Raw genomic sequence first — 72,089 nt, forward strand, 5'->3', positions numbered from 1 at the left:
AGCTATATATATATGCATGTGTGTGTGTGTTTGTATGTTTGATGAAAATATTTTATTTACTTATATCTCTAATAAAAATATTACACAGTATTAAGTAGTACTACTGTAAAGGTATTTAGAAATTTCAATTAAAATTCTGACTTGCAATACATGTACAAATAGCTGAATAAATATATAAAATAGTTTTATAGCATAGCATTTTTATTAAAAATCATAAAATCACAATAATAATACAGAATACAAAATTTATTATTACATTCAAAATAAAAACAACTATAGAATTATTAAATATAATTACATTTGCTTGATCAATATGTAAATATATGTACATATATAAAAAATTTTTAAATATTGAATTTTTAATATTGTAGTTAATTTCTTTGGATTAAAAATATTGAAATATGTTCTACATTATTGGGCTATATAAAAATTTATTAACATTTCAATATTTTTATAGATTACTAATTAGAAACAAAATATAATATAAAAAAAAAAGATTCGTAAACGTTTAAATAAAAAAAATGGTTACAACTAAAAAGTATAAATTATTTATAAAAATAAAATTAAAAATTTTGTATTTTTATTTATATTTTAATGTTAATTCAATATTAAAATGGTGTTAATTAAATACGTTTATTAATTACAACATTTTCAAAACTAAATAATACATAGTAATTTAATATTTTATTTATTATTACATTACTAAAAATAAAAATATTTCAAATTTTAATTTAATTGATCATACTTTGATAATAATAAACACAAACAATAAAAATGACAGTACTTGTATAACTGATATATTTGATATTAATTACTATTTCAATATTAATAACACCTTTATTACTATTATATAAAAATTTTAATTATATTGTATATGCACTCATATTAAAAAGGAAAACAATAAATTTAACGTTACATATATATATATATTTTTCAGTAATTGAAATAAGATCATAATGATTTATATTATTTTCTTATTTCTCTATAAATAAATTTGTATTAATTATTATGAAGGTAGAAATGTGAAAATTATGTATAATATAATATTGTTTATGAAGAAAGTAAAAACTGACAATTTCTGAAGTTTCGGTTTATTCATTAACAAATTTATCAATTTTTAAATTTAATTGTTCCATTTCAATTTTGCTTAATATTAATTGAAATTTATACAAATAAATAATAATAATTAAACATTAATATAATAATCAATGTTTTTAAATTGAGATGTTTACATTTTATACTCAATAATAACATTAATTTAGTCATTCAATGTTGGCCATGTTTTAAAAATAATTAAAATTATAGAAAATTTTAACCAAAATACGTGGATTGTCGAATTTATAAAATTTTATCCAAAATAATTATTCACAGAAATAAACAAATTATAAAAGAAATATTCTAATTATAAAATACAATCTATAATGCATCATGCTATTAACATGATTTATTATTTCAATTTATGTTAATATATAAGGTTTGATTATATTTAATAGATTCGTGCAGATATATTTTTTATACGATTAACCTTTATTGATTATAAATAAAAATTATAAAGATAGTTTTCATTATGTATTACATTACATCAATATTTTGTTTAAGACACTGCACAGCATATTGGTAAAATATGTATATTATTTTCATAAGTATATTATCATTAAAATACCTCATACATTTATTTTTTTAACAATAAGAATATTAAATAATAAAATCTTTATATTTTCATTTTTTTAGCTGTACTAATTTATTTGATATCAATTTAAACTAAATTTTCGTTTATTACATTAAAAACATTCATTATAATTTTATTAAATATACATACTATTTATTTAGTATTTAAAAGTAGTTCTTCTCACAGGTGATGAACAGGTGTGATTGTACCATGGTATAAATAAAAATAATTTGCGATATCTGTTCAAAAAATTAAATACTGTACTAACGCAAAAAATAACATACACAAGTTTTTATTTTTTCACTTCATAACGTTTATAGTAATTGTATAATTTTAATTTATTTAATCAATATTTATTGAGTTAACTTATGTTGAAGTAATTTTATATTTTTACTTCGTGAATTAATAATAAAATATATTACACATATAAATTATTCTCAAGTAGTAAAATAATTATTTTTCACTGCGTATAGTACAAAATCTTATATTAAAATCGAAACGTTGAAGGAATATAGTATAGAATGAAAATAGAATACATCTTTTGTACGCATGTGCAATAACGATTCAAAATTGGTTTTCGACATCATAACCATATAAAATTGAAAATTTATATTTTTACTCCTATATATAATTACTTATTAAAGACATTAAATTTAACGAAATACGTTTTCGGATGATAAATTATTTCTTTGTAACAAATGCTTTTATTTTTTCCAAGCTTATTAGAAAATCAAAATCTATGATAAAAACCTATTTAAATACAAATATTCATTATATTATTATATTATTTATTATTCATTATATTTATTATTATTTATTATTCACTATATTATTTAAACAATAAATATACTAATAAATATATCCATAAAATATATTTTCAATTTCATTTAATCAAACAAGAAAAATAAATGAAATATAATTTTTTTTTAATTTAAATTGATTAAAATTACAATCAACAATAAGTTTGCAATTAAGCGGAACTCCGTTCTTAAAAGTTTTTTTAAAAATTCAATGAGTATAAGCAAATATAAAAGGATCGATAAACCGATTTCCAACTGAACGAGCAATTTGTTTCTTTAAAAGATCTATCACTGCTATAGATTATATAAATATTATTTAATATTAAAAGTAAAAAAAACATCTAGCATCACCTTTTATTTACTTATTCTTTTTTTTAATATTAGATTCGAATGATTTAAAATATCAAGTGTATATTCGTATCTTTGAATAAACAAAATTCGAATACTCAGTGAATGGTTAATTATGAGTATTATGCGAGTAATCTTATAGAAGTTAGACGCGTTTTAATATTAAACATAACTGTACCAATGAAAAATTACAAATAACAATTGGACAAATTTTCATACAGTTATATATTTTAAATCAAAACAGATATTGTAAAATAGAAAACTGAAAAAGGCGATTATTTATATAATTTATATATTTATTTATATAATTTGGCAAGTAAAAAGTTCGAATTCGGTAAGCTATATTTAGAGGAAATTTAAAAATCATATTTACATCTGATATAAATAACTGAATTCGATAATAATATAAAAAACTTAATTGTGTACTTGAGATAATAGAAGCTAGATAAAATATAATTAGTACATTTCCGATACTAATTTTTATAAATGGCTAAAATTTTAAAGATTACGAAACTATTAAATGAGTTATACGTAGAATGAAAAAATAACTTATTATAATTGCATTTGATACAAACTGGATATTTCGAAATCTTAACAAATATTTACAAAATTTATTAATACTTTATTAATACATTATGCATTTTTTCTCGATAATCTATAAAATCCATTATAATGGCGTGATTGATTATAATATGTACGTAGATGAACCGAAGAGACATCTGAGAAAAAAAGGAAATTTACTTTGGCAACCAATTAATATATTATTTTACTAATAAATTAAATATAAATAATCTGAAATAACAATTTTATATTTTCAGAGCGAATGTTTATATTGTATGAAGGAATTAAGTCATAATGCAAAAATTGTACATCCATAAATTGAGGAGCAATATCGTCTTAGAAATGAGTAGGTAAAAAAACAATAAAAATAAACTAAAACCGTATGAAATTATTTTGACAAAATGCTACCGAAAATCTGGACAAAATAGACTATGTATTACATGGAAAAATAATAGAGATAATACTTGATATTTAATAATAACGCGCTTTATAAAAAAAATATATTGTATCTAGTATTTTGTAAGTTAGAAAATCAGATAGTTTAAATCAGATTAAAAAAGGGTTATTTAAATTTCTTTGAGTTTTTTTTATAAGACTGTTAGTTTAATTAGGAAATAAGAATGATTATCAATGTTTTCTCCAAAATAAATAATAAATTATTTACAGATATTCTAAATATGCTTTCTTAATAAAAGTAGCGAGTCATTTTATTTTAAACTAAAACTTAAATTATCACGTATTAACAGCTAAGTACATAGATATCATTGAATGATATCTTTAACGAGACAACAATTCTAAGACAAAGCGGAAATTTATAAAAACTTTTTTTAATGCCATGAAAGGAATCAGTGTACAAATAACATAAAGCCAATGAGCCACGAAAGCACTTTTTAATATTTTACCATTATGGTTATTCATTACAATTCCTTTTATAACTCGAAAATCGTAACAATAAATTTAAATATCAACCATATTTGATGGAAAACATTGCAAACATGGCATAGTATTTATAAAAAATATGCCACCAATAACCTGAGTATTGTTAAATTTATTATTTAATTTGTATAAAAAATTAAATAACAAAAAGCAAAGAAAAATATAAATATAAAATAATATTATTATACTCTTTAAATACTTTATGAAGAGTAAAACTATTACAATTATAATATCAATACGAAATAAGGGAATGAAGTCAGGATATTATTTTCTAGAATCACTATATGAAATTCCAACAAAATATGTTAAAAATAAAGAAAACGTAAACAAAATGTTCAAAACTTTAATATATATTTAATGTAGGATGAGATTTGTAATAAAAGGTTTGAAAGAGAAGTCATAGTTTGAATAAAATTTAATGTGTCTATTTCAAAAGCTTCTCTAATAATATCGACGTTACTAATAAATATACTCTTGGTATATAATATTGTTTTCAATATGTTTACACAATTTTACAAGTGCATAAGGTAGTCTTTTCGAATAGATAAATATATTTTCAAGCTCAATCTTTACTAATCAAATTTTTTAGCATCTTGTTTTCCTAATCTTTTTGCACCTACTTCATGATACACAGTATAAATTATCTATATTCAGCATAAGCAACGAAGAAAAACAAAATAGAGATTATTTATTTTAATAGTTTATTTTGCAATATGTATAGGTAGGATGACATATACAAATATAGAATATGTTTGTTTTGACAACAAAAGCTTATAGTGTAATAAGAGTTTGAATTGGGATCAAGTAAATGTTCAAAAGAAATTCTGAATTATAGGGCAGATGCAAAAGTTATGTTTTAAAATTTAATATAAAATTCAATTAATCAAAATTGAGTGTATGAAAATTATGAAATATTCAAATATCTATCAAATGGCTTTGTTTTTAGGCAATATTACGATTTCAATTATATATATATATATATATATATATATATATATATATATGTGTGTGTGTGTGTGCGTTTTATACAATACTGAGTTTTTACGTTATATTTTAAGTCATTATTTAATAATCTCACGACAATAACATATTGACATATTTCATAAATAGCATAAAAACAATATTTTGCGAGCCTATAGTCAAGTTATAATCGATTAATATGTAAATTTTTTTATTCTAATTTACGTTGACAAAAACTAATATGTTTATGGTATTATTGCTAAGATTTAAACTTGACACTGACTTTGTTTATATTATAGCTACCATACTAAAATGTTCATTATAATATTTAATATTACATAATAGTAAAACTTTACAAAATATAGACTGAACAAATAGGAATTGTAAATATTAAAGTAATCTTTATAAAATATTATTTTGTGATGCCAAGTATACAATTGTATAATGTGGATCAAAATATTACTATAATGTAAAATAAATACAGTAATTCAACGAGAAGAAAATAATATATATAAAAGAAGTCATGCATTTATTCATAGAACCATATATAGATAATATTTAAATATAACGAATAAATCAAATAATAAATATGTTTGTTATATGAAACAATTTTATCATTATATTAATTAACGAAAATTTATTTAAATTTATTAATATAATTTATTTCAAATAAAATATATTTTGTAATAAATTTGGATTAGTATTTAGAGAATAGTTTCAAATTTGTATAATATTAATAAATATTTTATAGTACACTTCTTTTAAAATACCTTTCAAGACATCAATGACAGAACTACAAACTTTTCAAACTTTAACTATAATTTCTAACAAAATTTTATATCATCACATCTCATTAATATTTCTGTATATATAAAAATATGTTTTTTTTTATTATTTCTTTATTATAATTTCATCAATTAAATTTAATTTTCAACATTAACAATTAATAGAAAATTTGTATATTTAATTATTATTTGATATAAAATATTAAATTTAAATGTTTTAATTATAAGTTAATAATAAAAATATACATTTTTATAAATTCAATACTTGTTAATTTATTGTTTGCTTTATACATAACTTTATTGTATATTGTTTAAAAGTGTTCAATATAATATTATTTATTATAGTAATAATCATAGTAAATATATTACTATTATAGAAATAAATAAGCTATTAAAAACCGTATATTAAAAATAATAAAAAATATTAAGGAATTTTAATTAAGAGAATTGATAGATTGCTATGTAAACACCATTATTGATATCAGTGCTTTCTAACCAATAAATACCTAAGAATTTGATATAAAAATTAAACATACGATATATACTTCGTCAAAATTATGGATTTAATACATTATTCTATTTTAGTTGCTAGCAACGTCGATTACACCAATTAGTCATATATTCCTGATAACTAACAGTTATTTCTTCACTTTGATATCGTGTCAGTTTAATACTATGTCGTATATCCGGTGTTATTAGTCCTTTATAACCACCTTTGCGTAATAAAGAATCAATTGTTTGTATTTGGTCCCAACCTTGAACGAACAAATCTTTTATTATTGAAATAAATTGACAAAATTTTATGTTTAAATTAAATGGTACTTTGAACAATAGTACTTAAGTTCAAAAATTTAATTCATATTTGCATAAGAACACATATAAATAATAATGGAATCCAATTAAATAAACTTGTATTTATTATATTTTTATGAAAATTAATAATATTTATAGTTCAAATGCAATAGTAAATATCGATTGATAGTTGAATTCTCGATAGAAACATGATTATATATAGATTTGTATTAAATATTAATTGTCAAAATTGTTATTGTCTTATCTCAACTTATTAATTTTTTGTATATTTATAAACGAAATATACCTTGCATACAGTTTAGAATAAAACATATGTGTTTTTATATTTTTATTTATCCTTTTGTATACTAAAAAACCAGATCTTTATTTCTATTTTTTAAAAAATTTATATCTATTTTTAATTTTTTAATTTTGTTATTATAATGTGTAAGAAAAACTTTTATATCAAACTTCTCTGCAATTATTAATTTCCAAATATAATTATAAGTCATTTTAGCACTTACTTTACATTTTATAATATTTATGTTTATTTGGTAATGTCTATGTACATTATTTCTAAACTTCTGTTACTTTAAAGATTCGTTAAGTTTAACGACTTATGGCAGTTTAATTTTAAGTTTTGTATTATTAAATTAGAATATAAACCTGATATTTACTTACATTTTTTATTCTACCTAATTTTTTCAATAATTTTGACACTTGTTTTTAAGATTTCTGGTCTGACTGCTCATTTATAATATATATATATCTATATAGATCGTTATAAACAATTCCGATTTTTTACTTAATTAAGTTAATTTTATGTTATTAGTAATAAAAATTTAAATATATACTACAATTGATGCAAGTTTTAATTGGTTAAAAGGAGTCACAAATTTCTTCATACAATGTTGTTCGAAACTGTCTGATTTTCTGGCTGGAACTGCTAGTATTCAACAGCTTCATACTAATTTGCCGCCTACCCTAGCGGATACTTAAGAAGGAGTTAAGTGGAAGGGCTGGTTTAGTACAGTGTGCACTTCTTCGTTAAATATTGTCTATTATAGTTTATTTAAGTTACATTATTTATGTGTTAGATTTATACGATGGAAAGGTGTATCCTATGTTCAATCATGAGGATGCAGTTGCTTGGAACTGCTCCTGTGGTTAATAGTTGATCTACACAAGATGCTCCTTGATGATGGCACTGATGTTGTTGATATTGTAAGGATCAGCAACTGATTATGCACATTCTTAGATTATGGATTTGTATGTTAATAATAGCGTCTTGGTAATCTTGTAAGGATTAGCAGTGATTAATTTTTAGAATTTGTGTACTTATAGTAATACAGTAGCCTCGAACTGATACTATGGTAATTTATTTCGTCATCCCGAATGCTCCATGTGGATGATAATTTATATTACCATCCCGAAAGCTCAGTGTGGATAGATATGATTTCTTGATATGAAAGAGATAGTGTCAAACCCTTATCTTGCAGCACAGGATAAATGACTCGTCTACCTTCTGTAGTGGTGTGTAGCTTGCTGGCCGACTAGTCTTCATTGGTGAATAGCATGACTGACTGCATCAATGACTGATCTATTACTATGCTTCGTGGTGCGTTTGCCTTAAATATATATGCGGCAGCTTTGTTAGCTGATAAGAATGGAGGCGATTGTTATGCTAGAATCAATGGGTGCGATTGTGGTGCGAAAAATAATGGAGTTGTTTATGCACTTGTATAATTTCTAATGTACCGGCTTTTTCAAATCTCCAACGACCGTTGGAGGTTTTCTTACACATTATAACCGTTGAAGTTTTTCTTCGAAATGATAACCTTTGAGGTTTTCCCCGAAATCATAAACCTCGGGGGTTTTCTAGAAATGTTAACATTCGAGAGATCCTTGGAATCTTGAACAAATGTTTTAGGTGCAAATTATCGTCAGAATTTCGTCACAAATTTTCTATTGTAGAAAAAATACAAATTATATTTTAAAAAATTATTGTTTATAATTTCTTTTATTTTATATTAAATATAACAGTTTACTTGTTTTTAAATAAGAAATGACACATGAATTATTTATTTCATTGACATTTAAGATAATCTCGAAAGCAGATGTATTTATAATTAATGGATCTGATAATACAATTGCTACTAGCACGATCAAGTTAGTCAGTATTTTAACATACGTATATATATATATATATAAAATTCGTTTACTGTTTTGTAATTAATTCTGTATCATTATTATTTTAAACAATCAAAAATTTATAGTTGGGCTTTAGAAATTATGTACCTATAATAATTTTTCTGAATAAAAATCTGTTTTATTACACTTGATAAAGTATTTAACACTCAAATGCAACACTAAATATTATATAGGTTTAAATCTTACGGTACATTTTAATTTCAACCTTATCGCATTCATATACGTACGGTCACTAAATGTTTGATTTAATGCATTTACATACTATGGTATTACTCATAATTGCTATTCATAATTGATTAGTATTTTTATTATACTCATATATCATTGAAAAACCGAGTAATAAAGAGAATGATACAATATTATACGCTGTTTGTAAAACACAGGAAATACGAAATTAATAACAGTCTATAATGAAAAAAATTGCTTTGTAAAAGCAACTAATACACTTTTTGAGGCATTTATAAAAATTATGAAAAAATTCTATAGATAAAGACTAAATTACTATTCTTTGCTCAATTTCAACAGTTAATACCAGGCAGAGATTTATGTCATATGAGGATATTTAATAATAGTTTTAAATGTTAGTAGATTAGAAATTTCTAGATTTTTTAAAAATATTTTATGATACAATATTCTTTTTGTAATTTTTAAATTCAAACGTAAAATTTTTATTTTCCGTAATGTAATTATTTTTAATGCAGTGTATATTGCAATGACTTATAATATTTTGCATTATTTTGGTTGTGTTTGTAAATATTATGTAATGAATTTGTAAGAATAAATTCATAATGTGTTCGAGATTCCGAGAATCTATCGAATGTTATTATTTCTGGGAAAATCCCTAACTGTTATCATTTCTGAGAAAACCTCCAACGGTTGTTGGAAATCAGGAAAAAAACAAGTGCACAATCATCTCCATTGTTTCTTGCACTACAGTCGTATCCATTGTTTCTAGCGCTATAAACACCTCCATTATTGTCATCTAACAAAGCTGCCGCGAGATAGGCGTTAGTCACGCGAGAGCTATTCAGCCACGCGCTACTCTTCCATGAGCTACCCAATCAGAAACTACATACTCTCTCTTAGTGGAGACGCCATGAAAAAGAACAGGCTCTCTCGGTGAAACCATTACAGAAGGAACACACATCATTCCCCAATAAGTATCAGTTAACGGGCAGTCAAGGGTGTAGACTTAGTCAGGGATGTTAATTGCATTACAAGACTATATTCGACTACAAGAAGCATCGTATGGACATACTCCTTATCACGAAGGCATACTAGTGGTCTTGCTTGATGGTAACTATTCATTATAGGATCATGTCAAGGCAACTGTATCGCTGTTAGTAAGAATAGCATGAACCATACTCTCTCAATTACAACATTTAGAACAATTAGCATTTCACACACCACACTCATTGGAAAGGCATGTGTACAATTCTCTGCTAATCCTAACAACATTAGCAAAGGCCATGTTTTTACATTTCAAGGGTATACGCCTTACCAAGGGGTATGCTCGATCCATTGCTGATCGTTATAACATCAGCAACAACATCGTCACCATCAACAAGGAGCAACTGTATCGTTGTGATTGAACATAGTTCACACTCTCATATGAGCAGTGAATTTAGCTCATTAATAATGTAATTGTTAATAAACCATATTTTCATGAATTGTGCACACATTGTGTATCTCTATAATCCTTCTTAACTCCTTACTTATGCATCCGCTAGGGCGGGGGGCAAATTATTATAGAGCTATCGAAATAATAGAAGTTTGAGTAAGGAAATCAAATTACGAATAATATGTATGTACTATTGTAATGACTTATAGTATACAAGTAATTAAATTTTCAAAATATACTCTACCTTGTTCAATTGCAACATCGGGTAAATAAGTAGCGGTTCTTTTATTACCCTTTTCATTATGAAATTCTATTCTAATTCCGTGCATTCCTACAGTCCAATCCAAATAATTATCACCTTCTTCAAAATGCCGTAAAATAGAAACACTAACATGCAGTCTGGAAAATTCATCTTTAGTAATTGGATTAAATCGTGAATCTTTAAAAGCACTGAAAAATATAAATATTCATATGTTCATGAAAATATTCTATTTTAGAATATTATTATTTAATATTTTTATGTAATAAAATAGTACAATATAAAACCTAATATACATTTATTAGATTTATTACACAAAAACTTTGTTACTATTAAAAAATTACAATTTTAACATAATTGGGGTTGAAAAAGCATGTATTTTATTTTTAATTGTGTTACGATTGGTAATTCAAATTTTATATATAGTTATTACATTTTCGTTTAAAATCATAACCTGTGTCTAAAAATAATTATAATTATAGTTTGTTTCCATAAGTTGAAAATTTTGCTTTTATTTACAAAATTATAAGATAAATGTTGATTTTATATACATAATTGTGCAGCCTTTGACGGTTTTAATAATAACACTATTAATACAACTACATTTAAGATGTATAATAATATATGATATGAATAAGATATATGATACCAGATGAAATATTTAAAATTAACACGATTACAGTAAGTTAATATTTCTTTTGTTCGCATGCTTTAAGTTGTTATACAAGTATTTTCATTTTGTATACATTGATTTATTTATCTCGCTGGTAGCTTGTTATTCCGATTAATTAAATAAAAATTAGAATGATTTTATACCTTATATTTACCTCTTTTCATGGACCTTTTATAATTGAACAATAATTTTGATAATTTTTAAAGTACTTCCCTTTTAAATATTATATATTTCTTTTAAAAGTACACTATATACTATGGTATTATTTTGTATCAAGCATTCTATAACTAATTGTATACACCGGCACTAAGAGATCTTTAACATCTGTAAATGTATATATTATGCATGCATTTTTTTCTAATTCTTAAAAAATTTTTTATTTTCATATTTTTAATCTATTAAATTGCATAAAAAGGAAGAAAAATGAAATATGGGGATTTCATATATACATCAGAGTATAAATAAATCGTTGATTTTCTTATTAATACTACTATAAATCTAAGAAATTTAAAAAATGCTGGAATCATTAAGTTACAACTAGTACACATAAGATTATATAAATCTTAATCTTTTGAAGTGTAAAAAATTATGAATTTTAATAACTAACCTAGTAGTGGCATATTCTCTTAACCCGTTGTGTAAATGCATAGCATTAAATGTTCCAATACACCCTCGAAGCCTCATATCTTTTCCAATTTTCCATGTAACAAACAGGGGACTGAAATATTAAAAAATTTTTTAAAAATTAGTTTCTTAACAGAAAAAAATTGATTTATTATAAAAATATTAAAAATTTATAACTAGTTGTACATGCAATATGTATACATAGATTCTCGGTACGTACACTATTGTCTTCTTTACTTCTTTATAATATTTTTAATTATGTTTTTTTAATAAAGTACTTAAATATCTTTAATACTATGTAACAATATTATTCGTTGAATTGGCTTTCCAATATTTATGGCTTATATTTAGTATGTATATTTCGAAGTCTCTAAAATGTCGCGAAAACAATACAATTACTGTAATTTTAGATTTGTTTGAGATTCAATTAAATGTGATGATTATACAATTTGATTCCAATTTATAAATAAAATGTATTTAATTATAGGATGTATGTTTACATCAATCCTAAATATATACAACAAAAATAATAAAAAAGTTCGTGGAGATATTATGAATGGAAGTCAAAATTAAAATAAAAGTGTTGCAAAAGCAATTATTAATCATTAGAATAAAGTAGATCATTTTATTAAATCACGTAAACTTAAATAATGTAAATATAAGCAGCATTAGGTTATGGAGTCTATCATAAAAATAAAAGATTTGAAAATCATATGGATTCAATACCAAAAATTCATGAACAGCAATAAATGATTAAATATAAACATTATAAATTATCAAAATAGGAAATAAGGGGTACTATTTCATTGAGCGAGTTTCTATTTTAAATATTTATTGATAAAATTTTACTCATACGTGCATATGAAATATCGTAACCGTTGCACTTAACAGAAAATAATTAATGTACCACATATATGTTGAATATTTTAAATCCACGTCGTAATTTACAGTTTAAAAATAGATTTATTTTATTATATAAAAAGTACTTTGTCCTTAAAACAAATATACTTATACATCCAGAAACGTGATGAAAATATCCAATCATTTAAGCATGAGCTACATTAATACATGTTAATATTATCGTTGTAGTTATGGTTACTACTTGAATTTTTGTGTCAAATATACATCAATATTTAATTTTTAACCCTATAATAGACCCATTATATCTTCAATTTTTCGTATTAACTTTTCCGCTTTATACAAACTACTGAATTTAAAAAACAAACGTCGAAAATCTTTTTATTAGTGATTAAATTAAATCGAGCATAATATATCTTCTTTTCTAAATAGTTTTATGATAGTTGCTATCCAACATAGTATACTATTACTTCTAATTTTTTTTAATTACATATTCTCATCGCTACAACTGTCAACATATACTGTTTTGAACATATTAATAAGCAAGCCGACTTCAATCTTATTTAGATACTATAGGAAAAACTATCGAGTTTTTTCCGTATTTGAACTGTGGGTATTTTACGAACTTTATTAAAACTTATGCGTATCTCTTGATATACAATATCATTCTTATTCTATTTTCTTACAGGTATATTAACTCGAGTATCTCAACAGTACTAGAATCAATGATTCTCATTTGTTTTTTCTAGCTCAGTATATAGATGTTTGACCTAATTGAAGATCTAATCAAACGATGATACAGTTCTGTCCAGTACTATATAAGCAAAATTTAATATATTTAGCAAATTTACTTATAATATATTCTCTTATATCATATTCTTATATTATATATTTTATTATACTCTTTCTTATATTGTCAATTCATCTTATTGTTATTCCATGTTTATTTGAATGAGAATAAGATCTAATGAATAGCGTTTGTTTTTCAAGCCATCATATCAAATTGATACTAGCCCATGTTTAACAAAATATTTATGAACAATAGGTTTAACCTCTCTCCGTCTACTATATAAAATATTTGTTAAATGAATCAACGTTTATAAAGATGTACTGAATACTTAAATTCATTTGATTTAATATACTGCAAGATTCTATTAAAACATTAAAATCATTTGTAGAATAATCTCAAAACTTACTTAACAATTTTAAAATGTTTCTTTCATACCACCTAAGATAAAATTATTAATACTCTGATTGAAACAGCTATGTATGTCCAACATGCTTTCTATACCTTTCATTTTATATTTTTCATTCTTTTTTAAATAAAGCTGACCATGCATTACTGGAATATTCACTGCATTTCCTCATTTCTAGACGGCTGGGTTTGTATATGGTTAATGATCAATGGTATATCTATTATACATTCATTTCTTATCTTTTTCAAGAATAGACAATAAAATCCTCAAAACTAAATTTGAGGATTTGAGGCAGCTTTATAGAAAGAGCAAGTAATAATTGATTCTACCTTCGTTATGAAATAAGAAGGTAGGATAAAATATAGAGCTGTCTTTATAAAGTTTGATATTTTTGTTGTTTATTATTAATTTTTTTTTTTTTACTTTTGTCTTGCTTTAAAATATATTTATATATTTTTTAAATCTTTTAATACTCCAAACTTTCATTATATCACAATTGTTTTATTAACATTATATAATATTATTATAATATCATATATCATAAGAATTATATCCCGTTTATATATTAAGAGTTCTATAACTCATATCCAAATTTAATAAAACACCAATATTTCTATTCATTTTCATTAATACATTTGTTATTTTATTTCAATATCTTTCTATATTTAATACACTTAAGTATTCGTTTCTTTCTGATTTTTTTGAAAAATTATATAATATTGATGGATTATTTAATTATTAATCAAACATGGAGATTTTATTTAACATCTAATTCTTGAAAAAGTAAATACCTACTGTGAAATCAGGGTAACAATGGTAATCTTCACTAGATTTTGCAAAATATCAGAAATGTTACCAATCAAAATTTATATTTTAAAATAATTTAAAAATATATTAAAGATGGATTTGTATATCGGTATAAAGATTAGACTGTTATTTATATTAGTATTGAATGCTAATTTATTTACTATTATTTTATAAAAATTCTTTTATACTTTTCATATATGTGTTTAAATATCTTTTTTCAGAAAGCTTGTCAATAATTACTTCCATTTTTACCTGTCGAAAAATTATAAAATGTATATTTTTAATTCTTTAAAATTAATATAGTCTTTTATAATTTAAATTATCAGCAGCTTCTTTAATTAAAGACATAATGTTAAATCATTCTAGTCGTAACAATGTAATACATACTACATAGCTTTTTATCGTCAAACAAAATTTCAGTAACAAGAATTATTTAAATTAAATAAAAACTACTTAGTATGTAAGTATTCATATAGTGTCAAAATCAAATGATTAGAAATACTGATCAATAACTAATCAATAATATAAAAGAAAAAGAAATGAATCAGGTCAATATTTTTGTTGCATTATCAAGGATTTTATCAATAAGTAATAGAATGAAAATAGGCATTGATATATTGATTGTAAAATTAATATTGATAAAAAATAAGGTAAAATGAATATGAAATATTTTATAAAACTGAAATTTTACAAAATGATAAAAAAATTTGATAAAAACTTAAATAAAAACAATACTTACGATAAAAATTTGTTAATTCGGTAAATCAATAAAATAAATAAATAAATAAAACATAATTACTTTGGATTTGAAAGGAACTGAATATAATGAGGATTTAAAAAGATGGGTATACAAGATACTATTTTATAGTGGAACAGTGAAAAAATATAATTCATGAAATATATACTATCTGTATATATACTATTAATAATATTGTTATCTGAATATTCTTACATCTTTTACATTATAGAATCAAATTTTCTTTTTAAAAATGAAAAGAAATTGTTATAAATTATAAAATAAAACTAAATAAATTAATAAAATAATTAATACCTAATGAGAATATTTTTGTATAAGATACATAATTAAGCAACTACGACTTTAATTTTATTAAAAAGGATACTTCATAATACTTTTATCAATTTTGATAAGTGGCTTAAATATATTAAATATATTAAACATAATTTTTTAGTTATTTCATTACAAATTCTTTGGTTAAAGTGTAAAAATATTGATATATTATAATCATATATTCATGAAAAACATCTGTGTATATTAAATTATATATGTTAAAAAGCATAAATTTTATAATTCGTTTATACAAACAATATTTGTATAAATTTATAAACTTATACCTTACACTGAATTATATATTTAGAATCATTTGTTATTTTTATATTACAACTATTTATCATAAATAATTTGTTCACATATAATCAACATTTGTTAAAATTGTGACTTGTAAAAAAGCTTATTAAATTATTCCTGTTTTAATACAAAATTAATTAAAATTTTTATAATTATAATACAAATTCTAAAAAGTAAAAAACAAAGAAGAAAGATTGTTTAACGTATATAACCAAGTTTTATTTAAGATCTATATTAATATTGCAACATACATTATTAATTTAAATATTAACATTTGGTTATATGATTAGAAATATTTCATAAAGATTAAATCTTAGTTATTAAATAATAAAAAAACTTTAATAAATATAAGGCCAAATTTATTTATGACATTTTACAATTTATTAACAAAACATTAGTTTTTATTAATAATCCCAGTATTAATATTATATATTATTATGAATAATTATTTCAAATGATTATTATTCAGAATCTAAATATAAATTATATTGATTACTATATAAGGATTATTTTCTTGATTCAATTAGAAAATATATACAAAACATTTTTATTTCTTTTTTACTCGTGTAAAATAATATTAATAATAATGATATTAATATTTTAATCTAAATTTTAAAAAATAAGTGTTAGAATTAACTTTATTTCAATATAACTAATTAAAAAAATTTAAATACATAGTTTTTAAACCATAGAGATAGATTACGAATAAACTTTTACATAAACTTGGAATTTTCAACCAATAAAATAATACAATACAAAGAAAATTCAAATTTGTATATTGTTTAATTATTTATCAACCTACATATATTTTAAAAATATTATGATTAACACCAATTTAGCATGAATACAACAATTAAATTACTTTAATTTTTTAATTTTCTTATTATTGAAATTATTACTACACTAGGTTACTCATTCCATTGTATTAAAACTTTCAACTTATTACAAAATTAAATATGTATTTAAAATAATTTTATATTAAAAATTAAATAGACCTACAACGGATCATTACTAAAATTAGGTGATTTCGGAGGCTCCAGTTGATTAAGTTGACAGAATAGCACATCAAAACAATAAAAACCCATTTCTGGTAAAACAATTGAATTATTTAATTTTTGTTTCTTTGTTCCACAACAACTGGTAGCCATTTTGTTTTACAAAATGAATATGATAAATCAATTACTTTAAAAAATAATTGCAGTAAATTGCTTTTAAAACTGATTGACAATGATATGTAGTAATGATATAAATATAATCTGAGAACAATATTACGATTTAGATATTTTATTCAGATGCGAATTATCTCCTGTAGAGGGCGAATAATAACTCTATCTTACGCGGATTAATTTAAATATATTATTTAATATCAATACATTTAGAATAAAATAAATATTATTTGTGTTGTTTTTATATTACTAAATCACAAATATTATACCTCAATATGCATCATTAAGTATAGACAATAGTATAAATTATTATATTCTGTATAATTTATAAACTTAATACTAACGTTAATATTTGACTTTTCATTAATGTTATGATATATTTGAAATTCTCTCGTATCACAACAGACAATATTTTATTATTTAAATTTTGATACAATATACTTGCTTTTTTATTACTCAAAATATCAATTTTATATAATTTCTTTCTTCACATTTATATAGGAAAAACTATAAGTAAAAGTAAAAAATTAGAAAAATTGAATAAAAAATAAAATTAATGAATTAACATAAATAATGATATCGAGATGAATAATTAATGTACATTAATTTTCTAAATACATTAAAGTTTTTTTTACAAAACTTTAAAAGTACTCAAATAAAACTTAAAAATGTTCTAAGATAAATTAATATAAATAAATAATAAATATTCTAATATAATAGAAAATTATTCATATATTTGATAAAAATCTCTAAAAGTTAAAAACATAAAGTGTAAGTTTATAAAAAAAGTTTTAGTTAAAAAATAGTGATTGCTGTAGAGAGTTGAAATCAGTGTTCCAAAAAAGCTTGAGTATTAAGTATCGGATTTTGATTTTCTAATTAACCTTATACTAGTATAAATTATTATTTAAATAATTTTTAGAATTTTTAAAATTATTATGTAGTTAAAAAATAAGGATTTATAAGAAATTTTAAAAATAAAAAATGACTATCAAAATAAAAATATAATTGAAACTAAATATTTTAAGCGAATTTTAACATAAAGAATATATGGATATAAAGATATATAAATATAAAAGATATAGATATTGAATACGCATTGCGGATATGTGCAAATATACATCCAATTGATTCATTTGTTTTTAAATAAATTCATCACATTAATTAAATTATACTTCCAAGAATTGAGTATTGTGTTATATATAATATATTATGTATAATAAGTATGTAAATATACTTTATTTTTTTTAAGCAAACATTTTATTGAAGTTATAATTTTTCAAAAATACTAGGTTTTTACAAAATCGTTTTTTATTTTGTAAAAAATTCTGTTCGATGTCTCTCTTTTTATGTGCAACTTAGAGTTCATAATAACTTAATATTTAGAAAGTTCTTGATAATTAGATTTATAATAATCCGGTATTCTAAATAATCAAATCATATAACTTATTATTTTAAACTTTGCACAGAAATACATTAGAAATAAGTGATAAATAATTCAATGACTTCTTCATGAATTAGTTTAATTATTTGAAATTTTATATCGCTTAAAAGAGATATTCCATAAAAATTCTATTTAGATTGGTTACATTTGTGATAAAACGTATTCAACATTTCCTTTTTAATTCTTAAAAATAATTTGTCTATTTTCTACTATAATACATTTTGGATCAACAATTCTACATATAATAATCTATAATATGTTATGAATTGATCCACCACTTTTCCAATATTTTTATTGTCAATTTAATTGTTATTTTTTTTACATAATAATTATTATATTTCAGATTATTAATAAATATTTTGTTAAATATTTAAAAATATAAAATAAATTTTATTCGTGATTGTATTAAATAATATTTTACGTGATAATAAACTGCTTACAGAAATTATGTCAGATGGTGCCCTATTAACATAATATGATTTGCCTTGACTGAAGTATTTAGTCTAACACAAATATTTTGTTGTAAATATGATATATGTGTAAGTTAATTTATCTCTAGATAAGCTAACAAAATATAAAAGTAATCATAAATCATTTAAAGCAATTTATTGAAAATGCTTTTGTATAGAAGTTTGAAAATAAAATGTGGATAGAAAGATAAATATAGATGAATGATGAGTATGATATTCAGAACATTATATTATAATATAGATATATATATAATTAACCTTTAATATATTAAATTCTAAAATTACGTTTAACGATGAAAATTGAAAGAGTTTCTATATTTGTTCCTACTGATTTAACATCTTTGTTAAAGTCTCTTTGTAAGACATCCTATCGTTATCCTTTTAATTTCTGCATTTTACTTTTTAATGAGTATCTTTCCTTGTATTTTTTTCAAAAGAATTTTTTGATAAATTTTTCATGCTTCTAAAAAATCGTAAAAAAAGAAAAATATATTTGTAAGGAACTAAATCCTTCAAAATTGTCAAAATATAATACATTTAATATTTTTAAATATTTGTTTAAAAATTTGCCTAATTTATCCTCGTATAATCTCATCCATAAAATTAAAGTTTTAAATAACTAATAGAAAATAATATTAAATATATATATTTCATATTATTTTTTATCCAGTTAAATCGTTTTATTAAATTCAATATGCTTTATTGTGTGAAACATAGATCTACAATGTATATATAATTTATTATTTGAATATAATTAAGATTAAAAAATTATATATTCATCTTTCTTAATGTATAATATTAAATATTTAACAATTATATAAATTTATTACTTTTAAAAATTCAAGCTAAAATATTACAAACTCTAACTAAAAATTATGCTGTTGTTCAGAGTGAATATTACTGCGGCTATTGATAAATACAATGTATTATATTTTTTTAGCAATGGGGTCTCGATAATGTAACATTTTATATTCTTATTCAGATATAATTTAGTTCTTTATTTTGAGCGATATTAATTCATAAAATTTATAAAGAAAACATATTAAGATCCAAAATCGGTTTATTTTATAAAATTTAAAAGATGAAATTATATGATTCTATTGCCAAACCAAAGAATGCTGAACAAGCTAATAGATAAATCCAGAGTAATAAATTTTGAATTTTCATTTAAAAATTATAACTTATATATAAGCAATTTATTTTTTCATATATTGGAAATGACATAATATACCTAATATGGAAATGACGTAATAAATCTAATACTGTAAGCTTTACCTTCTATTCGCAAGCATTTAATATAAATCAGGTCGTATTTTTCAATTTTTTTGTGTAGAAGGTAGAAATATAGTATAGAATAAAATATACATATTAATATAAATATAATCGTAAGAATAAGTTTAACGTAAATGTTTAAAATAAATAATTTCTTTTATTATTCGTACTCATATATTTGTAGCATGTTATTATTTACTAATTTTTGTGAATGTTTTTTGTTATTTTATTATTACTTCACAACAAATTATATGAATTCAAGATATATGTAAATCCTTTAACATCTATAAAATAACTATTTAAAATGAAAAATTGTGTTTAACTAGTTATTATCGACAAAATTCTTATAATTTCAGTAAAACTCGTATCCATAAGAGGTTTCATAAATATGATCAAAAGAATCTTGAAACCCAATTGAATGATTTAATGTGTAAATTTTGATAAATTGCGTATAATCATATTCATATTTTTGAAAATTGATACACGATTAATTAATATCCTTCATTATGAAAATGTTTAAATTATTTTTAAAACTCATTATTCAATATCATGCATGTTCCATATAATTAATCTAATATAATGAAAATTATAATTATCTTACATAATTCAATATACCTAAATATATTTTTATATAATTTACAATTTTTTATATAATGTACTTTTACATTAACTTAATGAACAAGTAAAGTTTCAAATATAAAACTTCTACAAATTTGGTAGTTAATTTATAATATATTTGAAAATATAAAAAAATTATTTAGTGGTTATAACAAAGAAATTAATGAATACAGATACAAATTTTTAGCTCATGTAATTTATTTATTGATATAATAACTAAAACACGTAAAATATTTCGTTTTAATATATTTTCTAATATTGTTAATATTTTCAAATATTTTTTTAATATTGTTTTTAGTTTAAATAATTCTACTTTTAGATATTGCATAGTAATTAGTAGAAAATTTTATAAATGTCATCCAATCATAGCAAGTGACAAATTCGACATGGTTTTTATTATTCCATATTATTTGAAAATATTTAAAATACGTGCACTTAATAATGTGGAAATACTTGGTTAATAAAAATTGATATTTCGAATTTAGATAGAAAAAATTGTTTAATCTTAAAACTTATTTTTAAGATATTCAGAAACACAAAGGAATAAATTTTGCATGAATTAAATGCGCAAACTAATGAAAATGTTTTGTTACATGTTTTTTAAGCAATGAACATTAAGTGTCACGTAGTTGAGTTTATCATACGTTTATACCTTACATTTATGGACTCGTTCATGGAAAACAAAAAAAAGAGTCGAAAGAAATATATGATTCTGCGTCCGACCATATGTTTGTATATACGTATACTTACACATGCTATCGTATTCGTGTAATATACATTATACATCATTTTACGTTTATTTATTTTTACACTTCATTACTACAAACATCCCTCAAGCCTATGTGAATGGAAGTATAAAAATTATTTTATGACTTGCAATTATTGTACATTTAACAAACTGTTTCGTAGTAGACATTTCATAACTAATGAATAATGAGTTAAATATTTATGTAGATTTACATTGAATACGTAATTTACAGTAATGGAAAAAAAAAAAAGGAAAGAAGATATGATTATATTATTTTCATCTAATATTTATCGTAGTGTCATAACAAATAACTACTTTATACCTAACCTAAAGCACTCATAAATAGTGCAGTTTTTAATCTAATCAACACAAAATTGAAAATATTTTAAGTTTAAAATAAAATAATTTTTATGTATTGTGACATGAAGAGAAATACATGCAACTTACATTATGGAAACAAAACTTAATATTAAAAGTTGTGGAACTATTAACGATGAATCTAATTGCTTAAATTATTCTAGTATGGTACATAGTAAAAAAGTTGTTAAACATGCTCTTCGACAACAAGTAAAACGACGCAGAAAAAATACAACAATTGCTTCAGGAAATTCTCGTTCGTTACCAAAAATTGTCCATGCTTTACCTTCCACAATATCAAGTGATCTATCTTTATCTGGAATTAGTAGTCAACAAAATAATATTGGTAATATTTATTATTAATTTATTAAAATACATATTTTACATTAATTAATTCCTTTAATATATTTACATTGACAAATTTGTTTCGGATCAATTACCAAATAATAAATTTATTTGTTCATTAAACCAAATATAAATTTGTTTATTAAGAAGTAATTAATTACTTTTATTAAAAATTAACTAATACTTTACATTTTAAGTATTTTGACAGAATTGTACTTTTGTTAATTTTAAATAAATATTTATAAAATTTTTTAAAATAATATTAATATAATAATGAATTAATATAAATTATTTATACATTTCTTAGATATTAAATTATTTGTTATTTAAAATATAAAAATTATTACTTAAATATTCATTTTTAAAATCTATTATAGTATATCTAATTGAATATAAAATTATTTAAAAAATAAAATTTAAATGAAAATTAAAGATGATAATAAAAAATTATCAGTTTATTTATAATAGTAATAGATTAGTAGTAGATTATACAATATTATTTACGGAATATTGAGTTATTACTTTTACTTTAAATTAATTATTTCAATTTATTTTATCTGTATTTTAATTCATTAGAATTTTAAATAGTTTTTGTATAAAAAGTCACTATAAATTAATTAGATCATTTATCGAGAGTAATTAAATTAATAAAATTTAAAGATTTAAAATAATAAATAAAATTTATTTTATATTTTGTTAAAAAATACCAATAAATTAGAGAGTATTTGTATTTTATTGTTTAATTATATTTTATAATAAATAAAAAGAAAAATGAAAATTTTAATGATTTATAATTGCTAATGCTCAAATCCTATTGTACTTTTTTAATTATCATTTTATGTTTTCTGCAATATTCGATTAATATTTATTTTGTATATTTGCGTACCAATACAGAAAGAGCTTATGAATATAGGGACAACAGCATAATATAATAAAAATAAAATTCTTTGTTTTTGTATTATGAAAAGTTGAAACTATACATTTAATTTTTTTTATATATATATTATTGATGTTCACAAAAGCATTAATATGTAAATAGCAAAGATGCAAACGTAAATAAAACCAATCAAATAAGGATATAAAATATAATAAAATAGTTTTACAAAAGAAATAATGTATGAGAATATTTTAATAATTAAAAAAAATATTAATATTAAAGACTAACATATAAAAATGTATTTTAAAAGTTATTTTAAAAAATTGAGATATACGATATATATAAAAAAGAAATAAGTTTGTAAAAATAAAAAAAAAATAAAAAAAAAATAAAAAATATAATAAAATCAGTAAATATTAATAAGATAAACTAAGGATTTATCAAATAAAAATTTTTTCCCTCTAATGAAATAATCTACAAAATTACCCTTAAAAATTAATGTTCAATTTTATATATAGAAAAAATGATGAACATAAAATAATGACTGTCAATACATTGCATGTAATGTAATTACTATTATTTGATATATTGCAAAAACATAAAATATTTTAACAACTTAATATTTATTATAAAGTAAAATTTTCAATGTCTTAAACAAGTAGAGCTCATATTGTAACAATGAAAGGTAATAAATTGAAAATATCATAAGTAATTAAAGGTGATTGGTAAATACTCAACATAATAAGAGGAAGGATTGACATTCTATTTTTAAACCATTATGAATATATTTGAAGTGTATATAAAAAATATTCAAAGTGAAAAATGTGAAAAAATAATAAGAAGACTATGTAACACATTACGTAATAAACAATACATTAAATTAAATAGTTTGGGTCATTTTTAATTTAACGAAAGTAGTTGATCTACTGTATGTGGGTTAGTGCCGTTTGAAAAGAATTTTAATGCTGTTTAACATGATAAAAAATATTAAATATAGCAGAATTTCTAGTAGCATATTTACACAATTTAATACATACAATTAGTCCATAATTGGAATTAACTTCAACAACTGAATGCATGTAATCAGATTTAATTTAAATGGAGAAACATTTAAAAAACATTAAATATATGGCTATGTATGAATCCAATACATATGTATTTACTCAAATAAAAGTAAAAAAAAAATTGTAAACAAACAGAATCATGGAAAAAGAGAAAGAATAATGAATAATTAAGATAAAAAAGCAAATTAATGAAAATTATTTTTTAACGTTCTTCATGATTATTTTGTAAAATAAAAGAAAAGAGACAAAAAATACTGCGTGATTTATACTATATTGAAAATACGAATAATAATTCATTGGATAATTTGTATAAATGTGCATCGTTTTAAAAATATTAACAAATTTTAATAAAATAGTTATTTTACTTTGAAGGTGTGAGTCGGAAACAACTAATCTCGATTAAACTATAAAAAAGTGATTATATCCAGGGTCATCCTTTTCTTTCTACTTTTTTTTGTGTTATTCATTTCTGAAAGTAATGTTATTTTATGAAAATAGTCTATGTTTTCAGTATGAAATTAGTACATGAATATATGTAATTTTATAATGCCACTTAAACTTATTGATATAAATGATAAATGAGTTGTAAATTTTAATATTCATATACATAATGCTTATCATATTCTTTCCTTTTAATTTTACTAAACATGAACATTAAGAAATACAGTAAATTGTATTCACTATTATTTATTGTAATTTGGTTAAAGACAGTATTTTAATTTGTTTGTGAGTTATGTGAGAAGTTTATTACAAACCGTTATCCAATTCAGAAATATATATTTATATTTAAAAAAATTTAAATCACAAGTTTTTTCTATCTAGATATTTATCGATTGAAGTATTAAAAATGCAATGTTTATAACTATTACAGTTATTGAAGAAACAGCTGTTACAATGAAAGAAGTATTAGCCAGTTTGCCAGGATTTAGTATTAAATCTAATCGTCGACGATCAACCAAACGATTATCTGTAGCTGCTCAATTAGAAGCTGGCTTGGTAGATTTAGAGTCGCCAGCCAGTATCTTAGCTAATACTAGTTTGAGAGCTCTTTTAAATAGACATACATTCCAAGGATTACCTCCATTATATCAGAGAAAATTGGCGCAACTGTTACCTGTGGTAGACAGGCAGGTAATGATAGTATTATTAATAACTATAAATTATTTATAATATATTTAATTAAATTTTAACTTCACTTATAAACAAAATTTCAATTTTATTAAATTTATTTTAATTTTCTTAATTTAATTTTTTAATGATATGTTCAAAAAATAGTTTTTTTATTCATTTCAGGATGCGGCTACTTCTGGATTAAATAATGAATTTTTTGCAAGAGCATGTCAAGAATGGCGAAAACGATTAGCCGAAGGTGAGTTTACACCAGAAAACCAACAACGACTAAAAATGGAAGCAGAAAAGGATAAAAGTAAATTAGATCCCTGGAAATTGAAACATTTTGAACCAATTTGGGGTGAAAAACGAGAAATACATAAGCTACGATCTGGAATACATTGTATAAATAAAGAACAAAGATACACTAAATCTGTTACACGATCGAATTTAAGGACTCAAACAGAGTCTAATTTACACTCAATTTTTACTGATAATCAATCCCCAAATTTGTCTTTGGAAGAAAAAACAAATCAAAGTGAATTAACTATTACAAATAATCTTTCCAGTGAGTCACGTTCAGTTTCAATAAATGATCAAAGAGTTATACCAGATTTTAACGTTTCTGTAAGAATTTTAGAAGAAGATGAAGATGATGACGATAACGAGGAAGATGATGAGTACGAAGATGATGATGATGTTGATGAAGAAGATGACGATGAGGAGGAGGATGATGATGATGATGATGATGATGATGATGACGATGACGACGACGATGATGAGGATGACGATGAAGATGACGAAGAAGATGAAGATGATGATGATGAAGTGGAAACTCAAGTTTCTCTTACTTATTTAGATGAAAGAGCTCAACATTGTAGAGCAATAATTGTAGCGAGTGCAAATAACGATCAATTATATAAAGATCAGCGTACTTCCACGGAAATAGCCTTGAATGAAAAATCAAAATATTCGAAAGGGATGATATTAGACTTTATAAATGATGGTAAATATCTCGAAATTGATATGAAAGTAAAGGAAGATCCCGAATTACAGAAACAAAATATTGAAAAATCTCTAAGTTCTTCTGTTAAAGATTTTAAAAATTTTCCCAATAATAATTTTAATAGTAAATCAAGTGACTGTTCTATGCTAGGAAATCAAGATCAACTCTTTAAATTATCTGAAAGCAATTTATCTGAATCGAGTATTCAAATATATGAAGATTCTATATCTAAGTTAAAATTTACTGTGAAAGATGAGTCATTTGGAGCAGATATTGCAATTAACGAAAATGCAACAAATAAAGAGGTATTTCATATTTTGATAAATATTACAAAATAAATACAATGCATATAATAAATGTTTTAATTATAATTATTAAAAATATGAATAATTTTATTATATAAAAATTAAAGTGTCAAACATTCATTTGTTCGCACTAATTTTTTTACAGTAATATTATTACAATACTATAATTTTGATACTAATATTCCACTTAAAATTCCAATAAAGTTTACTAGTATAATTATGATATACATTTTTTTCAGTTCAATTTTATTCTTGAAGCATATGAATTTATTAATAAAATTAAATAATTATTAATTGTTTCTTTCATTATTTCTTTATTATTATTTTTCGTAATTTTAAAATTTATAACTTGAGATTATTGAAGTAACTAATAATCTAAGAAGAGTATTTATTGCATTGTGTATCTCTAAAAATGATCTTTCCTTTGAAATTTCAATTTAAAAATTTAATATTAAAATAGTTTACGAACAAACTATGATAAGCTTCATTTTTACTTGTAGTGAAAATTAAAATATTAATTTTTTTCATCTATACTGGATCTGTGTTTTCAATGTAAGTTTAATAATATCTTAGATTTATAATTAAAAGTATAAATAGACATTATAATACGTATATATTTATAGTTAATAGTTTATTAGTCTGTTAAATTTGAACATCAAATCTCCCAAATACTTTTTTTTGTATTTTTGTTTCCAAAATATTTTGAATTTTCATGGTTTAAAAAAAAACAATTTTTTTTTTAATCAGATTGTGCTAATATATAGTCCACATTTTAAGTATATTTGAAGAGTTTACAAAGGTACAATTACAGGATTGTTTTTCGCTTCATTTTTCTACCTATTTAGTATCTTGTTTAAGAATATCAAACAATGATAGAAATTCGAAGAAAATATCATTAGATCAGTGTTGCTCACTTTTTATTGATAATTTCAACGCTACCTTATTTGGGTCAGTTTAAATGTTTTTAACGTAATACGTAAAAGTTATTTCTTTCTAAAATGGCATTTTTTCTAATTCAGCTGAAACTAGGCTTTATGGGGGGAGCGTTTTGGAGGAAAATAGATATTGAAGAATATGAAGAAATAGTTTGAGTTTCACAAAATAGAACACCAAATTAATCATAAGCGATCTATAAAAAAATGTAAGTTATTGACATAATTTCAATTTTTCAAACTTCATAATTTCATTAAAAAATTAAATCCAAAATATATAAATGATATTCATTAATTTAAAAATTTTGTTTATTTAAAAAGAATGTTTATTGGAAAACATATTGGTTAATTAAATATTTATTACTATCAATAGCAAAAAAAGTAGTCGAGTAAAATATATCGATTTTTTTACTGCATTATACTATGAAATTTAAAAAAAAAAATCACAAGAATTACAAATATTCGAAAATTAATTAAAAAATAATAGTGTAAATATATTTTCCAATTCATATTTTTAATACTATTATAACGTATTCTTTAGTCGTCTTCAATGAAAATAATGACAATTTAAATATGATAGTGTGAACCGTAAAATATAAGAACTAATTAAACATCAAATAGTGACCCCACTTTCTCATTAATATTCTCAATTATATATTAATGTTGTTATAATAACTATATATATTACACGGAAACAAAGTACATTTTACACAATAATTCTAGAACGACAATGAAAATAAAGATTCAGATATATCAATAACATGTATCTTACCACTGACCGAAGGTTATAAATTTCAAATATATTTGTTTCAAGGCTACATTTTTCAAATCAAAATATACATAATTTTTTCTTAATTAGAAATTTAAAAATATTTTAAATATTTTAAAATGATTTTTAATATAATTACTTGCTATCTTTGCAGAGGGTATGTTTAAATATCCTTTACATGTTACTTTTAAGGAGATGATTACACAATAATTTTTATGGAGTGATAAGCAACATTTTTTAAATATTTTAGGATAATTATTTTATTAATATAGAATATCTCCTTTTACAAACAAAAATTAATTTTTTAATTATTGTATACAGTTACGTTAAACTAACATTCCCCAAAATATGTCTATTCAAAGCAATTATTTAATTTAAACATATTTGAATAAAAATAATGTTAGAATTATTATAAATATTAAACGCTTTTAATATTTCATATTAAAAAATGTTTTCGTTATTTAACACGAACAATAATAAATAATCCTCATTATATCAAAAGAAATTTATTATTTTTAGAAATCATTCAAAGATTCTAACTTATGCTGTGAGGATAATAATCGAATTAATTGTGAAGAAAGTAATAATGTAACAACAGGTATATCTGAAGTAATTGAGATTGATAATGAAACCTTACAACGGATTCATGAACTTGAGGTAATTGTATTTATTATATATATAATTTTATTTAGTCATATTAAAAAATAAAAACTATTAATTAATTATTTCATCATTAGTCACAATTTGTGTAATAATTCTAATATTTTGAATTACATAATAAAATCAATTTAATATATAAAATTAATAATATCCGATAATTAATTTAAACTATCTGTCCAGAAAAATTCTTCTAATAATTGCATTTTGCATGAAGCTGTGGAGGATTATGATTTACGAAAAACATATTTTAATTAATAAACGAAAAATAATACATATTCAAATTTACTTTATGTTCTAATATAGATATATTTAATAAATAAATATAGCTAGACATAACATTACCTAATATGCAATCATTTACGTCAAAGGCTTATCTATAAGACATTGGGAAGTCATATAAAAAAATAATATATACACAATTCATGTAGACATTTTAAATTTATTATAGTAACTGTCGATAAAAATAAAATTTTTATTTATATAAAATGAGCTATAAAATTAACGCCAATAAAATTATATAATTTATTTTTCTTTCTAAATTATTTTAGTTCTTCATTGTATTTTAATATAATTTAATATTTTAATATGACTTTATTTCTTAGGTTCGAGGGGAAATGCAAGAAGCTTACGAAGAAATTTCAGGGTGTCCAGAAGAAATAATATACCCAATCTTAGAAGATATGGAAATAAATTCTAATAATACCAAAGTTTCAAATACATCAAGCGTTTCCGAAACTACTGTAAATGAAGAAATAAATAATAGTGTTAATACAAGAACTCAGGAAGAAGCATTTCAAGAAGCTAATAATTATGTATGTTCTGAAATGTTGGATTGTAGTTGGACATCAAATACAAATGAAAATAATATTTCTAATGATCGAGTAAGTTAATTTTTAATAATTAATAGTAGTATAAATATGTATACATAAAAATAACTATCAAATTTATTTTAAAGTTATTTTAGTACGAATAACTTTCTATTTAATTTCTAATTTAATTTTTTCTTTCTCTATTATATTGATCTATTATCTATTCTCTATTGTATTGATTGTTGTAATATCAGCTTTTATCAAATTCATGATAAAGCTTACTGGTTTATTTTACAAATAACAAAAAACTTATAAATTTATTAGTAATATAGACAGAAAAAAATGTTTAGCATATCGTAAGATTCAGGTATTTTGTATCATTTAAATATATGTTCTATGAAGAAAAGTAATCAATTTTATAAAGTAAATGGAAAATATAATAATACTCAATATTTTAATTATTAATATTGCAGAACTTTATAATGTAGACAATAATAAATAATAATATTGTACGGTTAATATGATACATTTATAATCAATATTTACCGTATTAGTTAAAATATTGTATTTCCATCAATGATAGGAATATTTTACAATATTGATTTTTATAGTATATTGTAATTATACTAGTAATTTTCACATTTTCATTTGTGTAAATATCATTACATTTGCGGGTGAATATATCATTCTCTCAATAACTTCACACAGTTTTTAATTAAATATGATTTCCTTTCATATTAATAAAATCCGTTCTGATATAGGTGCTAACAATATTGATAGATTTATTCTGTATAGCCTAATAAAAATAAATAAAAATTAATGTAACTGAAATAATAACTAGAAAACCATAATGCTTAAAATAATACAACGTATAACAAAATAATTTTTAATAAATTGTTTTTTTATATAAATTCGTTAAATTCTTCCAGTAAAAAAGCAAGATACATTATACATTATTTTGATAAACAATGCAATAACATCGCGCAGATTATCAATTGACATTATTTATTAAATACCTTGCGATATACATACAAAAATTTTATTTATTTGATTGTATTTTGAAATAAATAAAAAAATTTACATTAATATAATTTATTTATATTTTATAAAAACATTGAATATTCAAATTTCAAGAATTATTAATATTTAAGTGAAAGTATAACTACTTTGGAATATAAATATATAATTATCTTGGAATATGGATTTATAGTTTATTTTAATGTTTACTTTATCCAATTTAGTTATAAATTTATAACCTTGACTTATATCAGATAAATATATTTATTTACTTTATATCTAATGAATTTTGGGCATCGAGACTGTAGAATGGAACAGTACGTTGTTTTGATATATTTCTTGTGCAATAAGAACATGTTTTTAGCGTTTGATTCAAGTAGTTGAATATTTATGCATAGAGCGTTGCTCATTTGAAAAAAAAAAACAAAAAAAAATAATTGGATTTTTTATTGCGTTGTGCTCTTAGAAATATGTATCTAAATCCAAGATTTACAATTGATTTATTAAAATAAAAAAAGGGTATAAAAATGATTATATGTATTTAATATATTTTTTGTTGAATTTATCAAAATTCAACTGTTTTTATTGTGATTTATAGATAATAAAATTTTACGAATAAAACAACTTGTGAATTACTATATAAGCTAACTTATTATAGGGAAGTACAACTTTTATTATTAATTTTTTTTTATATAAATAAAGATAGAATTAAATGAATTAAGCATATAAATTACAAAATGACAGCATATAAGATTTTACATAATTAGTATAAGTAGATATAAAATTATAAAAACATAAAAACTGCAATAAGTGTTAGATATTTCCTTTAAAATGAATTTCCAATCTATTTAACGAATGATGTAAGTATGCAGATTCGAATATATTTTAAAATTCATAACTTGTATATAAAATCACATTAAAAATAGGGTTTAATCCGAATCCATTACATTTTTAAATATATATCTTTTTTTTATAGATATATAGATATATACCTTACCTATCTCTATAATTATTCATGTAATTAATACTCATTGCAATATTCTACAATTATTGAATAATGTATGTATAATATTTTTGGTCTAAAATTATGCTAATTATTATTTTAATTAGTTTAGTTACATACTATTGTATGTGTAATAATAAATATATTTTTATTTTCAGGAAGAATTACAAGTTCCTTGGCCTTTAGTTGCAGCTGCATTAGATAATACTGTGCCAACTAATATTACTATTACAACATCAAATGATTGTAATAATTCACAATCATTCATTAATCAAAAAATTCCACTTCATCAAGATGAATTAGTTAATATTGAAGAAAATTCTGAATCTATTAGTTGCATTCAATTGCCTGTCACTCCTTTTAGATCAGAAGCTTTGCGTATTACAGCTCCAGTAACATCGTGTTTAATGAAAAATGCACATACGACTCAAAGTTCATCTATAATCACATTTCCACAATTACAATCAATTCGCTTTGTACAAACAAATTTTCAAACTACAATTGAACATAGTTCATCAGAAAATATTCCTAACACTGCATCACTGTGTACCCAAATTCAAACTTCCACACATGAACCGCAAAATAATTTAAGCAATGCCGTACAAAGTACGGCATTATGTAAAAATCAAAAAGATATTCATCACGAATTTGACGTAGAAAACGAATATCAAGATCAGCTGCAAAATGCTCTTTCACAAACTGCTATTCAACATCAAAATATGCAAACACAAAGTACTATAGTACTTCAACAACAAACATTGCTGCCATTACCATCTCGTCAAATCATAACAACATTACAACCTAATCAGCAATCTCATTACCCAATGATAATGAATGTACAGTCAAAAGGTAATAGAAACACAGGCATGCAGAATACACACCGTTCAGTTCGTAGTGGAAATAGAGATCAAAACAATGGACGGTCTCGAAATGTTACCAAAGAACCTCCAGGTGCAGTGAATTTAGAACGAAGTTATCAAATTTGCCAAGCTGTAAGTATTGTGTATAAAAATCCTAATTAAATTTATAGGAATAAATTGTAAATAAATTTATAGGAAATTTTTTTTAGGTAATGCAATATTGTTATTTCTCGAAATTCGTTTTTTCCAACCTCTTATATTACTTCAAGTTACTTGCATCATCTTTATTACAACAATATATCGTTTGAACATTTTATTACTTTTCTCTTTGATAATCAATTTTCATATTATTTCGAATTTGGTAGTTATGGCCGAATAAATATTTATAAGTATTACAAATAATAATTTCATATTCCATTAGTTGATTATTGAAAATAAACATAATTAAATTTTTTAAACTCCAAACTATATTTAACAATAAAAAACGAGTTATTAATAATTATATATACTGGAAATATTAATTAAATTAAGTAAAAACTGTAAAATTATGATTGATGGTTGTCATTAGTATAAAAGTAGTTTTTAAGCTATACATAACAATTTTATTATAATATTTTATATAAATATTATAACTAGTTAAACAGCTAAAATAAAGGTGCTAAACACAATTAATATACAATATATAAATAACAATGTATAAATGTATAAATGAATTAGATTAGCTATTAAATTCTAGTATAAATAAAAAATTATCTTTCAATTACATCAATTAATGGGAACTAATTATCAGTTATAAATATGGATATTTTTTACATTCGTTACTCAACAATACATCATATATGCGAATTACTTAATTTATGTTTTAACAAAGTATTTGATATTGTGTACAATAAAACTGCAAGTACCGTAACATTAATTGTTCCAACTAAACTATATTAATTTGGCGCGTTAAAAACAATCTACAATTTATCTCAATGTTTTAATTTAATTATATCATTATCGTAACTTAAATAATTTGTATTTCATAACTGAAAAGGTGATAGATTCTCTTATTTATTTCAAATAATTTTCTATATAAACCAAGTCTGTTTTTTTTTAATAATATGTTTAAATACCTTTAAATTAGCTTAAATGTAGATGAATAATTATATTTTATATTTAAATTATTTTAGAATTTTTTATTAATCTGCTAACATTTAATTTTTCAATTCAGTTCTTGAATGGAACTTACATTTTGTTTAATAAAATCGATCTTTAGAATGCTATCGTAATGCTAATTTAACTATTTTGATCTGTTTCTTCTTTAATAGCTAAATGTATTTCATTAAAAAACCTTTTTCTTGTTAATACTTCTTAATTAAAAGTATTATATCGTATTTTTGTAATATATTATTAAGAAAAATATTTCTAGTAAATAAAATTATTTATCAAATAAATTAATTTTAACCTTAATATTAATCATGATTATTTATGAATAATTATCTTTATTCGTGATTTATATTTTATAATGTTACTTTGGAAAAATAGCTTGTGTATTCCCATAATAATAATAAAATAATGTGTATACATTTTTAATCTTTTTTTATAATGAACGTTTATAAAACTAATTGATTCTAATCAATTTTTCATTTAGAGAATAAGGCTATCATAAGTTCTCTATCATTTTATATTCTACATTATCAAGTTTTTACTTAGAACAGTCTCTAAAATGTTAGTACAAATAATAGTAAATACGTGAGTTCAAAAATTATTTTATTCATATATATATAGGTTGGATTTATGCGATTTGAAATCAGTTATTTGGGTGATGTATGTGACCTTTTAAAACTTGCCAACCCATAAATAAAATATATATTTTATCTTTATATAAAATTTATTATTACAATATTCAGTCTTGTTTTGATAAAGGGTTAGTACTTTCTAATTTTAGAATTTTTGGAAAGTAAATCATTTGATTATTAATTGTTAAAACATTATTAGTTTAATTTATTGTTACTTCACGCTCGCGCATTTTCTTAACAGGTGTTTTCTCGTGTTTTACATTATTGTATAAAGTATAGTATATGATAACGTTCTTTACTATATTTTATTTTGCTTCCAGAGAATTCTCGGAGCCCCCAACAGTAAATAATAATAATTTAGATAATTTACGTTTTTTAGTAAATTTGATTATAATATTTGGTGATTTAAAACACAATAAATTAAAACACATGATTGGTTAACATTTATGAATATTTATTACGTTAAATAATTTCTTAAGGTATCTTGCACTTAATTCTGAAAATTGTATTTTAAAATAAGTAAATCATTTCTACTTATATTGATATACATGATTGTTATTATTGTCATTATTATACTTTTATAATTAAAGGTAATCGCCAGTTCACCAAATAGAGATCAACTGAAAGCTCATTTAAAACCACCACCAAGTCTATTAACAAAAAGTGAAAAATTAATAATAAATAATAAGTTTAGTACTCGTAACTCGAATCCGATTAAGGCTCATAAAAGTATAAATCAAGATCCTTCACTGATTTCTACTAAATCTCAAGGTGTTGTGCTGAAACATATTTTCGCAAATGCTCATCAAAATTGTTTAGAAGAGGTAAATATTTCATCAATTATTTTTGACATTAAAAACACTATTAATAATTTGACTTTATAGTAATCGAAAATATATATTAAACATAAACTTTTTATTATGAAGCAATCACATAAAAATAAGTTTTTTAAATATAATAATAGATAATTATTTATAAAAATTATCAAAGTATTTTATTTTTAGTTTAATTATACATTATAATTTTGTGTATAAATTATTAAAGTCCAACGAAACATCATGTATTATCTCGTACTAATAATATGAATAAATTTTAAAATCTTAATAACATATAAAAAATAAAAATTTAATATATTCAAACTGATATTAATGAAAAGAGCATTTAAATAACAACATACAGAATTGATAAAACCGAGAGATAAACATCAAATTAAATCTTAACTTTTTAGTCTTCATTCACATATATTCACAATATTTTATAAATGAATAAGGATTTAATAGAAGCAATACATATTTGAATGATTAAAAAGTATCCCGATAGAAACAAATAACTGAGTAATATCATGAGTATTCTTTTTTATGTCAATTATTTAAAAGTATTAGAAGTGTTTAGCCAATCACTTACAAACTTATTAAAGTAAAATTAAAATTAAATGAAATTCTATATTACAAGGCACTAACATCAAATTTTATTTCAACAAATTAAGGTAATATTTCTTCCATATGTGAGATATGTTTGACAAATGAAATCTTATGTAATAGGTGATAATATTGAAAACAATAAAACTTGAATAATTTCTGTAATTCAATAGTGGAAAAGTAAAATATGAAATAGTCAGTGAAAATCTTTGATCTGTCAGTTGTCATTTCTGAATGTTATGATATCTACGTATTTGCCATTTGCCAATCTATATCATAATATTATTTATTACTCCACACGGTTAATTATATACTCTCATATGTATAATTCTCACATACCTAATTTACCTCATGTGTAATATCAATGTTTGTTTTTAATTGTACATTTTATATAATAGGATTTTACAATTCGTAATATAAACTATGTAATAAAAATTTTATTTAAATATGTTATTCGTAATTTGACTAAAACTTTAATTAGTCACTGTAGATAGACACATTAAATGGAAAATTATCTCAAGATAACGTAGTAAAAAATGGTGATGCAATTTTTTTGACCACACAATACAAGTTGTATTTTGAGAATTATAATAACAATATATATTTAGATATTTCCACGTTTCTCGTGTAAAATTCTAGATATCTATATTTATCTAATAAAAATTCTTTTATAATTTTATAATTGTATAAAGTTTTATTATCATATTAATTTAATATTAGTTCCTTTATTACATGTTATAATCATTCCTTTTTTATTAAATTATTTTCATACAGATTTCAGAAAATCAAACCGAGTACGATAATCACGGTGAAATTGGACAATACATATTTGTAAAAAGAACAGGTAATGAAAATACTCCTCGGGCATCTTCCGCTCCACCAATGCCTCCACAAATTGCAGGAATGAGTATTGGAGTTCATATGGTACATGGTAGACCAGCAAGTGCTGGTGAAAACTCACATCAAGCTATTTCATTAAGAAATAAAGGAAATAATTTTCGTTCTGGTGGTGCTGAACCTAACACTCCTAGTATTATTATAGGAGGTAATCCTCCATTTCCATGTGAATGTAGTATAGGAGGAGCCATGGTAGTATGTCGTCAATGTGGTGCTTTTTGCCACGATGATTGTATTGGACCCCAATGTATTTGTGCTATTTGTCTGATTCGTTAAAATATTATATATATTTGTTTATTTAAGTATCTTGTAAATACGAGTTTGTAAATTTATTATATAGCTTTTTGACTCCTTTTATTTTCCATTTTTATTAAAAAAATATATGATAGGCTTAAAATTTATTGGAGTACATGTTAATTTATAATGTATTTTATTTTTTCTCCCATTCTTCGATATAATATAAAATTCAATATAGTATTAATATCTAATTTATTATCAACTTATGTAAATAAGTATAAAAATGAAAAAAAACTTCTTTTATAACTTTATCAAGTGGTTTAGTTTTTATTTATTAAACATAATATAGATGCATAATAGTAAATTACTTGTTATTTATATCATAAATATTGTAACGTATATTGTAAATTTTCACTTGTTTGCACTACTAGAGACTACAGTGTCATTTTTAAATAATAAAGAATAGCTAAATTTATTCAATCCGGTAACTTATAGTAAGAAAACTTGATTAAAGCTGAAATTCATTGCTGCTCGTATATGACATTTAGAAAACACCTGCTATATAATGTTTTATCATTTTATAATTTATGTTTTTAATTTATCGGAGATGCTTTAAATGATTTGTCTAGTCCGATGTGATCTTTACCTCACTAACATAGGTAGGAATCTAGAGATTAATTATATTCGTATATATATATATATGAATAGTAAAAAACTCTTTTTAAAACAATTTAAGAACTAAGATATGAATTGTAAGTTATATTTCAGATTTTTCTATGGAATATAGAATGAACAGAATTATAATACAAATGTAATTTTTCAATACGTATTGACTTAAAAAAAATTTCTATATCTAAATTTGATCATGTCACGAAATCGATTATTGATTCAAAAACATAAAATTATATAAAGCTTAAGTACAATCAATTTTGAGATTTTTCGGGTTAATTTGTATTGTATAAATTTTATTTTTTTAATCATGGGTTTTTTTCAATATCGATTTATAAATGTGTCGAAATATATGTGTTAAATTTACATTATACTCTGAAATTAAAAATTCAATGCAATATATTACAATCCAAATAGTATTTAATATCCGAGTTAATTTTTATTTATGTCAAGGTGTATTGATATGATTAAAAAAAATTGTAATACAATATGTTAATATTAAGTAGTATTGTTTACTATTATATTAAAATGTGAGTAATATTAATATTTTGATTACGGAAATAGTGAAATTTTGAAAAATCTGAAACTTAATTCAATATGCAATTCGTAATAATATAGTGTTAACTGATAAATTTGAATTGAATGTAAATGTACTTTACTAATGCATAATTAAATATACCATATTTTCTAAAACTTTAATGTATTTTTTTTATCTCAAATGAGAATAATAGTGAATATTTTTCAATTTCACGTAAAAATAAGTTACTTATTAAATATATGCTTTTGAGTAATATAACGATTCTTATTTAAATATAAATATCTTTGTACATTGATTGATAAGTCTCTTGATTTAAAATTCTTACAAATTTATCAAATATTTCAGGAAGAATATTGTGAAACGACTAACATTTTATCATATAATGACAATATGTATATATATATACTATATTTGTACAAGTATATATAATAATTATATGCAATATTTAATTGTCATATATATTATGCAAGATGTGGTTGTAAATGTAAAAACTATATAAATACAAGATAATTTACCTCAAATTATGCAGTAGTTCTTGCTTCTTTGTAAAGTCGTTGAAATATGCACATAAATTCTAATTCTGGTTTAAATAAGATAAAAGCCAGTTGAGAGTATATAATATGAACTGAATTATTGTAACAACGTGGAAAGGGATAACACCCTGAGCTGAGGAGAACTCAATATATATGAACATGTTATCCTATGCAAAAATTGTATCATATAATAATGTAATAGTGTTTATTTTAAAATGTACACTGATTTCAAGTGTGTAATACATCTCAGAAATTAATCAACATTGATAATTGCATAATATAATGCAAGTGAAAATGAATATAATCACTATTTTATTGTAAATTTTATTAATCTCTATGACAGTTCATTGTTACCTAGTGATTTTTTTTTTATAATTCCATCCACTTTCTATAGGACATACATATTTTGTAAATGATTTATGATTAGTAATTTCTTAAACATCTTAGAATTTTTTTAAATAGTACCATCAGAATAAAATACAAAATTTTGTATAAATAACATATAACTGTGATAATTATTATTTTTTATTATTATTTCTTTTGGAATACGTTTTTAAATGTTTTAATAGATACCTTCATATGATTTGTCATTAATTTCTAGTTTTGTTAAAACATTTTTTAAATTTATAAAATTTAAAAATAATAAAAATCCTTTTTTTAATATAATATTTGTTATTTTAATGTAGACTTTCTCAATTGTTTGATAATTTTATTTTTATTATAATGTACAGATCAACTGAATTTGTACGACTCGTTATTTATTGAGTATAACTCGACTTTGATTAGTTAACAGGTAAGATTAATTATAAAAAAACTTAGGCAATAACTTTATTCTTTAAAATGTGTTTATTTTCCATATTATTAGAATCACTGATTAATTTTATTGCTTTAAGAAGTTTTTTGTTATTTTTATTTGAAATAAATTCATTTATCTCTTGTACAATTTGTATAATTGTTTAGTTTTTCTATATAAATTATTAATCAAAGTATCATTAATTTTCTATTTTAAAATTCATTTGAATTAAGACATTGAAATATTATTTGTATTCGTAAAGTTAAAAAAGTAAATTAATAAAAAATAATTATTTTCTAATCAATTATAATATTTTAATTCATTTGTAATTCTTTACACAGAATGTTTCTGCAGACGTTTCCTAATTTTCATTGGACTAAAGTTAATCTGCTACATTTGATTACACAATTAATTTAATACTCACTATCGATAAGGAATGGCAACTTAAATAAAAATATTACGAATATCTTCTATTTTGATTTATATTCATTTAATAGTTTGCATTAATCAGAAAAAGTATTTTATTTTTTGAATAAGTATGTAAAAGTATTTACATATTCATAAAAAAATATATATTTGTCATATTTGCAATATATTATACATTACGGCCATTCTAATGAAATATTAGTAACATCTAATGCTATAATATCAATTTCAGTGTCAAGAAGATAACAAAGATTAGGTACCGTTCGACCAAAATCTCCATGCACAAATTCTTTAACATAAGTACCAGCCTGCGCTTTAAAATCCAAAATAATAAATGAATAATCATCTGATATATACTTTACATCTTTTTGATAGTTTTTTATTTCTTCAAAAAATGCAAATCGAGCCCGTAGTTCAAAAATGATTCGTTCTCTAGGAAAAAGCGCACGTCTATGTAGCACTCGAATAGGGGTATTTTGAATTATTTTTAAATTTTTTATATTTCTTAATTTTTTTAATAAACATGAACTATTAACCACTTTTTTGCAAATACATAATGCTCGATATGTTTTTGATTTGGAATATTCTCCTTCCTTTAATTGTTTTAAATCTTTTTTTGCTACAATTTTTAAATCACTCATCATTCGTATTTTTTTAGTATTTTCATTTATTTTTTGTTTTAAATATAGTAAATCGTCTTTATTTATTTTCGTTATCCTTGGGTCAATAAGCTCAATTACAAAAGGTCTGCCATGAAAGAGCATTCTAACGTCAACATCTTCTCTTCCCGATGATAGAAATTTTGTTGCTATAAATAAATATTACATAAGATATATTTTATATATAAATAATTTGAATATTTTTAAATATTTTTAATAAATTTTCTTACATTTAGATTTAGTGAAATCTAGAATACATTTACAAATTAAATCTTGCACAGAATTTTCCATTTTCCATTTACCATGTACAAACCACGGAGTTTGACAAAGTCTTCTAGAAAATTTTGTATAACGACCTGGAACAATGGTAATCGATACATAATTTTAACATAAAAAGAGTTTCGATGGAATTATATGAAATTTATTAGTACAATATAAGGTTGTATATGTAAATAATATTATGTATATATATAAAAAATTTATACAATTTTTGATGTTTTAATTTCAGATCTCTAATGCTTCGAAACATCATTATAAAGAAATATATTTAATTTATTTATGTAATCATTTTTTAATAGAAAACCACTTATTACTATAAAATTTAAATAGTTTTTATTTATTAGTATCTTAATGTATTGAATGAACATTTTAAATCATAATATTTGAATGTTTAGAATAAACATAACTAATATTGTGAAATTAAAATTATTAATGAATAAGTTAGTTTTTTTATATCAATATAAATTAAAGTAACATTTCTTGAATGTGAAACATAATTATTTAATGAATTATATAGAATTAAGAAGATAAAAACCAATTGTCCATAATTTTGGTAATAAATGTATGATGGTACTATTGTAAATCTTTGTATATTTAAAATATTAATAAATTAATTAATTTTTCATAAAATGATAAAAATTAACAGTAAAAAAGGGAAGATGTAGCATTGTGATATTTAATATAATATAAATATTTAAAATATAATAAAAATGTATATAAATAAAAACTTATCTATTGTAAAGAAATGTATTATAAATTTGACTTCAACCACTTTCCATCATACAATACATATAAAATTTTATTTCCAAAATTATAGTGGATATATACTTACCCCCAATAAAAATACTACTATGTTTACATACTAATTTATCAATATTTATAAAATGGCCAGGTTTTTTAGGAGGTATAGTGAAACATTGTTCAAATTGTTCATCTGTAATTGAGTTGGTAATAGTTTCAATATTTTTCTTCGTTATATATTTTTCTTCCTTTCTTTTCATAAAACTTTCTTTAGTTAATAATTTTGTATAATTATTTAATCTAAAATATTTTATCAAAATTTAATACAGACGCAAAACAGATAATTGTATTTATTTTAATTCTTACAATTCCTGACATTCTTCTTGGTCTTGTGGATATGATATAAAAACATCGACTGTAAGTGGCGATACAATGTTAGAAGATTCCATACTTTTCTTCGTTAAAAGTTGAATATAAAATGATAGGTACCATTTCCAAACATCTTTAATATTCTGTACTTTAGCTTTATTATAACAGACGTTTTTATTCAGTGCATCAATTTTTGATAAATAAATAAAGACTGCTCGTTCTCTAATTATAATGACAGTTGGAATGGTCAGTGTTAAGGAAATTGTATCACAATCATAATTTTCTGTATTTATTTCTTCCACGATCTAAAAGTAAAAAGATTAATATAAAATACTCCATTTTTCAATTAGTTATAAAAATAGAATTATACTTTATCAACAAATGTTGTTAATTTACTATTTTGTAATATACCCAGACAAATTATACATGGATCTGTATCTAGTGACGAGTCATACTCAGTGAAACATTTTATCTGAAAATTAAAAAAAAAATGTTATATGGTTTAATCATTGAATTTATCCATAAAAATGAATAAGAAATTTTGTTTGGTATTATTAAACAGCTTGATAGATCATTTAGTAGAATTTTATTTTGTATAATAAATGTATTCAAATATCAAATATTGTTGGTAATCTAAAATCTATAAACAGTTAAAAATTAAAATCGTCTTTTGATAGAGGTGTATACTATAATGATTCAACACATTTTTTAAGTATGCTTACTTTTCCTACTTAAAATATTTTTAAAAGTTTATCAATCTTTATACTTTTGATTGCATTTATCAAATAAAGAATGTTGATGTTTTTTATTCATTAAATTCAAACAACGAAATTTAAAATAATTAATTGTTTAAATTTTTTTAAAGAATAAACGTAATTTAATACTATATACTGTTAATTAAATTTACAAAAAATTATTTGGTATATATTGAAATTTTTAATATTTTACATAATTACATAATGTCATGATACATTATATAAATAAATATATATATATATATACATTTACGGATGTCATGTACGATTTCGAGGAAATAAAGCCTGTAATAGCCCTTAGTGATAATTATGAGTTTGATACAACAATTTTCATGTTAAAAGCTATTTAAAGTTATACAGTATATATAAAATCGAATTTCATTCTTGTAATTAATATATTCAAATTATATATTATTTTGTTCGTAGTATTGAATGAAATTTTCTTTTATACATAACTGTTTGAAATTAGTGATGTATTTTTGGCTCAAACTGCCAATGCTTCAATAGCTTAATTTGCCGCCCGCCCTAGCAGATGCCGGGAAAGAAAAAGGTGGAAGAGCTGTACAAAAGTCGTGAAAGTTGGTTAATTATACATTTATTGTATAATTTATCACACAATTACATATGGGTTTCTTGGAATCTTCTTGAGTCTAATGTGAAGATACGATTTCTTGAGATCATTAAGTTGATGTTGAATCGAAAGGTTTATAAAGATAAGCAATTACTGCACACTCCTTGTCAGAGAGTGTGAGATACTGTTAATGATAATGTCGTGCCAGTTTTGCCACCGGCGGGTAATAATTGAGTAGGTCGCGCGGATGGTGTACTAACAGTGATACAGTAGCCTTGATCTGATCCTAGGGTGAGTAGTTTACCATAAAGCACGCGGCAAGGCGAGTGCGTGCGTGGTGGTTAGGCCTTCTCCTGAATGAAGCGAAAGCATGAACTCAACAACTGAGTTCAACTCAACAACACAATCAACTGAGTACAGTGCTAGAATGTGCTTCTTGTTCACATAGTTTTTCGTCCAGTGCAGGCTGGTCTAGCCATGACTCGGGTGACTTTATCCAAGATGGTCCGGTTCACCACAGTGCACGTTCTTGAAGATGGGAGGCTGTTATGCCTCGTGGCGCACAGTCCGCTGGATTCGATTTGCCTGGGGCATATCTCCAGTGTGCACCTGGGGTGAGATCTTGAATGCTTGAAACTCTGTTTCTCACAAATACCTTCCATCTCGCTGGATGGGTTTTTATCGACGCGAGGGTCACTCTCGAGTTAGTCCACATGTGTGTTGCTTTTACATCCATTTTCAGTTTGGCTTGAACGTAGCGCATTAGTTTTGATAGAAGCAGTGCAGCAGTTAATTCCAATCGTGCTATGGTCATTGGTTTGAGTGGCGCAACTTTAGTCTTGGAGCAAACTAATGCGGTCTTGATGTTATCTGAATCATGGACGGAGACGTATATGACTGCGGACATGGTTAGTTGTGATGCGTTTGAAAAACCGTGTAGCTCTATGGAGGAAGTCATCTTCATGTTGAGCCATCGTGGTGTTGATATCTTTGTCAGGTCGATGAGATCCTTTCGAATTGTTAGCCATTGTAAGGAAAACTGCGATAGTAGTTTCTCGTCCCACTGTAGCTTGTGTAGCCACAGCTCTTGCATGAATACCTTAGCCATTATCACGACGGGTGCCGCAAAGCCCAATGGGTGAAATATCCGAGCCACTTCAGATAACACGAGACGTTTGGTTAGGTTGTTCACTGGAGCCGATGCCTTTCCTGTTGTGAATGTGAATTTATCTTCATGTGGAGACCATGTTAAGCCAAGTATTTTGGTATAGTAATCGTCGAATTGTATGGTGTTGTCATTCCGATCCGCATTGATTGCAGTAATTACATCTTGATGTGTCGCATTCCATTTTGCCAACGGGAGCGGCCCGACATACAGAGGTCTCGCAATTGGAGTGCCACTTCAACTAATTGTTCTGGAGTATCTGCACATGTCCGACATATCTTCCATGTATGATGGATGGCACGTCAAGAGGGTACTTGCTTTCTTCGACTTTTACTAATTGGAGCAATATTCTAACTGCCAGAAATGGGGTGGCCTTTGTTCCGTAGGTTACTGTTGTCAAATGGTATGGTACTACTGCTCCCTTTTTGTCTATCCATAAAATTCTCTGAAGGTCCCAGTCATCCTTGTGGATTTTGATCTGTTGGTACATTTTTGTGATGTCGGTGGAGAACAGATGCCTTTGTCTTCTAATCCAAATTAAAACGTCTGATATGTCGGCATTAAAATTAGGTCTAGTGTGCATGTCATTAAGTAACGGGCCTGATGTCGTTTGCTGGAGCCATTGAATACCACTCTTAATTTGGTTGTTTTGCTCTCTGGTTTAAAAACACTGTGATGTAGCAGATAATATTGAAGCTCGTGATTTGACGTTGAAGGAGCCCTTATCATGTGACCAAGATCTATGTATTCCTTCATGTATTGTTGATATAACTCTCGATACTTCTGGTTTCTTGGAAAATTTCTTAACAAGCTTTGTAGACAGTAGCTCGCTGTTTTGAACGAATTACCAAGACGATTAGCAGATGAGCTACGCGGAATTCGCACTGTATACATCCTAGAGGTATCACGGGAGTATGCATTCTTGTACTGGTCCTCGCACTGCTGTTCGTCTGGTGTGTATTTCTTGACTTCGCTTGGTTGGGGTTCTTAATGGACTAAAAATTTTAGCAGTAAATAATGTACTGCGGTTTCGTCATCCTACGTCGTTGCTTGGTAGGCTGTCGAATCAACAATCTTCGTGGAGTCGACGGATCCTAGCACTAACCATCCAGAAACGGATATATGTACCAATGGCATCGATGGCGAAGGGATTATAACATGGGGCTTCATTACATGTCCGTACATGCTTGCTCCAAAAATGATATCTACTAAAAGTGGTGTAAGATACTGCGGATCGGCCAGCGTTAACCCCTTCAAATAAGGCCAATCTGGTGAAGTTATTTTGAATGAAGGAGTAATTAAAGTCAATTTCTTGAGGATGTGTTGAGTGGATAGTAAGTGGCCATAATCCTTGCGTTGTTGTTGACTTAGCTCCCCCAATTCCATGAATTTTGACGATGGAATGTTGTTTAGGAATATTGAATTGGTTGACAAGGTATTCAGTGATGAAGGAGAGTTCAGAACCAGAATACTTAGTGCTAACAGAATGCTTAGTGGCTTTTTCTGAACGTATTTCAGCCATAGCAGTTGCAAGTAGTGATATTGAATGAAATGGTGGTTCGACTATTACGTCCTCGAGTCATTTTGCTCGTGTTTCTGACGTACTAGCTAAAGGGTGGTCTCCAGTTTTTTCCTCATGTAGTGATGTATGATGTTCTTTGGAGCATTTCGTGCATGTCGTGAAGGTTTTACAGGGTGTGAGCGTTCAGGCATAAGTGGCACAGTCCTAGTTTTCTTACCAAATTGAGTTTTTCTGATGTTGAGTATCCCCGAAATTTAAATCATCGTAATGTGATGTCTTTTGGAACAGCACTTGCAGTTAGTTGATTGCGCTGATCCTGTGGATTGGTTTGACAGTGAATTCTTTATTGATACCTGGTAAGAATTTGATATTCTTTTCGTTGACTTGGCTCGCAATTGTGTGGGTTTGGGAAAACATTGTGTGGTGGCTCTATGTGGTTTTGTTTCTGCATCAAGCTCATTCAACGTCCTCGCTAGAAAAGTTAGGAACTCGTCCAATTTCATGAATGTTGGGTATTGATTGGAAGAGCTAATAGATGACTCCCATAGTTCTTTTGTAGCACGATCAAGTCGACGAGAGGCAACATACACCAATAAGTAGTTCCACAGCTCTTCGCTAGTCTCCATAGTTTGCAATCGTTTGACTGCTTCTTCAAAGTTATTAGTTAACTTTTCTAGTTCTTCCTTTTCTCCTTTAATTATTGAGAAGTCGGAAAATACCTGGTTGGAATATGATTGAATTATTACCCGTTTATTGTCATACCGAGCTATTATTAATTTCCAGGTTGTCATCACTGCGTCGCCTGTTAGTGGAAAGGTGTGGATCAACTGGGCTGCTGGACCATGCACTGCGGTGCGGAGGTGATGCATTTTTTCTACAGCGCTGCTTTCAGTGTTGTCCAGGACTAGTGCTTTGAAGAGGTCACGAAATGCCTGCCACTCCTCCTGAATCCTGAGAAGTGGGGAACACTGATGGATGGTAGTCGAATTACGCTAGGATGAGCCTTGGATTTGGAAGTCTCTTTCTCGCCCGCTGTTGTTTTTCAGGGTTGGCGACGTTTGACTATGTTCATCCGAATTATCCTGTGTTGTACAAATTCCTCCTCGTACGCATCTTTGTCAAAGTATTCGTGGTTGTCGTGGTCTATAGGCCATGTTGCCAATAAATATGCGTGATCCTTTTGAAACGTCTTAGGTTGATCTTCGGTGTATGGCAATACTTCTGAGATTTCATGCGATGTTATGTTTCTTTTGGATGCCTCAAATTCTTCAGCTATTTGCTTCATGCGTACTATCTGGGTCCATTGCATGGAGATCTTTTTCTTCTCTTCACAGGTTAAGTTTGTGGGCGAAGCACTCCTGAGTGTTGTTCTCTTAGTGTTTTTTGGGGTTTTGTCGACTCTTCTTTCTTTAATATTTTCCATGTTACTATCATATGTATTGTATTATGCTGCACAGAAGTGGGAGGTCGCGAATCTCCTCATACTTCCTGTTCCTGTACTCTTGACGGTAAGTTGTTACACGCAGAAATAGGAGGATGCAGGGCTCCCGCTGCTTATTAATGTAATACCTCGTCGTGTAAAAATGCAGTGATAAAATTGTACTCAATATGAAATTCTCACGGTTGCACGGCACTATTGAGATAGACTAACTTCCACTATATCTGGGTAGTCGATGATGAATTATTCAGTGTTTCGGCTGTCCGGCTCGTCCCATTAAATCTGTTATCTGATGCTGCGATTCTCCAGATATCCGGCTCGCAGGATCAAATGTTCGAAATTAGTGGTGTATTCTTGGCTCGCACTGCCAATGCTTTAATAGCTTAATTTGCCGCCCGCCCTAGCAGATGCCCGGGAAAGAGATATACAAAGGTCGTGATAGTTAATTATACACTTATTATACAATTTATTACACAATTACATATTAGGAGATGGTCAGGCCCTCTCCTGAATGAAGCGATAGCATCAACTCCCGTCGACGGTTGTATACTAAGGTTGATGTATCTTCTTCCGGTCAGTGGGTCACCGCAAATACTTGGTCACTACTTTACCAATGTGTACTAATGCGTAAAGTTCCCCGCAGACCTGGCTTCTCTACGCGGATAGCCCTTTCGAATTGACTTTTCCATAGAGACAGCAGCCCTCTGCTGTTTGTCCTCACCTTTAAGGCCTCTTGCCATGATTCCCCGCTCAAGAAACTTCTGGTCTTAGTTTTCCAATCAGCGCGCGCCACTTTTCAGCGGTATGATGACGGTGCAAGCCCCTTTCCCACTTCCGAGGAAATTAAGCTTAGATAATGAGAATGTCGGAAGAGTATATCTGGCGGCAACTCCTGATATGGAAGATTGTCCCTCTCCGGGACTCATCGTGGTCGGGCTGATTCTTGGTCAAGCGTCTTCGCTTGGCCGATGCAAGCGGCAATATTTGCCGTACTTGACAATAATGCATGCTAGTCTGGTGACATTAAAGGCACATGTGCGGCGCAGATTATCGGACGTCGTACATGCCGGGTTTCGGGTTGCAATGAATTTTAAGCCTCCAAATATACTCGAGTAAACAGTCTCGCCGGGTTTTGATGGTAAGTCGCAAGAGTCGTTTATTGCATTCAAAACAATTACTACGTCTGTAGTACGAAGAGCAATAAAGTGGCTGTTTACGAGTAAGTTCCAGATGTACTAACCTTTTTCGAGCCTCCAGCAACCTTGGCAAGATTTTCACAAATTTTATATCCGTTCGAGAATTCTTTTTATGATAGCCGTTGAAATTTTCCTAATGAATACAATTCGAGAGATTTCTTTTCACTCACGAACAATAACTATAAAATTTTTATGTATGAAACTGAGTTAATTTATTAGAAAGTACCTTGATGAATTTCAGGACTTCATATAGTATGCTGTTGATGTTTTTGTTGACAATAAATCAATAGAAAAATATTATACTTTTAGATTTTTTAACTCTTGAACGCGAAATTGGTTATAATTCAAGTACGATGACGGTTGTTTTGGTGGTATCCTAATATTAACTTTCTGGTATTAATTATCATAATAATTTCACATTGTACGTATGCTAATTATATCAATAACATTCAAATCTAATTAATAAATTAATGAATCAACTAAATATTAAAAATGAAGATTATTAACTATTATTCTTTCAATGGTTTGTTTTCATCTAGAATACTTTGAATTCTACTTTATCTAAGAGGAGAAAGTGGGGAGAAAATTGATTCAAGATAAAATAATGATATTTGACTCTTGATTTTTCATAATATAATAATAGTATTCTTCTTATAAATTATGATAAAAATATTGACTACTCTATTTTTATGATTAAATTTTAAACTTTAAAATCTGTATAATCTTTAATCCATTATCATTTAACAATTACGGTGCTCCTTGAGTCAAATTATCTTAGGTACGATCAAGGATTTGGTTTACAATTTACAAAAACAGTTTTCGGGGATTCAACGATTACTTTCAATAAAACATGGATAATTTTAAATCCATTAATTAAAAATAAATTAAGATACACATTGAAACTGCACAAAAACAAATTTGTTTGCGTTTGTAATTGTTTATTTATGTATTTAATTTTTCGTTAACTCGTACTTATATGTTAGTTAAATCATTAAATAATTCTTTAATTTAATTTTAAGATATGCTGAAGATAAATCGATATGTTTATACTTTGAAATATGTGCAAACAACTTTTACAAGTTTTTAATTTTTAAAATTCTATAAAATTTATAGAAAATCTTTAAAACACACGTACATGTTTCATCTTGAATAAGTGATTACAGAAGATAGAACTAAACGGATTTTCTATGAGAATCCCAAAGCCTAATTGAAAGAACAGATCTTCCATATTGGTTGATGTAATTCTAACACCAGTATTGTATTTTAAGTCAGTCATAGAAAAATTATAAGAATGTAGATCTAATAAAAAATAAAAAAAATTGTTGTATGAATTTTAGTAAATATTTGGTTGAGCATACTTAAAAACTTGAGTTTTAATTAGAATCAATGTTTCTGAAAAACAACGATTTTAAATATTAATGATTTTTAATAACAGTAAATTGTCTTTTAATGAAATTGTTAATGTATTCTGAATTGTAAATATTTAATGTAATTTAAATGTAATTGTTTTCCTAAAATAAAAATAAAAGTATTATGTATTTCTTAAAATTTCTAAGTACATACTTAGAAAGAGAGATAATAATAGATAATATAATGTCTAATTAATAGATAGTATATATTAATAGATAGTAAAACTAATATAATAGATAATATAATAGGTAATATAATAAATCTCACTTAGTGTTCCACTTATTAACATTATGAAGGTATAAAATTTATTTTCAAAGTCATTGGTATCAGTATTAATTTGCTGAAATCTTTGAGTGCGAAAAATAAATGTAACTAATATCAAACTTATTTTATTAGCAACTCCATGCTTCTAGAAATATAATATCCATAATTGTCATCTGTAAGTCTACAAACCCATTAATCCATCTATTTTATCTTGTGGTATATAGTTTTTATATAGTTTAATATGTCATCTGTTTTTATTATAATTTGTATATTAATTTGTAATATTATTCAATTTCTACAATGTAAACAATAACAGCAATTTTATATACTTAAATAGATATTACACGGTTTTGGTTTTATAGCTACCTAAACTATCTAATTTGATTATATTTCAATAAATTCTGAAAGCAACTTTTATTAATAAATACAAATATTCCAATTTTGGACTCTTTATTAAAATAAAAATTAAAAATTAAATTTTTCTTTAATATTATATTAATTTTATACCTACATTAAATTTGTTTTATATAATGATGAAAATTAGAGCAAGGATAAATTTAGAAAGCATTTTTACATAATAAGTATTTATAATATCTTAAAAAAATAAAATATAATATTTTAAATTTACTGATACAAGTAAAATTTAAAAAATTCTATCTTAAATAATCTACAATTTTTGTTAACTATAAAAATAAAAAACTATTAATTATGTTAATTCATATATAAAATTGCATCAATAAATTACACATAATTAATAAATAATAAACTATCGTATATTTATCAGTCTTTAATTATCAGTGACAGTATATGTACTTTCTTTTATTAACTATGAAAAATGTGTATCTAATAATAATAGAAAAATTAGACAAAAATTTATATATTTTAATTCAATATTTAAAAGGAATCTATAAATTATAATGATTTCAAAGAATTAAATATGATAAATAATTCTATCTATCAGATTTCTAGTTCAATTACATTATAAATTATATTTTTAATTACTTTAAGTTATTAAAATGTTAGACGAAATTTAATCTTGTTTCTTTTTCTTATATTATTAACGAGTTTCGTTCATATTATTAATAATAATACTATAAACAAGATTTTTTACATAAATATATAAATTACAATATATATTAATAAACATTCCTTATATAATTTCAATTAATAATACAGTATTAAGATTTTTATCATTCATTTTTCTTAAAAATGATATTTATTAAAAATTATTTTATTTTAATTCATATATTTACTTATTATAAATGTGTTCATAGATATATATGTATTTATACAAAATATACCATAAATGCTGGTACTTAAAAATTGTAAACTTTACATTTAAAACATAAACAAATTTATTAATCTTGTAAGTTAAAAAATCAATATTAAAATTAATTTAAGTTTAGATTTTAATTAAACTATATTATATAATTGAATAAAAAATAAATAAATATAAAATTTTATGAAATTGTTGAATTAGAAGACATATTTTTGTTTATAACATTATTATATAAAATATTTTAAATTATAAATTTCATTAATTTTTACAATTACTTTTTTTATATAAGGTATGAATATAATATAGTAAATTACAAATCCATTTAAGTGAAAAATTTTATTCAATTTGAATTTAAAAAAATGATATTTGCTTACCTTTGATAATAAAATTTCGGGATGAATCTTTGATTCAAAAAAATTTGTTTCACAAAATCGTAAGGAACATTTTAAACAACATCCAATGTTTTTTAAAATTGTTAGAATTTCATAATTTAAAGAACTAATAGAAAAATCGTTCATTTTTACTAACTAATTTTTAGTTATTTATTTTTCTTATTATATTAAATATTAAATTTGGTATTTGTAGTCTTATTTTATTAAATGAATTTAATATAAGTAAATATTGCATTAATTCCAGAAGGATAAATATGAATATTTATACGCTTAACGTTCAAATGTAGGAAACATAGATTGTGTGATTATTGAGACATGCGTAAGAAATGTCTAAAATTATAGCTCAATATTTAAAGTAAATTTGTAATTGACTTTATACGAGATATTAAAAAAAAAGATTAAATGTATAGTAATATATAATTTTTCTAGGAACATATGCTTTTATTTTGGAGTGTTATTTATATTTAAATTGCTATAAAAATAACCGGTATATAAAAGAATAAATAAGGTAACTTTCCTATTCCGCAAACTATTATTTGAATGACAGTTTCAACTTATTAGTTTTGAATAATGTATATAACCTATATGTATTAATAAAATTATTTTTACACAATTGAAGTAATTAATTTTTTTTGTTTTGACATATTTTATTCAATTTCAAATTAATAAGAATTTAATTAAAACTTAAGAAAATTAACTCAGTTTACTTTATTCGTTTCAATTTATTGGGAATAAATTGTAAAATTCTAGAAAGTAATTTAAATTATATTTTAGTTTATATATTTTTTTTTAATATAAATTTGAATTTTCTTAATAACAGAACGTAATAATTACATTCTAAATCACAATTCTATCAATTTAATTTTATTCAATTTTTTTACCATATTGTATTTTCTTCAATTTCAAGAAAATAGAATTTATCATCTTGTATTATATTGTAAATATTATACTGCTTTTAATATTAAATATAATTTTTATTAATTATTTATAAGTTGTATAATTTGTATAATATATCTCAAACTTATAAATATATGTACATGGTAATATTTCTAGTATAATTTATATTTAAAAAAATTGTATATTCAAATATTTTATCGTAGATAGTTTACTAAATGCAATTTAATTTTTATAATTTTGCTGTTTTTTCTAATATGATCTAATATGATACAAGATAGTTGTATATTTAATTTATAATTTATAATTTAACAAATCGCATATCTAGTTTGCAATACATTTTTTTGCTACTAAACTTAATATATATTTTTTTATTTTAAATATTAAATACTAAAGACTATATTTCTTTACTTTACTGTTACCAATTATAAACTTAAGCTTCACTTAAATTAAGATTGGGGTACAATTAGAATTGTCAAAACCTATAAATACTAAAATAAATAATTAAAATTGTGATTTTTATGAGTAGTAAATTAAAAATTTGCTGTGAAAAGATTTTGAAACAAGATACAAGTTTCTATGAATTGGTATTTAAAATATAGTTTCTTAATATACTATTATCACAATATTATTCAATAGTTGTTGCTAACTAGTTACTAACTTTCATATAAATTTTGGATATAATTTTTATTTTGACTCAAAAAGACTCTTTGATTACAAAATTCCATTGAAAGCAGATAATTGCATATATGATTATTGTAAAATATAGTTTAAATAATAATGTAATGCATATAAATATGTGTGAAACAATTACTAAGGTTTTGAGTAAATATTAAAATTCCAAGAGTCTTTCACTGCTAGATCAATGTTCTTATATATAATTTTGCAGAAGTTTTTTCAAATGTCTAATATTAACATCATCAATATTTACATTACTACAAATGGCAATTTTAATTATTTTGATGGTGACCACTGTCATAATTTTATTTGCATTTTATATTTTATATAAATATATTTGCATTCCTCATTTAATGAATTCTAAATAGATAGTACAATATTACTTGTTTATTTATTATTATATTTCTTAAAATATATTAATTCATTTTTTGTTACATAAAATTATAGTAAATAAAATAAAAAAGAAGACTTTCAACACTTCTATATATTAATTTTATTTGATTAGAATTTTTAAAATATTCTGGTATTAATTTTATTTAAAGAATTTTGATACGTATGCCACTTCTCAATTAAATTCTCTATCTTGAATTCTCAAAAGGCATCACTGTGAACAGAAATATTTTGTATGATTTAATAATTATACAATTAATTAATTTACTGATAATATATTTATTTAAAGGATATTCCAAAACTTTAAAATACAATTTATATCATTTCATATTTTGCTGTATTGTAAATTCAAATGTATATTTGATAAAAATGTTACAATTAATGAATCTTTGACTTATTTTACTTATTTAACACTATCTTTTTAACCAATCTTTTTTATTTTTACACCACATTAATAATAATATAATTAAACTATTATTTACATCCTAATTTTCTTCTATTAGTATTCAAAATATTGTGTAGCTTACAACAGAGAAAAAAAATGTCATAATCTTAAATATATATAAATATATAAGAAATTTTATATATTCGTTTTATAAAATGAAGCAATTTAATATTTTTTATAAATTTGTGTTCTCATTATTACTAACATAAAGAAGATAATTCAAATAATTAAACAAAAAATTTATAAAAGTCTTATAAGAAATTTATTCCAACAAGGAAAGGAAACTAAATGAGGTTGAATTAATAACATTTTTACTAAACAATCTGATTATTAAACTCTTAAAAATTGATCTTAATTTAATATTCTAGCTTAAAAGAACTTAAAAATGTCTGAAATATCAAGATACAATAAATTTATATTTTATAACTTTTAATTAACTATAACTTGGAGCTTAATCATAACAGAGAAACAATCAATCATATTTAGAAACGATACCTTATAAATTAAAGAGCAGAAAGAATAGTCGACTACTCCATCGTTTGTATATTGTAGTGTTTCCAATAATTTTTATTATTGAATATTTAATAAATTTTACTTATTATTTAAAGAAATGTTTAATGTAATGTAAAATATTGTTAATTATAAACTGTAGAACTAATGCTAGAATGTATCAATGGTTTAAATGGTGTAGTATTTCTAATAATTTTTTCTAAATTATTTGCATAAATGTCAGTAGTAAGTTCAGAAATCGGAACTTCTTTATCTGATTTTGCACTTTTTATAGCATCATCTACTTCTTTCCGAATATCATTCTCCATTTTCTGAAACATGAAATTATAAATATATATTGAATTAAATTGTTTATATTAAAGTGATAATTAAAAAAAAGGGTAACGCTATATAGAATACTACTTATCTTAAAATTTTTACTAATAGAAGCAAAAATTGATTGCAAAAAACTAATTTATTTTTAAATTATAATTTTATAATCATATAAGTAAATTTTTGTTTTAATAATTTAATCATTAATAATTTCAAAATAGTATAAAGTACATCAAATTTAGTTATATTGCTTATGAACCAACGTGCAGCCTGTTAAATTTTATAATTTTCACAATGTATAGATTATTTTAAAAAATTTCCTCTAACTAAGTATATCAATCATATTTTGGTCAGTCAAATTTTTTAAACCATGGATTTAAAATTTTTATATTTAATATTATAATTTACGTTTTAGTTAATTTTTCTTAATAGATTGGGTCTCTTATTCCTTCTTTACTGAACATTATTTTTAATAATGAACATACATTTAAAGGTATGAGAACCAATCTTTTCATATAGATAATAATTAAATATTTATAAATTTAATAGAGACCATTAGGTTGAAAAAATTTGAGATTGTGGAATTAATAAGCAACAGAATTCATTTGAAACCGCTTAAATATATGAGTATTAATAATTATTACGTACCATAGATAATTTTTAAGAATTTTAGAAATACAAATAATAATAGATAAATTTTAAAAGTAACCAAAGATGGAAATAATGTGTTGGAATAGATATTATTAATCATATTATCATTATTAGCATATCAATTACTTTGAAAAATGTAATCTTTGGTAAACTTTAAATGTGTGCAAATTTTGTTATCTGATTAAATAAGAACATTGTTTGAAAAAAAACTTGATTACTTAAAAAATACCTAAAATAGTCAATCAGCACATTAAATAATTATGTCAAATTTTAAGTTTATAAGATAAGACTTAACCTCCTTTTTACAATGTTGGGATTTAATTAAGTTTTGAATTAAATGTTACAAAATATTGATTAGTTAATTATTATGTGAAAATTAATCAAATTACTAATAATTAAACAAGTTTAATTGTTGATATTTAATATTAAAATAATAACTTATACTGTAACTGTTTAATAGATATTTAAATTGTTTTACTTTCTTTTAATGAACTTTTTCTACAATTAACATACGTACTTTTAGTTCATCGTTTGTAACCAAATTAGCATGTAATATTCTTTCTTTAAAACTTGTTAATGGATCTCTAGTTTGTCGAACTTCTTGAATTTCTTCTCGTGTTCGATAGCTTGTGCCAGGGTCAGACATACTATGTCCACTATATCTATAAGTAAAAGTCTCCATTACTAAAGGTCCTTTTCCAGATGTACAGTAATTTATAGCGAATTTTGTTGCTTCTCTAACTGCTAAAATATCCATTCCATCAACCTAATTATAAATATAATTTAAATTAACATTCAGATTAATATCAAATAAATTATAAGTATAAAGCTCATGTTATTGTACTAAATATTTTTGTAATATAATTCTTAATTAATGTTTCATTACATAAAACAATATATTTTATAAAATTTAGACATATTCATAATGCATATGTAAATAAATGAAAATACTTCATAAAAATAAGTTAGCAATTAAACATTGTGTTATATAATTGCAATTTAGAAATAAATAAAATATATCTCTATATGCATCATTCACAATCATTTTTGATTTTTTTTTTAGGTTATTATTTGCATATTTTGAAATTTGTATTTGGATTTTCATATTAAGATTGCATGAGTGACTGATTTTATGAAAAATATATTTTTAACAATGAAAAATGAATAAACATTTTTATATTAAAGTTAACTAAATATATTATATAAATTAGTATTTTATATCATTATTTTAGCACGATAATAATTGACTCAAATATTTGTTTAGTGGTAGGTAAAAAGTTAAAAAGTTAAAAAATGAGAAGGTCAATTATGTCTTTTTTATACAAAATTTTAACGAAGTTTGTAATTTTTTAATTCATAACTAGTATATTTTGAAGCTTTAGTTTATTATAATATTTTGAATAGATATTTAAAAAAATTATAATCCATATACACATTTGTATATATTTATATAGATTTTTGAAAACTACTATAAAAAATTCTATAAATAAAAATATTACAATATTACAAAAAGATATTAAATTCAAATTTTTTTTATATAGATACAAAATTTTATATATAAAATAAATAATAATTTTATATAATAATATATAAGCATTTATACCTATAAAAATTGGAAGTAACATAAATAAACTCGGAAAATGCAAAACCAGATTAAAATGTCAAGTATCACAGATGTTTAAAATTAATAAAATTTTTGTGAAATTTTATTTATAAATAATGAATATTTTAATAATGTTGTTAGAATAAAATATTACATTTATGTTAGCCAATTAATCCTTCATTTTCTAGTAAATAAATGGGTCAGAATTTATTTTAATCTATTACAGAGTTACAAATAAGTTTTTTAAAAGATTAAAATCTATATAAGCTTAAGTTGTGTTAAAAGAATTAGTTATTTTATGAAAAATTATAAATAAAGGGGTAGAAAGTAAATAAAAAAAAAATTCATATTTGAGGATAAATTCATGTTGAAACAATCATGCAGTAGAAATTCAGATATTGTTATATGTAAAGATAGAGAGATATTTTAAGTTTTTGATTATCAACTCAGAAAATGAAAAATCAAAATAATTTAAAGTATTTTGTAGTTAAAAATTTACCCAAATTCCAGGAATAAAGTCTCCTCGTGTGTAATATTCTGTATTTGCTGAAGCTCGATCTACGCTAGTACCCATTCCATATCCATTATTTTCACATATAAATATACAAGGTACATTCCATAATTTGGTCATATTATAAGTTTCAAATATTTGACCTTGATTCGCAGCACCATCTCCATACAGAGCAAGACATACTCCACCATTATTTTGATATTTATGAGCAAATGCAATTCCTGCACCTAATGGTACCTAAGTAAAATTATTATATAATTAAAATAACTCAATGTTCTCATATACATTATAAAAAATCATTTTTATCTCAAATTTCCTATAAAATTAATATTTCTTTTGGCACGTCAGTATCCAATTGGAAATAAGCAAAAAATATATTAAAATTTAAATAAACAATAAATCCAATATCAATGACATTTTTAATTGAAAATTATAACGAAGAAAAAACTTTGATCAAATCGTGATGTTTTTTTATATTTATAGTTGATTTGAAAAAATATTTTTATTCAATTTATATTCTTCTTTCTTTCCTTTTTTGAAATTTTCATTAGCGTATTGAATAAAGTAAATTTGTTCCTTCGATTGTATACATTTATAAAAATTGTATTATATCGATTTATTTAATCGTTATTAAATTTTTTTTTATTTCCGTAATTTTTCTTGAATATATTGTTCAGATATTTTTTGAAAATAATTATGTGACTTTTTTTGTTCACTCTATTTTAGTTACGTAGCTTAGTCTACTTAGTATTACTATAGTCTACTTAGTTTAGCCTACTTAGTATTACTATAGTCTACTTAGTTTAGTCTACTTAGTATTACTATAGTCTACTTAGTATACTCTTACTTAGTATTAGTCTATTTTAGTTATTTAGTTACTCAACTCGTAGAACGAAATTACACATTTTCTCTTTCAAAATCATGCTTTTAGATCCTATTTCTTTTAAACATCATCAACTTGTTTACTTGTATCGCAATACATTCACTCAATAGTTTAAATAGAAATGAGATGAATTTTTATTTCTTCTTGGTAGTAGGCGTAATTATTTTCTTTTTAAATTTCGTATTTTTCTATTTTACAAGTATTTCATAAATGTAAATTCAATTATGTCCAAAATATTTTCTTTATATTTAAGAGGATTCTTATAATTAATACATATATAAAGTTATTTACATATATAAAATTCATATAAAGTACTATTTTACATTGATTTATTACATATTAAAATTGGTTTAAAAATAAACCACTTTAATCTTATTTATAATACGGTATGTATTATTGTTTTGTGAATTTGCGACTTGCACTCTGTAGTTGTATATTAGTCTTTAATATGGATATTATTTAAAAGTAATATAGATAACGTAAACAGTACAATGCATAATATATCTTCTAAAAGTACCTGAATTATATCTTGCTATCAGTAAATAAAAAATTGAGTAATACTGTGTAATATTTTATACTAATTAAATAATTGTTCTTTTTATCTCATTAATTGCTTTATTGATTCCAGTTATAATTTTTATAACATTACTAATTACATAACTTAAACATTTCCAAAAATTACAATTATTAATTTTTTGTTCAATATTTGATATTTTTTTTATTTATTTGTTATATGATGTAACATGTAGAATTTTACATACCTGGGCTCCTACAATTCCATTACCTCCATAAAAATTTTTTGCATACATATGCATAGAACCACCTTTTCCACGAGCATTACCACTTTGACGTCCTGTTAATTCTGCAAGAACGCCAAGTGGTGAAACCCCCATTAAATAAGTCCAGCCATGAGCTCTATAAGCAGTAATAACAGAGTCTTGAGGACGAAGAGCAGCTACTAAACCAACTGCACAAGCTTCCTATAAATATAGTGTTTGAAAGATTTTGGTTGAAATAATAAAAATATATAAAACAAGTAAAATAATACTTAAATTTTAGTAAATGTTAGAAAATGATTTTATGTAGATTATTTTATACCAATATATTAAACATTTGATCAAATCTTTCCTTTTCATTTATATTACAAATGATAAGCTATAGTTACATGTACTTATAAGACTGCTATACATAATCTACAAAAATATGTTATATATCTAAAAAAATATGAAATATATTTACATCCTCAAAAAAGTAAATATATTAACAGGGTTATTCAAGCTAATAAGTTAAACATTATTTATAAACGTTATTGTTTTGAGAAATCTAGGTAAATGTTTATATCTATAATAAACAATCAACAAAGTCAGGTAAATTTAAAGCAGTATTATATTTGTAAGAAAACTATTTGATATTTTCATTTAAGAAGCAAGTATGATTAGATTGTGGAATTCTATTCAGACGATAAATATTTTCTAGGATTTATCAATTTTTTTATTTATTGAATAGAATAAATATATCTAAAATGTAAAACATTATATAAGTATTGAAGACTACACAATAATCTTTTAATACTTTAACGGTGTTCTTGCCTGATAATAGTATAAAATTTCAAACTTTCAAATTCTCTCTATTAGAAAAGAATTATATATTTGAGGATATTCCTAATAACACTCATATTAAACTTATAGAAAAGACGTATTGTAAAATGAAGATAATTATATTAGTTTTTATAAAAAGCTACAAAATACATAAAATACTTATTTAGATAAAATCTTGTTTCTATATAAAGAAGTTAGTTTTATTATTTTAAATATGGGAATGTATCTCGTTATATTAGTTTTTTTTCACAAAATAAATAATACTGCAATCAATTGAACAGCAGAAAAATTGATTATTTAAGCTGCAAAAGAATAAATGAAGATAATCATTAAAACGTTCTATAGGCTCAAAAAAAACTAAACGATTGACCAAGACACATAAAGCCAAGTTATGATGAAAAAAAAGTTTCTTTCTAAATACAACTTATTCCAAGTAAATGGAAGTGAAAACATATACAATTACTAAATAGTTAAAATATTTAATGTGACGACACATCTCTACCTCAAAAACTCTAGCTTTGTCGAAATATAAATATTTTGAAAATGATAAAGCAACTGGGAGGAATTATACAGAAAATTACACAGGGCTTACGTGATTGTCAGGTGTTAAACCTCCTCACCTTGATTAATAATGCTTTAGGTTCATGTATTTTTGCCTAAAATAGTTGACTTTCTGATACATTCTTTTATCACTATAAATTAATTCACATAATATTAGTTTCGATTACTTGAATTATATTCATTTTTAGAATGAAATATTATATTGCAAGAAATTATCAAATTATGTAATGATTTTACTAAAATGATATCCTTAGAAAGAAAATTTTCGACAACGAAAAATGTTTTTTATTAAGAATTCAACATTAGATACGATCACTATTACCTAAGAAGCTATAATACCTTTCCAAAGAATAAAGTTTCATTGGTTTCATTTGAGATTTTTGTCCACTTAAAGATTTTTGTTGCCTTACAGACATTCAGTAAGTTTTCCACTAATATAAAAGATAATTGTAGGATCAATTGTATAATAAAAGTAATTAAAATATGATATTTTTCTTTTTCAAGAATTTTTGATATTTGGTTGCTAATATTTCAAATTTTCTACTTTTCATAGATATAGAACACGTTTTAGGATGGCGTGTTTTGCGATAAAGATATTATAATTCAGATTCTATTGCTGAGTTTAAACCTTATAAACAAACTTTACTTTTTTAATATCTAATATATAATAAAAAGTATAAAAATTTTTGCAATATTTAATAAAATGGAGATATAATCATTATCAAATTATTGAAAAGGGGAATGTATAAATAAAAGATAATAATTAGTATTTCTATTAAAAAAAATTATTTGAAGCGTTCCTGCTAATATTTTTTACACTAGCTGCATATAATTTGTTAAATACTCACCTGTCCAGAGTATAGGTGACAAAATCCTCTAACAAATTTTTCTTTATATAAATTTCCTGCGGCAGTCTCCATTCGACGAATAGTGTGTAATTGTTTGTAGTATTTAAGTGCATCTGCTTTGGATAGTTTCACTTCTGTTAAGGGACCATTTTCGAGTTTATGAAGTCGGAAAGGTTTAGTTTTAAAAGTAGCTTCCGTAACATAATTTTTCCAAGTACTTTTGTATACATTTATCTAAAATTAATAAAAAGTATAAATGTTCTAAATTATCAAATATTAAAATTATGTATTATTAGTTTAATATATCAAGAATCATTAAAATCACATGGAACTATTAAGCCTACATGTTAATTTATTTTATCTTAACAATAATATTTTTTTATTCACATTTAATATTATAATTATTAAAAATGAGTGTAATTGCCTAAATTTTATTCAATCATTTTTGGGTACTAAATTTTTAATTTATCTAAATTCGATAATTAATAACATTGAAATTAATATGCAATTACATTCTCCTTTAGCTAATTTGTACACGCACTTTTTCTGTTATAATTAACGTATTTCTTTTGCTATAACTTTTACGATAGTTGATTTTATTGTTATTCTATTTTTATATTTATAAATGAATAAAATTAACATTGTTTTACAAATTCTAAACATATGTTTCATTTAGACAATTAATCATTTTCGATTATTTATTATTGCTTTGTATAACAAATCTTAATCAATAACTACTTAATTTTTTAGTTTTATTCAACTAAAAAATAAATATAAATACACATTATAAAAATATAATGTACACCATTTTAAAATGTTTTAAATGAAAATTAAAATTATTACTAATTTCGTAATAATTCAGATATTAATAAGCACATTCATATACCATAAAATATTATTTCTCTTTTAAGTAGTTCTGAATTTTATGATTAAAAGAAATGGTTAAATGATAAAATCAAAATATAAAAATAAAAATAATAACACTTTGATAAATTGTTCAATAAATCTATTGGTTTTATATGTAGTTTTTCACTTATCAAACATTTATATATAATATATATTAATATATATTGCTGAAATTATACTTAGCTACTTATGTAATTAAAAATTAGTTAAATATTATTTATTTTATTATACAGAGTTGCAGAAAATTATTATATATTATAATGATTAATATAAGAATTACGACAATTTTTCTTTGTCATAAAAAAATACAGAATATCAGTTATGAAACTATGGCTGAATTAATAGCTGATTTAAATCACTGTTATCTAATTAATTCGTAATAATAAAATTTAATTTTAATATATTTTATATATTATAATTTTAAAATCACTGTGACATTCTATTTCCTATTTAATATAATTATGAATATTCTTGATACCACAGTAATCTGTCTATATTAATCTGGTCAAAATTATTCAAACATTTACCCATTCAAGATTGTATAAATTTAATACATCAAAATATTTCAAAAAAACTATTTTTGTAGTAAATATAGAAAATATAAATTGAAATTTACTATTATATTGTTCATTCAATAATACATAAAAATTTAGAATTTAGATATTTAAATTCAGATAATTTCTTAAATCCAAAGTTTTTATTAAATTTAAGGTACTAATTTATTAAATAATTATTTCAACTGTTATATAATATTATAAACGATATATCATTATTTTTATATTGGGTATTCAATAATTTTTTCATTAAATTATATTTAATTCTAAACAATTATATACAACAATTTTATAGGTTGAAATTAAGAATATTTTAAAATAATAAATACTATTAATAATTTTTTATGAAACAATAGATATTCTATTAAATATATATATATATATATGCAATTTTAAGGAATTTTAAACATGAATTAAATTTTTTTTTTATATATAAGAAATTAAAATGAAAAGTCTTAACTCTTTTATAAATATGACTATTCATTATTATAACATAAAATATCAAATCAAGTTAAAATATTATTTAAATGATTTCAAACAGAATAAAAATATATTTAGTAAAAAGACAAATTAATTTAATTGATTAACAATTGAAAAAAATAATTTGTTTTTCAATATTTCTATAAATTTATAAATATAACATAGTTTAGTGGATAATAACATTATCAATGAATTAAATATATTTAGTGATCAAATTGAATATATTTAAAAGAATCTTGAATAAACACAACTTACATTTTTATGAGAATTTGTTTTTAAAGTTAATGTTAGTAATTTGAAGAACATAATTTTTTCTTGTTTTTAAGTCTTTTTAAGCAATACACAACTTCATAACAAATATAATTAAATATAAATTGAAACTGATATTAATTTATTTCGACAAATTATTACAGTATAATGTTAAACATTAAAAGTCAAATTCAATAATGATAAATTATATCAGGTTAACCACATATCCAACATGAAACGTAGATAGTCTACCCATATAATGCATATACAATAAAGCCTTGAGTTTGGCTGTTATATGTTCAGAAAGAAATCTGGTATATATGCATATAGTAATCTTTATTAATACTGTTCAATCCCGTTATTTCTTTTAAATTCTTTATTATCAAAGCATTTGATATTTACATCATCTAGTATCTTATGCAAGTCAAAATTATAATTAGTGAAAGTAAAGAATTTAAATTATGAAATATTTAATTAATAGCTGGATGGTGATATATTTCTACTAAAAAAATAAAAGAATTACTTCTTTAAAGTCCGAATATGCGATCATGAGTGAGGGTTACAAGTTTTTCAACATTTGAATTCCATCTTTAAAAGTTTTTGGAAAATATAATTAATTTTTATACTCATTTTACTTCTTTTAGAGTTGGTATTATGATTCGCATACTGCCATGTAGTACAATGTGGTAACATTTTTAATTAACTAAATAAATGAGTATCTTGTTACAATATAATAGGATCCTTTTTATTATAATATCGCATTGTATATTTTAATCAATTCCAATTATTGATAGACCTTCATCTAAAAACAAGAATAATTGAAGCGATTGATATGAACCAGTGATGGATTTTTTATTTTGAATTAAATCGTAATTACAGACAAAATAAAGCCATTGGACTAATTTTAACATTTTAGTCTAGCTAAATTAAAACTTTTTAGCTTCTAAGAATTGAAATATTATTAAAAAATTATTGGTTATTTTTTTCTTTTTTATTTTCTGTATAAAAATATAAAAGATACATTAATAAAATATCTAAATAAAAAATCGACTATTTTAAAACTAAAAAATATAAGAAAATTCTTTATTAGAAAATTTTATAAAATAATGTAAATATATCTAATTGTTAAATTATTACGTAATATCGAGATTCTTTTTTATATGAATATTTATAATATTAACCACAGATACTCATTGTCTATGGCACAAGAATCACCTAATGCTTAATAATTGTTACATTATTTTTCCTCTTGGAGATAAGGATTTTACATATTTATACAGATTAATTTATATATATATACAATTAATACAAATTTATATATATACAACAATTTATATAGAGTAATTAATTAATTTTTAAGTTGTCTCTTGTTATGTAGTAAATTTTATTTGATATATGTGCACTATTAAAATTGATAAGAAGTATTGTTCATTTCTAATATAAGTGATACTATATTGTTTAACGTGAGATTAAAAATTAATTTTTGCAATCGATGTGTAAAATCATTTTGTGATATTACTTCCTTATGTAATATGTATATTCATAATTGATGTGAATATTTCTTTTAAAATGTACAGAATTTGAAAGAAAATATAAGATAATTACGCAATAACAAATATTAGTTTGTTAGACTTAAGACTCTCATTAAGAAAAAGGACGAAGTAATACTTTTATTTTTTAAATATATGTTTATTTATATAATATAATCGCACGATCGTGATCGTAATGAATGATAATGAGTTCACTCACTACCAGTATATTAAAATGTTCATTTAGAATTTTAAACTTTGTTTCTAAGTGTACTAATTAAAAGTGGAAAGCTCTCATTTAGAGTGCTTATGAATTCAATAAATATTTATTGTAGTTTTTAATGAATGTATACTTCAATTTTTATTATTGTATAATTCAATTCATTTTCTAATAAATAAAAAACTATATTGGAAATAAGTACAAACGAATTAAAGAAATAGATAGATGCATACGCAGACGTATGAATTTAAAAATATTTCAAATGTCATTACTACGATGAAGTTTTTTATAATATATAGAATTAGGAAATACCAAAATCAAAACTAGAATGAAATAAAATTATATTTAATATAATTATTCTTATATATAATAAGTATTTATATAATTCACACTATGTATTGTTTTGTCTTTTAAAAATAAATATCAATAAAATGAATGATTATTTTTAATTATTAAAAATAATTAAAAGTTTTTAAATTTTTTATTCTAATAATTGATTAGTTTTTCAGTGTAATTACCGTGGTAAATTTAATTCAATTTAATTTCATATTAAAAATATATAATTATTATATATTGCTTATAGAATAATTTTTTATCAATATTAATCAATAACAATAATGTTAATAATGAATAAATAAATTTTATTATCTGACGTAACAATAATTATTATACTAAATATTTCAATACATTTTTCACTGTTTTTTTTATTAAAATAGTTTTTATTTTATATTCGAGTTGTTATAATACGTGAACATGCGCACAATCATTATTCCAAATCAAGTGGTAAATATTTTTGAGATTACAATTGAATATAATGTACCATTAAATGCATTTTAATTATATATGAGTACGTGCGAATACACACACGCGTATTTATTTTGATATTTAACAGAATATTAAATATTTAAGAAAATATAAATTTAAATTTATTATAAAGAAGTTCAAAATAATTCAGATAGTGAAAACTTTTAATTTGTCAAGAAATGTATGTAGAACTCATATTTATAAATAGTTTTTCATAAAAAAACATCGAATGAAGTTTGAAGATAAAATTCATATTTTTTTAGAAAAGTACATAACACAAATGCAGTTAAAAATGCATAAGTAATAATATGAATTAATTATATTTGAAAGATTGCTTAAGAAATAGAATAAAAAATTATTTTTTCTTATATTGCTTTAATATTATTTGTAATGATTGCCTTTAATATTTTGTTAGTCATTGATATTTACGTCATATACCAATAGCATGCCTTAAATAAAGTTTGTAATAATTTATTTAGTACGTGTTTATATATAAATATTCATAAAATTATAATTATTATAGTTTAATCTAATAATTTAAAAAGTTCTAATTGCAAAAAATAATATAATATTAGCAATTTAATAACAAGAAAAAATAAAATTAGTTAGTTTCATAATTATTTTAAACTTTATTCGCTAATAAAACAAAATAATAAGAATGTATAGATTTTGCCCTATTGTTATAGTTGTGTTACCAAATAATAATCTTTAATTTAATCAGTCTATTTTAGATATTGACGTGGAAATTATTTCTTTATTTATTCATCTTGCAATAGTAATATTTATACGAAAAAAATAAGTCATTTTTGATATTTAGTATAAATATATTAATATGACTGAATTGATTTCCATACCTCTTAAGAAGTCTTCTGATGTTGATGTTATAAAACCACTGCAAAACCTTATTAAATCAACGTACTCTATTACATCAAACCAAAAAGATTATATAGAAAATATTATAGAATTTAGTAAATTACGTAAAGCTGCATTATGGAAAGTATTTGAAAAATATGATAGTTCATTAGAAATAATTTACAGGTAAATCATTTTTAAAAAACTATTTATGATATGTACAAAATATTTAATAAGATTGTAATAACTCAGGTGTATTTTTGCTTTTGACAGTAGAATTTTTTTTTTATTTAATGATATAAAAATTTAAATGAAGTAAATCATTTTATAATATAAGTGATTTCTAATTGTACTATTAATAAACTGGTTTTATATTATAATGAGAAGTATTGTGGTTATTTAATCGTAGAATCAAAAGAAATTAGTAGATCAATGATTTTTTTAGATAGAGTTCTAATAAACTATACTTCTAAAATCTATAAGTAATCTCTAATATCTATAACTATAGTTCTAAAATCTATAATTTTTTTAATTACATCATTCTAAAACAATTCTGTGTAATCATTTAAATTGCATAAATATTGATCTAAACACTATTAACTTCATAGAATGTTAGGTAAATATGAGTGAGCTTTAGAATTATTCAGAGCTAAATTTCTACAAATATTTGTACCATCGGTTTATTTATCAAGAAAAGGATATATATATTTGTCAATAATAATGAAAAGGAAAAGGATATATATATTTGTCAATAATAATGAGTTTATGCATACTTCAATTAAGTCATATTAATTAATCATCTAAATTATTAATTATTTAACATTCATAATAACTGGTTTATTGATATTATAGGTTTTTTAGAACTTTTGATAGTTTTTATTTCTTCAATAAAAATTAACTATAATTTTTGTATTAATATTAATTTTGCTATATTATATGTTCTACTTACTATTAAAACATATAAGTTGATATACATAAAAATATTGAATTATCTATAAATATTTAAAGATATTTTAATATCAATTTTAGCATTTTTTATTATTTATGTTACTTTATGTTGGAGTAAAAATATTTTCAAATAGACATTTAGTTACCATATATTTTTTTAAAAATCATATCCTTGAGAATTAAATTTATTTTAACCTCACGCTAATATTTCAAAACAATGTTTAATTAGATTTAGTTAAATTAATGTTTTCCTATTTAATATTTTCCATAATATTCAGTCATTTTTATAAATACTACCGGCTTTGGACTGTTAATTAACTTAAGAATATCTTTATAATATATATTATATAATTGAATTTTATTATATAATATATATTATAAGGTAATATGTTTTTGTCTTCAATTTGAAAAGTATATATTAATATATTTATTGTTTGTGATATTTATTATTCAAAACTATATAGTAGTTTAAGTATTCAATAAAATATAATAACTATTTGTAGAATTGTTCTATATTTCTATAAAAAATATTAACGTTTTTGTATTTAAATTATTTTAGATATTACGATCAAATATGTGCTTTGGAAGGAAAAATTCCTGTTAATGAACTTCAAATTCCTTTTAGATGGAAAGATGCTTTTGACCGAACAATCTTTGGTGGAAAATCAAATTTGAGTAAGAATTTCTATAAGTTGATTATAACTGAATACTTAACAATTGTAAATATAACCATGAGTATATATATATATATTAAAATAGAATAAATTTTATTGTAAATAACTTGTAGTGGTTCATTTAATAAAATTATGATGATAAATAGTTATAAATATTTTTTATATTCTGAATAATTCAATACTTAGCAAAAATAGGGTGGCTTATAAAATCGATAACTTTCTTTATCATTAAAACATTTATGGTGTTAATTTATCTCATAAATACATGTAAATATTCATGGGTATATTTATAATTTTATATATACCAATAAAGACTTGAAATTATGTTTTATTTGTGTTTCAATGATTGAAATAAATATTGTAGTATTATGTCGCATATACAATAAGAAAAATACATACTTTTCTAAATATATTAATTCTACAATGAATACAATAAATGTGTATATTATATGTAATGATATATATATATATATATATATATATATATAATGAATATGTAGTGATTCCTATATATAGGGATTCATTTTTAGTCAATAAGCATTTAAAATAAACTACTGCTTTTCATCTAATACAATTCCATAAGTATCTCAAATTTCATATATTTATTACTCAGGTACATTTACCTATGGTCATTTATATAACATACAACTATTATTGTAGCATTGATGTAAAATTTTTAATTTTCTTTTACTTATTTTTGTATATTAATATTTCATTTTTATTATAGATTAAAGTGATTTTATTAACATAACTTTTTTATGAATTCTTCATTTTTCTACAACTTGTTAATAATCAAATTGATAATTTGAAGAAAGCTTTGTTGTTGTTTTTTTTCATAGATATATATAATTTCAAATTTCTTAATTTATTCATATATTTGGTTTATGATAGAAACGTTTATTTTAGCATTACCTTTAATAAATGTGTACTGTAGAATTAAAGAGCAAAGAAATTTTTTTTTATATTGTTTTAATATGTTCAATAATTAAGAAATGATAACATTTTGAGTATATTATTCTTTAATTTATATATATTAAATAATTGATAAATTCATAAGCGTGCAAAAGATAATACAAACTAATGGGCAGATCATTTTATCACTAGCTGTGCCATATTTATTCATTTTTATCTATATAAATAAACTTATGTATTTATGCATCTTTTTTGTTTTATTTGTGTCCTATTTATTCAGTATCATATTAAATAAGCATCATATCCTGTAATAGATGTTAATTTAAAAAATTTTTATCAAAATAAACATTTAAAAAATATTTTGTTAAACATCAATTCTAGTTTTATGCGTTCTTCTTTCTGTAGAAACATTCTAAATACAAGAATATTTTATATAGTATTAAAGTAAAATATTGAGTCATATAATCTAATGGTTACATATATTCTAGTGATAATTATGCATGGCAATTATTAAATATTTCGTATGGAATAATTTGCTATCTTATGTTTAAAAATTCAAAAAGTTTTCATTGGATATATCAATATTTGAAAAGTGTTTTTCCAATAAATTACTTATTTTTAATTTCACATAAAAATTATAATAGACATGTACTTTTATGCTTTATCTTGATAGCATTCGGTATATACTATATTAAAATAATTGTTTAAAATATATATGTAGTAGAAATATAAAATATTAATTTTTTCACAAATGATTAAGTGATATTATCTTTATATTATAAAAGTATAGCTAAAATTTTTAATAAGTCTATATTTAATTTCTATTTTAGCCATAAGTACACTTGCTTATGAAAAGATGTGTGTTCTTTACAATATTGCTGCTTTGCAAAGTTCAGTTGCAGCCACACAATCCTTAGAAACTGATGAAGGATTAAAACTTTCAGCAAAATTATTTCAAGTATAAACTTTAGTTATGAATTTATTAAGACATTAAATTGTATAATTAATTTTCAAACAAAATAAAATATTTTTTTTATTTAGCAATCTGCAGGTATTTTTAATTATTTAAAAAGTAACGTAATGTTAAATATACATCAAGAACTTACACCAGACATGAGTCCTGAAACACTTGAAGCACTTTCTGTTATTATGATAGCTCAAGCACAAGAAATTTTTACGCACAAAGCAGTACACGATAAAATGAAAGATTCAGTTATTGCTAAGTTAGCTGCTCAAACAGAAGAGTTCTATTCTGAAGCATTAAAATTATTTCAAAAAGATATTTTTCGTACTTTCTGGGATAAAGATTGGATTCCACTTGTGAGTTATTGAATTAATTTGTTTAGTAAATTTTTATATTGTTTAACTTGAATGTAACTTAATGTATACAAATTTTAAAGATATTTTTTGATATATAAATAAAAAATTATAATAGTATAAATATATC

At 22.8% G+C, this 72,089-nt stretch overlaps 5 protein-coding genes across 5 annotated transcripts in view; 2 read left to right on the plus strand and 3 right to left on the minus strand.

Annotated features, from left to right (window-relative positions):
• Positions 1-6,601: 6,601 nt before the first annotated feature.
• Positions 6,602-17,698, minus strand: LOC105368153 (uncharacterized protein CG5902). Its single transcript, XM_011507093.1, has 4 exons — positions 17,466-17,698; positions 12,223-12,333; positions 10,928-11,133; positions 6,602-6,814 (listed from the first exon to the last, which is right to left on the minus strand). Exons 1-4 carry the CDS (start codon positions 17,612-17,614, stop codon positions 6,648-6,650), a joined length of 633 nt encoding a protein of 210 aa, XP_011505395.1. The 5' UTR covers positions 17,615-17,698; the 3' UTR covers positions 6,602-6,647.
• A 4,659-nt stretch (positions 17,699-22,357) lies between these two features.
• Asx (transcriptional regulator additional sex combs) lies at positions 22,358-37,706 on the plus strand. Its single transcript, XM_011507473.1, has 9 exons — positions 22,358-22,887; positions 25,699-25,958; positions 26,121-26,636; positions 26,697-27,248; positions 29,469-29,606; positions 30,212-30,490; positions 32,597-33,430; positions 35,670-35,903; positions 37,272-37,706. Exons 1-9 carry the CDS (start codon positions 22,635-22,637, stop codon positions 37,668-37,670), a joined length of 3,465 nt encoding a protein of 1,154 aa, XP_011505775.1. The 5' UTR covers positions 22,358-22,634; the 3' UTR covers positions 37,671-37,706.
• Positions 37,707-40,753: 3,047 nt separating this feature from the next.
• Positions 40,754-49,395, minus strand: Pus10 (Pseudouridine synthase 10; the record flags this gene model as incomplete). Its single annotated transcript, XM_011507474.1, has 6 exons — positions 40,754-41,398; positions 41,480-41,605; positions 42,361-42,569; positions 42,636-42,943; positions 43,009-43,110; positions 49,330-49,395. Coding segments are annotated over 6 exons (1,443 nt in total), but the record flags the coding sequence as incomplete, so codon positions are not given.
• A 6,242-nt stretch (positions 49,396-55,637) lies between these two features.
• Positions 55,638-64,760, minus strand: LOC105368462 (probable pyruvate dehydrogenase E1 component subunit alpha, mitochondrial). Its single transcript, XM_011507475.1, has 6 exons — positions 64,710-64,760; positions 62,515-62,748; positions 60,269-60,487; positions 58,613-58,861; positions 57,028-57,276; positions 55,638-55,858 (listed from the first exon to the last, which is right to left on the minus strand). Exons 1-6 carry the CDS (start codon positions 64,758-64,760, stop codon positions 55,673-55,675), a joined length of 1,188 nt encoding a protein of 395 aa, XP_011505777.1. The 3' UTR covers positions 55,638-55,672.
• Positions 64,761-68,033: 3,273 nt separating this feature from the next.
• The window catches only part of ALiX (programmed cell death 6-interacting protein-like protein AliX), a 21,151-nt gene continuing 17,095 nt past the window's right edge, over positions 68,034-72,089 (plus strand). The window contains exons 1-4 of the mRNA XM_011507094.1: positions 68,034-68,294; positions 69,616-69,731; positions 71,473-71,600; positions 71,684-71,962. Of these exons, the coding sequence (XP_011505396.1) occupies positions 68,089-68,294; positions 69,616-69,731; positions 71,473-71,600; positions 71,684-71,962 (729 nt within the window). The 5' untranslated portion in view covers positions 68,034-68,088. The remainder of the gene's footprint in view (positions 68,295-69,615; positions 69,732-71,472; positions 71,601-71,683; positions 71,963-72,089) is intronic.

Source organism: Ceratosolen solmsi, unplaced genomic scaffold, assembly GCF_000503995.2.
Source record: "Ceratosolen solmsi marchali unplaced genomic scaffold, CerSol_1.0 scaffold6, whole genome shotgun sequence".
In the NCBI taxonomy this organism is placed as follows: Eukaryota; Metazoa; Arthropoda; class Insecta; order Hymenoptera; family Agaonidae; genus Ceratosolen; species Ceratosolen solmsi.

Coding starts and splice junctions, on each gene's coding strand:
- LOC105368153 (XM_011507093.1), bottom strand. CDS start 17,614: ATGGCTACCAGTTGTTGTGGAACAAAGAAACAAAAATTAAATAATTCA. Junction 11,134..12,222: donor AGAGAATATGCCACTACTAG/GTTAGTTATTAA, acceptor TATATTTTTCAG/TGCTTTTAAAGATTCACGAT. Junction 6,815..10,927: donor CGATGTTGCAATTGAACAAG/GTAGAGTATATT, acceptor TGTTCGTTCAAG/GTTGGGACCAAATACAAACA.
- Asx (XM_011507473.1), top strand. CDS start 22,635: ATGGAAACAAAACTTAATATTAAAAGTTGTGGAACTATTAACGATGAA. Junction 22,888..25,698: donor TAGTCAACAAAATAATATTG/GTAATATTTATT, acceptor TAACTATTACAG/TTATTGAAGAAACAGCTGTT. Junction 35,904..37,271: donor ATCAAAATTGTTTAGAAGAG/GTAAATATTTCA, acceptor ATTTTCATACAG/ATTTCAGAAAATCAAACCGA.
- LOC105368462 (XM_011507475.1), bottom strand. CDS start 64,760: ATGTTCTTCAAATTACTAACATTAACTTTAAAAACAAATTCTCATAAA. Junction 58,862..60,268: donor ATGGAATTGTAGGAGCCCAG/GTATGTAAAATT, acceptor AATTTTACTTAG/GTACCATTAGGTGCAGGAAT. Junction 55,859..57,027: donor TTACAAACGATGAACTAAAA/GTACGTATGTTA, acceptor TTCATGTTTCAG/AAAATGGAGAATGATATTCG.